The 70,099-nt window shown below is 54.4% G+C and overlaps 5 non-coding genes across 5 annotated transcripts; 4 read left to right on the plus strand and 1 right to left on the minus strand.

Annotated features, from left to right (window-relative positions):
• The first annotated feature begins 1,017 nt into the window (after positions 1 to 1,017).
• On the plus strand, positions 1,018 to 1,094 carry TRNAF-GAA (transfer RNA phenylalanine (anticodon GAA)). The gene has a single exon. It is a non-coding gene; the product is annotated as a tRNA-Phe (tRNA).
• A 983-nt stretch (positions 1,095 to 2,077) lies between these two features.
• On the minus strand, positions 2,078 to 2,150 carry TRNAR-UCG (transfer RNA arginine (anticodon UCG)). The gene has a single exon. It is a non-coding gene; the product is annotated as a tRNA-Arg (tRNA).
• A 22,725-nt stretch (positions 2,151 to 24,875) lies between these two features.
• Positions 24,876 to 24,949, plus strand: TRNAN-GUU (transfer RNA asparagine (anticodon GUU)). Its single transcript has one exon. It is a non-coding gene; the product is annotated as a tRNA-Asn (tRNA).
• A 5,374-nt stretch (positions 24,950 to 30,323) lies between these two features.
• Positions 30,324 to 30,438, plus strand: LOC127041035 (U5 spliceosomal RNA). Its single transcript, XR_007771617.1, has one exon. It is a non-coding gene; the product is annotated as a U5 spliceosomal RNA (small nuclear RNA).
• A 20,572-nt stretch (positions 30,439 to 51,010) lies between these two features.
• Positions 51,011 to 51,092, plus strand: TRNAS-UGA (transfer RNA serine (anticodon UGA)). The gene has a single exon. It is a non-coding gene; the product is annotated as a tRNA-Ser (tRNA).
• The last annotated feature ends 19,007 nt before the right edge of the window (positions 51,093 to 70,099 follow it).

The raw sequence follows: 70,099 nt of genomic DNA on the forward strand, positions 1-70,099 counted from the left end.
GCCATAGCCCTGGTTCTGCTCCTCTCTCTAGAGTGCGAAAGGAGCCAAGTCAGCGACTCCATGGGAGCTGCGGGCTGCAGAACCAACAGAGAAAAAATAGATGCTCAGCACCCACTGACAGCCAGCTCCTCCCCTGCCCACTACAGGCCTTGCTGACAAGTTCCTCCTCTTCCCCTTCAGCTACTCCCACATGCCAGTGATCAGTGGGGCTCAGGAGGCATTGGGTGGGGAGGGGGAGGAGCAGGGATGGGAAGAGGTGGGGGTGGTTGAGGAAAGGGGCAGGAAGTTGCAGGATGGGAAGAGATGGGACGGGTGGGGACTTGGGGGAAGGGGTGGGGGTGGGGGTGGGGCCTGGGGAGGAAAGGGGGGATTTGTCCTTGATCCCAGACCCCTCTAGGGCCGGCCCTGAAGGAAAACGCTGACTATGACAGTGACAATACAACTGACCAGCATTGCGGGGGAGGCTGAGGGAGAGCTGCACCCATCAGGTCCCTTCTCTGCCCCAAGGTGAGCCAGACACTGCTCTCTCCTGGCTCTCACTCTAGCAGCAGGACGCCAAGGAGCCATTTCCCCACAGGAAGTGCATTGAGTGCCCCTGTGGTGCTGCGGGGGCTGGCGCTGTTGCTGGCTGTGGGGCTGGCCAGGGGGTTGATGTCTGCACAGACTCTCAGCTGCCAGGCCGGAGGGGGCACTTACCAGACTGGCTCAGTGAAGACGAGGGGTTGACAGAGCAATACAGATGCTCTCCAGAGCACGGAGCAGCATCCGCCCATGGAGCCAGGCAATGAGCATTTCCCACGGCCTGGAGCCAAGGGGGAGGCGGCAGCTGCTGTTCCAGCTGCTCGGGGACAGGCCCTGTCAGCGAACAGCCACTTCTTACTCACCACAGCTAACGGTGCCAGGTTCCTCTGGTGGGGGTATGAAGCAGCCGTTTGTTTTCCTCTCCTTTTTGTGTGCAGCTGCTGACAAAAACATCCCAGACAGAGAAGCAACAGGCCAAAATGCTGTCATGTAGCTGCTAAAGTGGCTCAGTTGTGAGAGCATTAGACTGAAGATCTAAGGGGCCCTGGTTCAATCCCAGGCTTGGGTAGGCCCTTTCATTCTTCTTTGTGCAGGGGTGCCTTGTTTTCTGGGAGCACAGCAGTGCTTGCACCCAAGATAAGTTACTGATCTTGGGCTCTGCAGTAGGAAAACATAGAATGGGCTTCTGCCCCTAGTTGGCCCATCTGACCTTTAATAATGAGAACTGTCTTTCCCAACATGGTAGGAAGAAAGTGAAGCAGGGCAGCCCTCAGGAATGGTGCCAGAGGGCTGCTAGGCAGGGATTGGGGATGAAAACTCCTCTGTGCAGCTGAGCAATGGCAGTACCAGGGAAGGGGCATCTGTAAAAGTGACTCCACACACGTCTCCTCCTCTGGCCACCTAGAGCAGAGGCAGCTGGTGCTGACAGCTCCAAGGGAAGGCTTAAAAGCCACAGAGCAACTGAGGTCAGGGCTAGAGGAGGGCAGGACCGTGCCTATGTGTGGCCTTCAGACAGGCACAAAAACACTCAGCCAGCCTGCTCCCTGCCATGCCAAACACCCACTGAAGGTCACCAGCATGCATGCGGGGCGGCTGCTGATGCTCTGTGGCCAACATCACAAGATGGTAGGAAAGCAGGGCCAGCCCCCATGGTGGGGCCTCTGACTGATCCCACTCAAGGTGCTCACTTTAGCAGTGGGGCAGGAGATTTTTCCCCAAGAGGCTTTTTCCCAGCTGGCGAGAAGCAGAGAAACACCCAGGCTCCGAAGGTGCTATGTAGCAAACCCCCTCAAACACAGGGACTGCTGCACATTTGGAAGAGGGAAACTGCTCTACACACTAGCCCGGGCAGCCACCCATTTTCTTTGGCAAGTCAGGAAGGGCAAAGGCTAGACCAGAAGCACCTGGGACTTCTGCCCCAGCCTTTGTGACGCCCATCCCCCAACTCCTTCCCGGGGCTCTAGCTGAAGCCAGAGCACTGGCCTGAGCAGCCAAGAAGAGGTTCCAGCCCTGAAGGAAGCAGGACTTTTAGCCCAAAGGTAAAACTGGACAAGCACAACCACGAAGGGACTCGAACCCTCAATCCCCTGATCCGAAGTCAGATGCCTTATCCATTAGGCCACGTGGTCACACAAAAAAATGCCCTCCAGGCACTTCTTTGGAAAAGACAGACACTGATACAACTGACAAAGTGAGGATTCACCCACCGAAGCTCATGCTCCAATATGTCTGTTAATCTATAAGGTGCAACATGACTCTTTTGCAGACACTGTGTTTCTCAGGTCAGCTACTGAGAGGGGCCGAGTCTCTCTGAGCACAAGAAGTTGAGTTCCCAGTGAGATGTGAGACTTAATTCTCTGGAGCCGGGTGCAGGGCTTTGGCAGGGGGTCTCAGGCATGGGGGATTATGGTGCAGCGGATGGACCAGCTGTCTAGGTGTGGAGATTTAATCTCACTGAGGAGGAGGAGGAGGAGGAATCCTGTTGATAGGCAGTGTCCAGGACCGGTGCAACCACTAGGCGAACTAGTCGGCCGCCTAGGGTGCCAAGTGGTTGGGGACACCAAAAAGCACACTCAGAGGAGGAAGTGGAGTGGAGGTGAGCTGGGGCAGGGGGCTGGGGGGAGGTGCTGGGGGAGAGCTGCCTGCAGCAAGTTATTGGGGGATGTGTGTGCAGGTGAACTGCTCCCTGTCCCTGCTCATCCCTGCTCCATCTTCTCCCCTGAGCACGCCGCCCCTACTCTAATTCTCCTCCCCTCCCAGGCTGGCTGCACTAAACAGCTGATTGGCACCAGAAGCCTGGGAGGCAGGAGAAGTGGAGCAGTGCCGGCGTGCTCAGGGGAGAAGGCGGAGCAGTGGGGAGCTGGGGTGGGGAGCTGCTGCAGCGGGGGTGCCTGGCTCTTCCCCATGGCCCCTGCCCCTGCTCTGCCCCGGTCCCGCCCTCCTGCCCCTGCACTTACTGCATGGTAAGTGGAGTGACCCAGCCCCAGCCTGGTCCACTCCCCTGGTTCCCAGCCATGCAGCCAGTGAGTGCTGTGGGGCGGTTCCCCCCTCCCCCCAAACTTGGGAGCCAGGGGAGTTCTGTGGCCCTGGGTCTCTCATCCCTCCATCCCCTCCCCTGCCTCCAATATCCCTCTTGGGCTCTGTGGGGCTGGTTCTCTCTCCCTGCCCCTGTGCTCCCCCCTGCACAGCATGTCCTGGGAGTGACTCAGTTTCCCTGGACCAACATCTCACCACTCCACACGTCTCTTCTGTTCCCCATCTCCCTCCACTCCACCCCGTTTTCCCTGCACCACAGGCTGGGTCTCTGCCAACCCCCTCTCCTCTCCTCCTGACCCCAATATCTCCTGCCCCTATGGGTCTATGGGGTTGGGTCTCTCCCTCCCCTCATCCCCTCCCCCAATATCTCCTGCTCCTATGGGTCTATGAGGCTGGGTCCCTCCCTCCCCTGTTCTCCCCTCATCCCCTCCACCAATATCTCCCTGCCCCAGGCTGTGACGTGCTATGACGTGTGCTGGGGCTGTGACGTGCTGGGGCCAGGGCTGGGTTTTTGCTGCCCCAAGCAGTGGGGAAAAAACAACAACCCACGATTGCAATCGGTGGCAGCTCCACTGCGCTGCCTTTTTCTTCGGCAGCAATTCGGTGGCAGGTCCTTCCCTCCGAGAGGGACCGAGGGACCCACTGCCGAATTGCTGCCGAAGAGCCCGACGTGCCACCCCTTCCCCTTGGCCGCCCCAAGCACCTGCTTGCTGAGCTGGTGCCTGGAGCCGGCCCTGGCTGGGGCTGTGACGTGCGCTGGGGCTGTGACCTGCTGTGACCCCCAAGGGCAACTCACTCACTTGAAACCAGCAGGACAGAAGGTGTCACGTGTCCGTGGGCGGGGTTATGCAGATGAGCAGTGTCTGGCAGCAGTAGGGAGAGCAGCGAGATGAACCGAAGGAGCCGGGCAGAGAGAATTCTCTGTGTGTGGACAGAATCCGGTGTGGGGAGTTTGTGCGAGGAGTGCCTGCACCAGAGTCACTTCAGGGCAGTGATTGCCACTGAACTACGTAGTGACAAAAGGTGTGTGAATGGGGTGTGGTGCCTGTCTGGGAGCAGCTTGTGGTGATAAGAAAAGGGGTGGGAGCAAGAAGTCCTGTCCTAGCAGGGGGTGTATAGCCTGAGAGGGTGTTTTGTGGGTGCAAGTAGGTTTGGGGTTTTTTTGCAATGACAAGGGGTGTCTGTAGCTAGAACCCTCCTAACCCCACTAGTTTTCTTTGTGTTGTGGGGTGGGGTGGTGGATTCTGTGATGTCACAGTCCCTGGGGGAGGAGTTTGAATCATAACTCCAAAGTGGGAGAACAACTCCCCCCACTCCTGCTCAATCTCCACTACGGGGCTGGGCTGGGATCTCTAGGGAGGGAAGCACAGGGAAAAACAGTCTCCCCTATGGAACCCAGGAGTCCTGGATCCCTGTCCCCCTGCTCTAGACCCCTTCCACTTCCAGAGCCATGGATAGAACCTGGGGGTCCTGGTGTCTGGCCCCTCCCTGCTCTGACCACTAAACCCCATTGCCCTCCCAGGGTGATGCAGGGGTCACTGGGCCAGTGTCCCAGCTCTGCTAAGGGCCTTGACTGATTTTCCCAAAGTGCTTCCTTCTGAATCTAGCCGACGAAGTGGGAATTCGCACACGAAAGTTCATGCTCCAATACATCTGTTGGTCTGTAAGGTGCCACAGGACTCTTTGCTGCTTTTACAGATCCAGCACATCTGCCCCCTCTGCCCGGTCAATGCCCACCCCCGTGTGGGGGCACCAGCACAGTGCCGAGTAGTGATGGAAAATTGTCCAAGCTGGCCCAGGGGAGATGTGTGTGTCCCTGCTGCCCTCTGCTGAGCCTTGCTCTGTGTGTGTGTGCATCTGTGACACTGTATCAGTGTGTTGATGGGCTAACCAGTAGGAAATGGCTTTGCAGGATTTTTGTATTCTGCAGCAAGTGACTGACATGCACACACAAAGGGACTCACACAATCCCAAGAACACTCATACACAACACACCCAGAGGGACATGTTAGTCCAACCCCCACAGAGAGAAACAATCACACCCCCAGCCACACTCACAGTAACCCCCCCACACACATAACATTCACAGTTGTGCTCAGAGACACAACTGCACGCAGTTCACTCCCACTGCTCCAAATACAAGGACCTCCTGCCCCACACAGCATGTGCCAAGGCCTGTTGAACTCACTGCCACTGGACAGCTACCAATGAGAATGACCCCCTCGTGCTGGATCATCTGCTTGGCCCCCCACTCCCTCTCGGGGCACGCTGTGCAGCATGGCTGGGGATTGTGCAATAGCAGGCTGGGGCCGGGTCACTCCACTTCCTGCAGGAAGTAGCCAGCCCCCTGTCCCCCACAGAGGCCTGGGGCCAGCCCCCCTCTGCTTCCCCCCATGCAGGCCTGGGGCCTCAGCCTGCTCTGCTCCCCTGGCTCCCAAGTTTGGGGGGAGGGTGGAACCGCCCCACAGCACTCGCCGGCAGCATGGCTGGGAGCCAGAGGAGTGGACCATGCAGTGAGTGCAGGGGTGGGGGGGCAGGGCTGGAGTGGAGCAGGGGTGGGGGCCATGGCAAAGAGCCAGGCAGCCCCCCCTGCAGCAGCTCTCCACCTCAGCTCACCTCCGCTCTGCCTTCTCCCCTGAGCACTCTGGCACTGCTCCACTTCTCCTGCCTCCCAGACTTGCGGTGCTAATCAGCTGTTTAGTGCGGCAAGCCTGGGAGGGGAGGAGAATTAGAGCGGGGGCAGCCTGCTCAGGGGAGAAGACGGAGCAGAGGTGAGCTGGGACAGGGAGCAGTTCCCCTGCATGCCCCCACCCCCGTTACTTGCTGTGGGCAGCCCTCTCCCCACACACCCCCCAGCTCCCTGCCCCAGCTCACCTCCACTCCTATCCTGCCTCTTCTCCCAAGACCCCTCCTCCTGCTCGCTGCTCTCGGCCCCCTCCCCACCCTCACTCACCCTTACGGTCATTACAAAGTGGCAAGGCAGAGGTCTCCCATTTTTAAAAGTCCTGGGGTGTGGTTCCCCCCTGTTCAGGCACCCCTGGGGCCTTGCACTTCACACAGGTCTCCCTGATTTCAGCTGTTAGTGAGGAAGCCTCACTGCTAGCGCAGACTGGGCAGTTTCTTGGATGAGAGACACTGTCCCAAAGCAGGACTAATGCTCAGACCTGGTGATCAGTGATTTCAGATCTGTTGGTCTGCAGCAAGACTCTACAGTGAGTCTTAATCAGCTCTGTTATTACACAGGGACGAACAAAAGGGTCAAATGCTGCCTGGAAGCCTTAAGAAGAATCCACCCCACCAAGTACAATGCTTGTTGATACCGGCTCCTAACCCCACTGAGAATGTTTTGGGGTTACTCCTCGCCTTTATCAACCTAGGGGACTGAGAGACTAACAATTAGCAGGTGCTCCATGGGTGCAATGTGTTAGTGCACAGTATTTATAGGGCAGTGCTGAGAGGAGCTATGCTGAGGTTGTGAGTTCAAACCTCACCTAAAGCACTGGTTTTGAGTAGCCAAATGGCTTCACCCCCCTCATTTGGCCCCTGGAATGTAGAATTCCAGCCCTGGGGACATTGAAGCAGGGTAGGGATCAAAAATGTGCCCTTCACTAATTACCTCCTCTCCAGAGTGCAGGTCAGAATCTACAATCCCTTCTCCCCCACCAGCCCCTCTGCCAGGATCCCTCAAGCAGAGCCTGGAGTCCTGCCCATCCCTGAGCCTGGAGGGAGAGGAGCAAGGAGCCATTGTTAGAGGGCTTTCCCTTCCCCCGCCCACTTCCCTGGCTCTTGTCACACAGACAGCAAGCAGCAAAAGACCAGAAGTCCAAAGCGCAGACAAAGGGATGTTTACTGGGGTGAGTTTCCAGGCAAGCAGATTCCAAAGCCCTTCACACCAGTCAGGCTGATCTCTATACACTGACAGAGTCTGTTCCCCGGTGTTCCCTTCCCAGCTCTGACACCACAGAGCGTTTACCCCACATCCCTACAGACAATTCTTTCCTGGGTGTCTGGCTGGTGAGTCTTGCCCACATGCTCAGGGTTTAGCTGATCACCATATTTGGGGTCAGGAAGGAATTTTCCTCCAGGGCAGATTTCCAGAGACCCTGGGGGGGTTTCACTTTCTCTGCAGCGTAGGGCACAGGTCACTTGCTGGAGGATTCTCTGCACCTTGAAGTCTTTAAACAACGAGTTGAGGACTTCAATAGCTCAGACATAGGTCAGGGGTTTGTTACAGGACTGGGTGGGTGAGAGTCTGTGGCCTGCGTTGTGCAGGAGGTTGGACTAGACGATCAAAATGGTCCCTTCTGACCTTAAAGTCTATGAGTCTATGAGCTCTGACACTGCAGAGTGTTTATCCCACTTCCCCCTTCCCAGCTCCGACACTGCAGAGCCTTGCCTGTGTCCCTGTTACCCGTTCCCTATTCCCATCCCCCGTTAGCAAGCATGATTCCAATTTCCCCGCCCACTGCCTGTTTGACCCCAGTTTATACAGTAATATTCTCAGCGAGACCTTAACCAATCATTTTACTGAACTGTAATTAACCAATTCTAACCTATTGTAACAGAATTCTCTGACCAATTACATCCCACTCCCCTAATTAACTTACACCCAGCAAAATTAATTCTGCTGCAGACAGAAAGAATTAGAGGACCAGACAGATTGACAACAGAAAAGCGGGGGCCATAAAGATAAACCCTACAGAAATGACGGTTTCACAACCACAACCATTGAGAAGGGATTTCTTGCCAGACCGGATGCTCCCTTAAGATCTGGTTCTTTATCTGGTGGTTATGGGCAGTATTGGGACAGGATCATCCTCCTAACAGCCCAACCCAACCTTAGTTCAGTGTGATGGGTTTGGAAGGTGAGGATTGGGCCATTCACTTCCCAGTGTATGGCTGCCCCTGCTGCTTAGCCAAAGGCCTTAGCGTACTGTCAAGGTTTTTTCCCCAGTCTGAACTTTAGGGTACAGATGTGGGGGACCTGCATGGACCCTTCTAAGCTTAATTACTAGCTTAGATCTGGCAACACTGCCACCATCCAGAAGTTAGTGTCTGCATCACTCCCTGTCCCCCCAAAACATTCCCCTCCCTGGGCAGCCTTGAGAGGCTTCACCAATTCCCTGGTGAACACAGATCCAAACCCCTTGGATCTTAAAACAAGGAAAAATCAATCAGGTTCTTAAAAGAAAAAAAAATTAATTAAAGAAAGAAAGATAAAAATCATCTCTGTAAAATCAAGATGGAAAATACTTTACAGGGTACTCAGATTTATATAGCCCAGAGGAAACCCCTCTAGCCTTAGGTTCAAAGTTATAGCAAGCAGAGGTAAAATCCTCTCAGCAAACAAGGATCATTTACAAGTTGAGAAAACGAAAATAAGACTAACACGCTTTGCCTGGCTAATTACTTACAAGTTTGAAACATGAGAGACTGATTCAGAAAGATTTGGAGAGCCTGGATGGACATCTGGTCCCTCTTAGTCCCAGGAGCGAACAACCGCCAAAACAAAGAGCACAAACAAAGACTTCCCTCCACCAAGATTTGAAAGTATCTTGTCCCCCATTGGTCCTCTGGTCAGGTGTCTGTCAGCTTTATGGAGCTTCTTAACCCTTTACAGGTAAAAGAGACATTAACCCTTAACTATCTGTTTATGACACCTACGAACAAGGGCTCAGACTCTCCTAGGGAGAGAAGGCCCAGACAGAGGCAGACTGGGATTTTGGTTCTTTGTTTTATACCCCTGTCACTAGCTAAGTGATAAAAATACACCTAAGTTCTTAAAGTCTAGGCCTGTACAAGCAGCCTGAATATCTCTATTCTAACAGCCATCGGTCCCTGTGGAAAAATGATCTATTCAGGGTTGTCCCTAGACATTTTGGTGCCGTACACAGCACCCCGTCCCCCAGTCCGAGCGGGCAGAGCGGAGCAGGCTGGGGCCAGGTCACTCCACTTCCCGCCGCCCGGTAATTGTAGGGCAGGCCTGACCCCACACTCAATGGGGCGTCGGGAAGTGGAGTGATCCGGCCCCAGCCTGCTGCACTCTGCTCCCAGCCTTGGAACTTGGGCGGTGGGGGGAAACGCCCCCCAGAACTCACCAGCGCCGCAGCTGGGAGCTGGTGGAGCAGAGCAGGCTGGGGCCAGGTCGTTCCACTTCCCGCCGCCCGGTGAGTGCAGGATGAGACTGATCCCTCCTGCAGTCCACTGGGACGTAGCTAAGGGGAAGGAACCGAGTGTGGGGGGAGAATGGAGTGAAGCAGGGGTGGGAAGAGGCGGCATGGGAACAGAGCAGGGGTGGGGGCTTTGTGGAAGAGGCAGAGCAGGGGCAGCTTTCCTGGCCATCTCAGACAGCCTGGGGATCGGGCTGGCCACTGGAGCAGTATGCAGCTGTGTAGGGCACCAGGAAAAATGGGGCAACTTGGTGTCTCCACATCCCTTCACCAGGCAGTGTCCCTGTAGTGTATGCTGTCTTCATAGGTCCTTTCTCAGTCTTTCTCACCCTCTTGCCTTGAGTCTCCTGTGTCCCTGCTTTCAAGTATAGACTAACTCTGGCTGTTCAGGAGAGGGGAGGACCATACCTATGTGTGGCCAACAGACAGCAACAAAGACCCCCGGCCAGCCTGCTCCCTGCCATGCCAAACACCCACTGAAGGCGACCCACAGACCAGCATGCAGGGCAGCTGCTGATGCTCTGTGGCCAACATCAGAAGAAGGTAGGAAAGCAGGGCCAGCCCCCTTGTGTGGACTCTGTCTGTTCCCACTCACAGTGCTCACTTTTGCAGTGGGGCTGGAAATTTTACCCCAAAAGGCTTTTTCCCACCTGGTGAGAAGCAGAGAAACACACAGGCTCCCAAGGTGCTATTTACCAAGCCCCCTCAAGTACAGGGACAGGTGCACATTTGGAAGAGGGAAACTGCTCTACACGCCAGCCCGGGCAGCTGCCCAGTTTCTTTGGCAAGTCAAGAACAACAAAGGCTAGACTGGAAGTACCTGGAGCTCATGCTCCAGCCTTTGTGATGTCCAACCCCCAACTCCTTCCTAGGGCTCTAGCTGAAGCCAGAGTACTGGCCTGAGCAGCCAAGAAGAGGTTCCAGCCCTGAAGGAAGCAGGACTTTCAGCACAATGGTAAAACTACACAAGCACAAAGGGACTCAAACTCTCAATCACCTGATCCAAAGTCAGATACCTTATCCATTAGACCACATGGTCACACAAGAAAGACCTCTCCAAGTACTTCTTTAGAGAAGATGGACACTGTGTTTCTCAAACTCAGGTTATCTACTGACGGGGGCCGAGACTCTCTGGGCACAAGAAGTCGAGTTCTCAGCGAGATGTGAGACTTAATTCTATGGAGCCAGGTGCAAGACTTTGGCAGGGAGGCTCAGGCATGGGGGGATTGAGGTGCAGCGGATGGACCGGCTGTCTAGGTGCAGAGATTTAGTCACACTGAGGCACAGGAGGGAGGAGAAGGAGGAATCCTGCTGATGGTCAGTGGCTGTGCAGAAAAAAGGGTGTTGATTCCCCCATTCTAAATGGGCTGGTTGGCTTGACCCTTCTCCCCTCTGCAGAGCATGGTGTGGACTGCAGCTCACCCTTTGTGGGGCAGGAGGGCACAGGTGCAGGGCGCTGGGCTCCGATGCACCTGGAAGGCAGATCCGGTGGGGTGGGGTGGGGTGGGGCAGGGCAGGGCAGGGCAGGGCCTGTGGTTTACATTCTGCCTTGCCTGGTGCTGGGCCATTGCACAATCCCCAGCCATGCCGCACAGCGCACCACAAGAGGCAGGGGGGCAAGCAGATGATCCAGCACAAGGGGGGAGAGGAAATGTGGTTGGTAGGAGGATGGCCTTGGGCTGCACTGAGGGAGTGCAGAGCAGGGGTGACACCCCAGAAACCTGCAGCAAAGGGATGGACAGGTGGGCTGCATGGATAGAAGAGGCAGCGAGCCTAAAAGGGGAGTGGGGTCTAATGGTCAGAGCAGGTCGGGGTTGGGCTCTATCCCTGGCTCTGGGAGCAGAGGTGGGTCTAGAGGTGAGAGCAGGGGGACTGGGAGCCAGGACTCTTGGGTTCCATAGTGGCGGCTGTTTTTTCCTGGGTCTCCCTCCGTAGAGGTCCCAGCCCAGCCCCCTAGTGGAATCTGACTGGGGGAGGGAATTGTCCTGCCACTCCAGATTCGTGATTCGAACCCCTCCCCCCACGGGCTCTGACATCACAGAATCTCCCCCCAAGTCAGAAAGTAGGAGCCCCTCCCCGCATGCAGAGGAAGCTAGTGAGATTCTAGGGGGTCTCTGGCAGAGGTGACAGCACCCACCAGACACCCACTCATGGTTGCAAGGAGACCCTCCTGCACAGCCCCCTGCTACGAGGGACCGGGGGCGCCCAGCCAGGGTCAGGAGGTATGCTCCCTCTGAGCCCCTCCCCTGTTACTCCAGGATCCGAGCATCTTCCTAATTCGCAGGGTAATTCTCCTCCCAGGCTCGTGCAACGGTAGGAAGCACCACCAGCCCCATTTCCCAGATGGGAGAACTGAGGCCCAGAGAGGCTGAGTGATGTGCCCAAGGACACCCAGGAAGTCTGTGGCAGAGCAAAACATGTTTCTGCCTCCCTCCTCCCAGATCTGGCCTGCTCCTGAGTCACTAGATGGTGCAGGGGCGGGGCCTCGGGGCAAGGGGCAGTGCAAGGGGGGGCCTCAGGGGAAGGGGTAGTGCAGGGGTGGGGTCTCGGGAGAAGGAGCAGTGGGAGGGCAGGGTCTCGGGGGAATGTGAGGGCGGGGTCTCAGGTGAATGGGTGGTGCAGGGGCGGGGTCCCAGGAGAAGGAGCAGTGGGAGGGCAGGGTCTCAGGGGAATGTGAGGGGGGGGTCCCAGGTGAATGGGTGGTATTTGGGTGGGGTCTCAGGTGAATGGGTGGTGCAGGTGTGGTCTCAGGGCAATGTGAGGGTGGGGTCTCAGGGGAATGGGTGGTGCAGGTGGGGTCTCAGGGCAATGTGAGGGCAGGGTCTCAGGTGAATGGGTGGTGCAGGGGCGAGGTCCCAGGAGAAGGAGCAGTGGGAGGGCAGGGTCTCAGGGGAATGTGAGGGGGGGATCCCAGGTGAATGGGTGGTGTAAGGGTGGGGTCTCAGGTTAATGGGTGGTGCAGGGGCGGGGTCCCAGGAGAAGGAGAAGTGGGAGGGCAGGGTCTCAGGGGAATGTGAGGGGGGGGTCTCAGGTGAATGGGTGGTGCAGGGGCAGGGTCCCAGGAGATGGAGCAGTGGGAGGGCAGGGTCTCAGGGGAATGTGAGGGGGGGGGTCCCAGGTGAATGGGTGGTGTAAGGGTGGGGTCTCAGGTGAATGGGTGGTGCAGGGGCAGGGTCTCGGGGGGAAGGGGCGGTGCGGGGGCAGGGAATCGGGAGAATGGGCAGTGTGGCATTGGGGACTTCGGGGAAGAGGCAGTGGGAGGGCAGGGTCTCGGGGCAAAGGGGAAGCATGTGGGCGGGGTCTCAGGCAAAGGGGTGATGTAGGGATGGCGATTCAGGGGAATGGGTGGTGAAGGGGCGGGGACTAGAGGGAAGGGGCCAGGCGGGGGCTGGGACTGGGGGAGGGGCGGTGCAGGGGCGGGGTCTCGGGGGGAAGGGGCGATGCAGGGGTGAGGTCTCAGGGAAAGGGGCGGGGACTGGGGGTAGGGGTGGTGCAAGGGGAGGGCCTCGGGGGAAGGGACGATGCAGAGATGGGGGTTAGGGGAAGGGGCAGGGCCTCGGGGGAAGGGACGATGCAGAGATGGGGGTTAGGGGAAGGGGCGGGGCCTCGGGGGAAGGGACGATGCGGAGATGGGGGTTAGGGGAAGGGGCAGGGCCTCGGGGGAAGAGACGATGCGGAGACGGGGGTTAGGGGAAGGGGCGGGGCCTCGGGGGAATGGACGATGCAGAGATGGGGGTTAGGGGAAGGGGCAGGGCCTCGGGGGAAGGGACGATGCAGAGATGGGGTTAGGGGAAGGGGCAGGGCCTCGGGGGAAGGGACGATGCAGAGATGGGGGTTAGGGGAAGGGGCAGGGCCTCGGGGGAAGGGACGATGCAGAGATGGGGGTTAGGGGAAGGGGCGGGGCCTCGGGGTTAGGGACGATGCAGAGATGGGGTTAGGGGAAGGGCAGGGCCTCAGGGGAAGGGACGATGCAGAGATGGGGGTTAGGGGAAGGGGCAGGGCCTCGGGGGAAGGGACGATGCAGAGATGGGGGTTAGGGGAAGGGGCAGGGCCTCGGGGGAAGGGACGATGCAGAGATGGGGCTTAGGGGAAGGGGCGGGGCCTCGGGGGAAGGGACGATGCAGAGATGGGGGTTAGGGGAAGGGGCAGAGCCTCGGGGTAAGGGGTGATGCGGGAGCAGGGATTAGAGGGAACAGGCGGCGCAGGGGCGGGGCCTTGGAGTAATGTGAGCACAGGGTCCTGGGTGAATGGGTGGTGTAGGGGTGGGGTCTCAGCGCGAATGGGTGGTGTAGGGGCAGGGTTTCAGGGCAATGTGAGCACAGGGTCTCAGGTGAATGAATGATGTAGGGGCGGGATCTCAGGGGGAAGGGGCGGTGCAGGGGCAGGGTCTCGGGGTAATGTGAGGGCGGGGTCCTGGGTGAATGGGTGGTGTAGGGGCGGGGTCTCAGGGTAATGTGAGGGTGGGGTCCCGGGTGAATGGGTGGTGCAGGGGCAGGGTCTCAGGGCAATGTGAGGGCGGGGTCCCAGGTGAATGGGTGTTGTAGGGGCAGGGGTGTCAGGGGAAAGGGGAGTGCAGGGTCAGGCTCTCAGTGGGAAAGAGAAGCTCAAGGGCAGGAACTCAGGAGAAGGGGCAATGTGAGGGCGGGGGTGTGTCCTTGGGGAAAGAGTGCAGGGGAGGGGTGTATTGGGGAGGGGCAATGCTGGAGTGTGGATATGGGGGAAGGGGCAGAGTGAGGGTGGGGTATTGGGGAAAAGGAGCAATGTGAAGATGGTGCCTTAGAGGAAGGGGCAGGGGCAGGGCTTTGGGGAATGGGGCAGGGATTAGGGGAACAGGTGACGTGAGGTCAGGACGTCGGGGATAGGGGCCGTGTGGGAGCAGGACCCCAGGAGGAGAGGGGCAGGGGCAGGGCTTTGGGGAATGGGGCAGAGATTAGGGGAACGGGTGATGTGAGGCCAGGACGTCGGGGGTAGGGGCAGTGTGGGGGCAGGACCCCAGGAGGAGGGGGCAGGGGCAGGGTGGGAGCAGGACCCCAGGAGGAGGGGGCAGGGGCACGGTGGGGGCAGGACCCCAGGAGGAGGGGGCAGGGGCAATGTGGGGGCAGGACCCCAGGAGGAGGGGGTAGGGGCAGTGTGGGGGCAGGACCCCAGGAGGAGGGGGCAGGGGCAGGGTGGGGGCAGGACCCCAGGAGGAGGGGGCAGGGGAAGCGTGGGGGCAGGACCCCAGGAGAAGGGGGCAGAGGCAGGGGCAGTGTGGGGGCAGGACCCCAGGAGGAGGGGGCAGGGGCAGGGGCAGTGTGGAGGCAGGACCCCAGGAGGAGGGGGTAGGGGCAGGGTGGAGGCAGGACCCCAGGAGGAGGGGGTAGGGGCAGGGTGGAGGCAGGACCCCAGGAGGAGGGGGTAGGGGCAGGGTGGAGGCAGGACCCCAGGAGGAGGGGGCAGGGGCAGTGTGGGGGCAGGACCCCAGGAGGAGGGGGCAGGGGCAGTGTGGGGGCAGGACCCCAGGAGGAGGGGGCAGGGGCAGTGTGGGGGCAGGACCCCAGGAGGAGGGGGCAGGGGCAGTGTGGGGGCAGGACCCCAGGGGGAGGGGGCAGGGGCAGTGTGGGGGCAGGAGCCCAGGGGGAGGGGGCAGGGCAGGGTGGGGGCAGGACCCCAGGAGGAGGGGACAGGGGCAGGGTGGGGGCAGGACCCCAGGAGGAAGGGGCAGGGCAGGGTGGGGGCAGGACCCCAGGAGGAGGGGGCAGGGGCAGTGTGGGGGCAGGACCCCAGGAGGAGGGGGCAGGGGCAGTGTGGGGGCAGGACCCCAGGAGGAGGGGGCAGGGGCAGTGTGGGAGCAGGACCCCACGGGAGGGGGCAGGGGCAGTGTGGGGGCAGGACCCCAGGAGGAGGGGGCAGGGGCAGTGTGGGGGCGGGACCCCAGGAGGAGGGGGCAGGGGCAGTGTAGGGGCGGGACCCCAGGAGGAGGGGGCAGGGGCAGGGCTTTGGGGGGAGGGCGGAGGGGGAATGAGGAGGATTAATTCGGTTCAGGGGCAGGTTTGTCTGCGGGTGACACTGGCACTGCAGGGGGGTTAAAGCCGGGCTCACCCGAGGGAGGAGGACGGGGCTGGGTGGCCGGGCACAGCGGGAGTTCGGGGAGTGACAAGGAGCCGGTTCCAAGGCTCATCGGACACCCCCAGAAACCAGCTCACACCCAGACGGGGGGTTACAGCCCCAGCGAACAAGGGGCGCTGGGAACATCCCCGCGGTGCAGACAAATGTACCGAGTCACCGGGCAGAGACAGACCCGGCACTGACCTGCCCCCCCCGGGCCTCGGCCTCCGCCCCCCGCGCTCCCGCCCCCGCCCCGATCAGCTGCTTTGTGCGGGGGTGAAAGGGGCGAAGCGGCGCGGCACGTTCCACGCGGAGCAGGTTAACACACTGCACGGGGGGCGGGGCTCTCTGGGAGGCGGGGCGGGGGGCGGAGTTGTGGGGGGGGAGGTGTCAGGTTGACCCAGGGACCCGCCCTCACCTGGGCTCGAGAGGACGGAAACGCCCCGGGGCAGGCTGGGAGTTGTAGTTCGTGGCTCGTCTCAGAGCGGAAGTTGCGAACGGTTGCTCAGGCAACGCGCCCCCTCCCGGTGCACACTGGGAAGCGTAGTTCTCCCTCTCACACGCGGCCTCTATTGGAGGTGGGGCCGTAGCTCGTCAGTTCGCCGGGCGGGGGGGCCACAGGGCAGAGGCAGCGCGAGTGAAAGGGCTTTACCGCCCCCCCTCCGGGCCTGGGCAGCAGCGTGGGGGGGGGGCTGAGCTGCCTGGGAGCAGCCCCACGTGCGGCAGCCCGGCTGAAAGCCACTATAGCCTCCCTCCCTCCCTCCCTATGTGCGCGCGTGTGTGTGAGAGGAGCTGGAGGCTCAGCCACAGGGGCACGTGAGGGTCCCGCTGGCCCAGCACAAAGGCTGGTAACTCAGCATTGAGTTACCTGCTCCTCAGCTCTGGAAGCGGCTGCTGTTCCTCACTTGGCCCAGTGCTCGCTTTCATCACGTGACCTTTAAAGCGGATGGCTAGTTACCCAAACTCATCTGTAAAACAGCCTCACCTGTAACTCCACTTGCTGTTTGATCTACATGAGAGACATGAGGAAGGAGCCCTGAAAAATAACAACCACGTTGCCTCAGGAGGGCATAATTAAGGTGAGCTGAGTGCTCCCCGTTATATCCGTTCTTCCTAAAAAGAGAGAAATTCACACACAGGCACATTATCTGCACCCTATGTGCAGTGAGCAGCTTTCCAGGGCTACACTGCACTTCTGCCACTGGTCACGAGGGGCTGCTAAAGAACACGGATTAAACAGGCATTGGGCAAGTGGCAGGAGGAGCCCCAGTGCCTGAATTATCTAAAACTGGTCTGTCTAAAGCCCTGGAGGATGTACGTAGGGAACTGTTCTGGATGGGCGAGGGGGAGGGACAGGGTGAACAAAATATCTTTCAAGTCAAACTGCTCGTGAGGAAGGAGCCAGATCTCTAAGAGATTTCCTGTGGGGAGGATTTGTGTGGGTGGTAGATCCCTGATGGCAGCCAGAGTGCAGCTAGGAATGTACAGGCTAAGTGGATGCATTCCCAGGATGCATTCCTACAAGATAAGGATGGGACACATTCCAGGAGATAAGCTCTATACAGATAAGGGCCATGAAGTAGCAGGAGGCCTTCAACCTCCCCCAACCTGCCCCCCAGTGTCCCCCCCATCCGCTGTGACTCTTCTGCCAGCACCGCCCCCTCCTCTTCCTCTGTAGGGCCCCAGCAGCCCCTTCAACCTCCCCCAACCTGCCCCCCAGTGTCCCTCCATCCACTGTGACTCTCCTGCCAGCACCGCCCCCTCCTCTCCCTCTGTAGGGCCCCAGCAGCCCCTTCAACCCCCCCAACCTGCCCCCCAGTGTCTCCCCATCTGTTGTGACCCTCTCGCCAGCCCCACCCCCATCTGTGGGGATCCCTCAGCCCACAGCATCCCCTCCCCCATCGTGTACACTCTACCTGACCTTTCCCTTCGCTCCCGACCTCCTCCTCCCCCACCGTCCTCAGCACCCCGACATTGACCTCCTCCTCTCGCCCCACCCCAAACACCTTCCTTCCCGTCCTCAGCACCCCACACTCCCTTCCTCCTCCTCCCCCCCATCCCCGTCCTCAACGCCCCACCCCTAATTGCCTCCAACCCATTTCTCATTGCTAGGCCCAACTTTCCCATCCCCCCACTCCCACAGTCCATCCCCAGGATGTGAGGTTCCTCATCTTTAATCTCTGCTACACCCAAACCTGCCAGGTTCTCCTTTTCAACCACTGTGGGATCGTCCAACCGCCGACACCCATCCACTCTGGGGTCTCTGAATCCCACATTCCCACAATGCACCTTGGCAATGCCACTCTCCTCTATCCCTAATCCCCCTATTCCCTTAGGTCCTTCTGGACACCCCAACCGACAGACAGGCCCCCACATACATCCCAGTCATTCACATGCTGAGCTAGTTCTTCAGGGACCCCCACAGCCCACCAAACTTCTCCATCCATGAGCCCCATGGACCTGTGGCCGGGAAGGTGAGGAACCTCCCACTTTGACTGGGCTGGGTGTGGGTGTTAATCTTTTCCTGTCTTGTTGTGTGCTGTACTCACAAAGGCTTTTTGCTCCCTCCGGGTGAGGTGTGGTTTTTGCCGAAGATGAGGTGTTTTGGTAGCCCTGTGGATGCTGTGTGGTGTCTGGAATGGGGCGTGTGTATTCCCATCATGCCCCTTCCCCTCTGCCTGCAGAGCTGAGACAGACAGGTCTGAGGAGCAGAGCAGGAGCTGTGGGAAGGAGAAGAGCAATATGAAGATGGAGTCTAAGATGAGGCCAGGTAAGTTCTGTGGAGGGAGACATGCTAGACAGCACCAAGGATTGCGGAGACAACCAGGTGCTTCAAGGGAGATGATGTTGCCATTTGCGAGGGCAGATCATCTCTCTGGCCAGGAGTGGTGTGTGCTCACTAGCAGAAAGTTGCATCCATGAGGGTGACTCCCTGTTCTGAATTTCTTTCTTCCTCCTAGGTTTTTCTCTCTGTGTTGGCCAACTTTCACTCAAACTCTCTCTCTCTCCTTTCATGGACACCTGTCATGTTCAGTTTCCTGCATTCTCTTCCTCTGCTCCCCCACCCCCAGTCTCCTATGGGCTCTGCTGGGTCTATCTGCCCACGGGCAGGGTCTCTGCCATACTGGGAAGGATGTTTCCTGCCTGCCAGGATAAGGGGGTTGCTCCTCCCACCCACTATCTTCAGGAAGACCTCATTGCTGTAACTGGGTCACACTGTGAGTGGCCATTCAAGTCTTTGGGGCTGTGAGGTCTGAGACTGAAAGGAGTGGGCTTGCGGTCATGGCTTTGGGCACAGGAGAAGTGGGGCTGGGATTAGAGATGCCCCTTATCACCCGCTAGCTCCATTACTGCATCACCCAAAAGCCTCGCTCAGGGTCCACTATGCGTCCTTGCGCTGGGCACTGCAGGGACAATCAGAGGGACAGCAGGATGCATAAGGAAATAGATGAGTGTGTGAGGCAGATGGGTGAAGGGGTGTGTGTGGCATACATTGGGGCTGGATGGGGGGTTGAGGGTTGGACGGACAGCAGGACAGATGGAGAGCTGCAGGGATGGATGGTGATGTCAGAGGCTGGACTTGTGATGGGTTCAGCTCATGGCCGCTGGCTCTGTCATCTCCTGCCCCCATCTGCCCATCTGCCCCTGTCTCTCGCAGGCAGCACTCAGCAGAGTCTGGCCCTGTTGTTACACTGGTACCCACATCCAGCGCACACCTGTGCGTAATGCGCTCCTGGAGAGCTCAGGCAGGGAGAAGCGTGTGGCTCACAGCTGCTGAACCAGCTACTCCAAAGACTCTCGCAGATCTCCCCCTCCTTGGGCAGCAACACCCTGGCCGGGGGGTTCCTTGTCCCTCCTCGCTGCCAAAGCAGCCTGCTCAGCGCAGAAACCGAGGTCACCTGTCTCCACCCAGCCTCTAGCTGGAGCTGCTCCAGCCCCGAATTGCTGGTATCCAGCCTGGCTGGAGTTGGTGTGATGTCCTAACAGAGTCTGTTCTTTCTCCCTGGTAGATAGTGATTTTCCCCACTGCAGTTAGTTGCTCTTTCTCTGCTTCCACCATAGCCCCTCCCCAGCGATAGTGACCCCTGCTGGCCAGGCACGGGAGTGTCCTGTAGGTGCCTTCTTGTAGGAGCAGTGACTCCTGGTGGCGAGGGGCAGCAATGCCTGGCATGTATCCCCCCTAGCATTGCTTCAGTGACCCCTGGTGGCAACTGAGGTCAGTTGCCTGTGTGACCCCCACTACTTCCATTGCGCCTGTGAGCGCTGGTGGGTAGGTGAGGCAGGGCCTTGTATGTATATCAGCCATTGGGGCAGTGCCCTCTGTGTATCCCACTCTCATCTCAGTGACTCGTGTTGCCCAGGTGGGGCAGTCCCCTGTGTGTATTTACTCCACACAACCCCTGCATTGTGTCTGTGACCACTGGTAGCCAGAGGAGTCAGTGCCGAAGCTGTATTCTTCACCTTCCCCAAGGTGGCAGGGTGCCTGGGTGGCTGTGCCAGGCAGTGCCTTGGGTATCTTTCAACTCCTTTGTGGCAGTGAGCCCTGCTTCTGGTGTGTATCACTCCCCCACTAGGGATGTGCACTGGTGGCCAAGTATGGCAGTGCCCTTTGTGTAGCCCCCTCTCCCCGCCCCCCAAGGTGACCAGATAGAGAGTGCGAAGGATCGGGACGGGGTGGAGGCTAATAGGCACCTACATAAGAAAAAGCCCCGAATATCAGGATTATCCCTATAAAATCGGGACATCTGGTCACCCTATCCCCTCTACCCATGTGCCAGGTATGGCAGGCACTGATCCCTGGCATCCCTGTGGGGCAATACCCTCTGTATATCCCCCAATTGGGGCAGTAACCCCTGCTGGTCAGGTGGGGCAGTGCCCTGTGTGTGTGTGTCCCCTATTTAGGTAGTGACCCCGATGGCTAAGTGAGGCAGTGGCCTTTGATTTTCTCTTCTCTCCCCAGCCCCTTCTCTCTCTGGTGTAGGACCCCCAGTTGGGGCACTACCCGATGTGTATCTCTACTAATTGGAGCAGTGACCTCCCCGGGGTGCCCTGGTGTGGCAGTGCCCTATTGCTTTCTCCTTCCCCTTCTCTCCATGCCATTGTAGTAGTGGCCACTTCAGGCAGTGGCCTGTTTATCATCTCCCCCCCACCAGCACCATTGCAGCAGTGCCACCTGTGACCATGTGCGGCAGTGCCCTGCCTGTATCCCCCCCTTAACCTTTGCTGCAGTGACCCCAGGTGCCCACTTTGAGTAGTAGCCTGTGTGTACCTCACCTCTTGGTGCAGTAACATGTGTGGCCAGCTAAGACAGTGCACAGTCTGTGACATCTGGTGGCCACGTAGGGCAGTGGCCTGTATGTACCATCTCCTCTGGAACAGTGACCACTGGTGTCTTGGTGCTAAGATGCAGCCACTTCTGGGTTACATGGTGGGGCTGTTTACAGGACAGTGGGGACAGCCCCCCTGTTCCAGGAAGTAGGGGAATGTCTGGTGTTCGGGGCAGAGCGTTCCACCTTCTATTGAACTGTGATGCTCTGAGCACCTTTCCCCTGCATGAAGAAGACCTTGTGTGACTCCAAAGCTGGTCCAGTAACAGGTATCACCTCACCTGCCTTGTCTCCCTGGTTTTCTGGCAACTGTCCAGCTTCCCCTTCACTGTTGGTCTTCAAACCTCCTCCAAGCAACCCCCCACCAATCCCTTAAGATGCCAAACCTCTCCTGGAACCCAACCCTAGGGGGGGCACCCCACCTGAAAACCCTATGGCATCATGGGAGTGGTAGTGTCCACTGCCTCCATCTTCCACCAGCCAGGATGGGCCCCACAGCACAATGGGAGTGGTCGTGTCTCCTGCTTCCATTTCCTGACAGCTGCTGCCAGGCCTGACCCAGACTTCCCATTTCTGGTGCGAGTCTGGAAGCAGATGCTGCCATGAGGCGGTGCCGGGAAGGGTGGTGCTGGTGTCAGGAGGAGTAGGTGGGTCTGTGCTACTGCGGGGAGGTGCTGCCCTTGCTGTGAAAGTACTCCGCTGTTAGAGGAGATGTCATCTCCCTGCCCTGCCGTGCTCTGCACCAGCCCCTGCTTGTCACGGGAGCAGGGCTGGCTCCAGGCACCAGCGTAGCAAGCAGGTGCTTGGAGCAGCCAATTCAAAGGGGTGGCCCATATGGCATCGGGGCAGCACGTCTGGGTCTTTAGCGGAAATTCGGCGGCGGGTCCCCCATTCCCTGTCTTAGTCTTTGAGCTACCACCAAATGTCTACCAAAGGTTAAGGGAGGGAGAACTCGCCGCAGAACTGCCACAGAGGAAGCAGTGTGGTTGAGCTGCCGCCGAAGAGCCACAGCTTTTCTTTTCTTTCTTATTTACTTTCTCCACACCGGTCATGGTTTTACAGACCTCCGTCTTATCCCCCTTTAGTCGTCTCTTTTCCAAGATGAAAAGTCCCAATCTTATGAATCTCTTCTGAGACGGAAGCTGGTCCATATCCTCTCATCATCTTTGTTTTCCTTTTCTGAATCTTTCCCATTCCAATAGATCTTTTTTGAGATTGGGGCGACGGCATCAGCACGCAGTATTCAAGATGTGGGCGTACCATGGATTGTTATTGAAGCGATATGATAGTTTCAGTCTTCTTATCTATCCCTTTCTTAATGATTCCCAACACTCGGCTGCATATTGAGTGGATGTTTTCAGAGAACTATCCACAATGACTCCCAGATCTCTTTCTTGAGTGGTAATAGCTAATTAAACACCATCGTTTTATAGGGATAGTTGGGATTATGTTTTCCAATGTGCATTACTTTGCACTTAACAGCACCGACGTTCATCTGCCATTTGGTTGTCCCGTCAGCCAGTTTTGTGAGATCTCTTTAAGGCTCTTTGCAGTCTGCCTGAGACGTGACTATCTTGAGCAATTTTGTATCATCTGCAAATTTTGCCACCTCACTGTTTACCCCTTTCCCCAGATCATTTATGAATAAGTTGAACAGTACTACTCTCAGTACAGACATCTGGGGACAAGAGAGGGAAGATCCTCTTCTGACACTGGCAGACCAGGTGCCAGCTCATACCAAGGCCCGCAGGCCTTACTGAAAAGTGACAAACGCATGGCTGGAACCTAGTCTTTCTCACCTGTTGGTTACTGTTGTTAAAACAGGCCTTAGATTTATAAAAATGTGTTTAGTGTTTAGAGTTTATGACAAGCTCGTGAGTTGCTGCATGCATTCTTCTCACTTATAATAGCCGTAGCCCATGTTGTAAGGTGATATATAAGCGTTGGCACTAAAGCTGTAAACCCCCTTGCCGCCACCCTGCCACCAGTCAGGAGAGAAGCATTGCCAAGTGTGAAATGCTAGTTTACCAGAAGAGGCGTCATCTCCTTTCCAACAAGAGAAGGCCCTGAGGCAACGTCTACACTACAGCATAAAATCGAAATTACTAAAACCGGTTTTATAAAACTGATATTATAAAATCAATTTTATGCGTCCACACTAGGGCGCATTAATTCGGTGGTGTGCGTCCATGGTCCTAGGCTACCATCGATTTCCGGAGCGGTGCACTCTGGGTAGCTACAGTAAAAGTATGAGACCAATAACTTCGATTTCCGTCCACACTAACCCTAAATCGATATAGTAATATCGATTTTAGGGTTACTCCTCTCGTTGGGGAGGAGTACAGATATCGATTTTAAGAGCTCTTAAAATCGATTTAAAGTGCCTTGTAGTGTGGACGGGTCCAGCGTTAAATCGATTTAACGCTGTTCAAATCGATTTAACTGTGTAGTTTGGACCAGGCCTGACTAAGAAATCAGGCAAGCCACTATGGATCATCCGTGGACAAAAGACCTGGTTGATTGCTCCCCCTCACACACCCAGGAGGAGGCAAAGACCTGCACAAACACTTGCCCCTGTCAGCTTGAGCTCTGGGGGAATGGAATAACAATCCCTGTCAGGAAGAAAATGTTGTCCCCACCCCGGATGCTGCTTGGACTTCAGGGAGACCGCACACTTTCTAAGCATAAGCAAAGGATCCTGGCTGTTTTGCTAGGTTTAGCCCTATGACTCCATGTTAAAGCTATTCTAGTGCCTGAGAAACTCACACTTGATACATGGTGGGTGAGATTAAAGCATGGATATCATAACCTAGTCCCAGATTTGGACCTTAGCGTCCAAAATATGGGGGTTAGCATGAAAACCTCCAAGCTTAGTTACCAGCTTGGACCTGGTAAAGCTGCCACCACCCAAAAAATTAGAGTGTTTTGGGGCACTCTGGTCCCCACAAAAACCTTCCCTGGGGACCCGAAGACCCAAATCCCTTGAGTCTCACAACAAAGGGAAATAAACCTTTTCCCTTCCCCACTCCAGGTGTTCCTGGAGAGATACACAGAAGCAACCTCCGTGAATCTAAGCAGAGGGATTCCACCCTCCCCCCTTTCCAGCCGGGAAACACAAGCACTTCCCTCTTCACCCAGAGGGAATGCAAAGTCAGGCTAGTAAATCTAACACACACAGATTTCCCCCTGACTTCTTCCTCCCACCAATTCCCTGGTGAGCTGTAGGCTCAATTCCCTAGAGTTCCCCACTAAAGAAAAACTCCAACAGGTCTTAAAAGAAAGCTTTATATAAAAAGAAAGAAAAATACATAAAAATGGTCTCTCTGTATTAAGGTGACAAATACAGGGTCAATTGCTTAAAAGAATATTGAATAAACAGCCTTATTCAAAAAGAATACGATTCAAAGCACTCCAGCAACTATAGACATGTAAATACAAAAAAAAAACATATAAATCACTAGCTGATCCTTTGTACTTACAACTGGGAAACAGAAGATTAGAAAGCAAGAAATAGAAATCCCCTCATAGCTGAGAGAGCATACAGGCAGAAAACCAAGAACAAAGGATTCACACACAAACTTCCCTCCACCCAGAGTTGAAAAAATCCTGTTTCCTGATTGGTCCTTGGGTCAGGTGCTTCAGGTTACTTTTTTTTTCAGGTGAAAGAGACATTAACCCTGTTTATGACAGTGGAACACGCAACCATAAGGAGCACCACTGCCTTAGGGTTAGGGTTATGCCATTCGATCTCTTTGTTCTTGTTAGTGCTGCAGTTTTTTGCCTTAAGCTTATGCCATTAGATCTCTTTCAGGGTATGTTTTGGTTCCTGAGAGGTAAAAGGCTGCTGTGTGTGTGGTGTTATGGAGTGAGGTAGCAAAGGTTGGTTGCAGAGGTTGTGCAGGTGCCACAGAAATTCGCCCCCACGCCACCGCCAACCCCAACCCCAACCCCAACCCCAGTTCTGGTCCCAGAGTCCAGAATTTGCATTAACCCGCCTGCTGACCTCTGACTAGGAATTTCGCCCTGCTAACTCTTCCAGCAAAACAGGCCAAAGAAAGTGTAAGCAAGCACTGTACCGCAGCCCCCGTGCTCTTTTCGGTTCCTTCCCACAGAACTTTCACTGCATACCAGTCCAGTCCCTTGCTGTTGCTTGTCTAAGAGCTGCATGCATATGCTAGACCGTACCCTGTGCTGATTCCCGACTTTTGTGCTCCATCCAGCCTTGCCTGTCCGTGTCTCTGTGGCGCAATGGGTTAGCGCGTTCGGCTGTTAACCGAAAGGATGGTGGTTCGAGCCCACCCGGGGACGGCGATGAGCCCGTGCTACTTTCTTGCTTCCCCGAGGCCTGCAGGGAGCCTCCAAAGTCCCCTTTTGCTGCCTCTTGGCCTCAGTGCTTTCAGCTGGTGGCCCAAAGAGCATGCTGGATGCCATTCAGAAACCCGTCTCCCAGCAGCCGTGCCGGAGGCTCAGGCTTAATCCTCGAGGCCGAGCACAAAAACTTTCAGCCGGGAACATTTTGCTCCCTTCCCGCCTCCGCCAAAGCGGCAAGGGAGAAGGGGACGAGACACGCCTGCTCAAAGACGCCTCCCTCCCACTTCCCTGTAGGCTGTGCAAAGCTGTTGGCCTGCCTCATGCCTCGTCAGGAAAGAGCAGCCATGCTGCCCAAGCCTGAGTCACGTGCGCAGCCAGGCCCGCCCCGGCTGACGGCGCGCAGAGCCACGCGAGTCAATGGCAGGTCGAGTCGGTAGCCTCGGCTCTTTCCCCTGACAGCCACACAGCACTGCCTAGCGCCCCGAGAGCCTCCCTCCTGTTCTCCCGCAGCCCGCCGGGGTGGGTGGGAAAAGGGGACCAGGAAGCACTGCAGCCTCATTCTGGGACAGGAGGCCCTTGCCACACCCAGATATCCCTCTTGCCTTCAGCCCAGGTAGCCAGGGAGCTCTCTGGCAGGCCACCGCCTCAGCCACCTCTTGCCGCTCTGCTGGTCACCGCCTCGCTGGAAGGCCCAGAGGGAAAAGAAACAAACGCACACATAGCAGAGGATGGTTTCGATCCATCAACCTCTGGGTTAATGAGCCTAGCACGCTTCCGCTGCGCCACTCTGCTGGCTTTTCACAGCCCTGCCACCCAGCCGGCACTATCCAGATTAGGGCCTTACACGCTCTCGTGCTGGCAGGCGGATGCGCAGGCTGCTAGGCAGCTGCCCTGGTCACAGGATTTTACAGCGTCTGCAGGGTAAAAGGGATCTCTTTGGGGTTTGGACCCCACTGGGAGCTGGGTAGCTGAGTGCTGGAGACGGGAGCACTTCTTAAATTGTTCTCAGTTAAGCCTTCAGCTGGTGGGGGACGAGGTTCAGCCTTGGATCCGTGTCTGCAGCAGGCAAGCACCTCTGGCTCAATCGGCCCCCCTCGCTGTCTTAGCAGACTAAAACCCGGAGCAAACGCACACACCTTGCAAAGGAAGAGGAGCCTGGATCTCGAACAAATGTCAACATTTTATTAAGATGATGTTCAAAGAAAAAAAAAAGGGTACGGTACAGCATTTAGGAGCAGAAGTTTCTGGTGATCAGGGAACAACGTACAGATTACCCAGGGGGTGCGAAGTTCGGTTTAAGATCGGGTGGCAAAAGGAATACATAATGTGCAATAGCCCCGACTGGGGGTAAAAGGTTAACGTACAGACACTGAGTTAGGAGGGTATGTTGTCCATGTGAGGGCTAAGTTCATGTGTGGAGTATAACGAGCGGATAGGACGATGAGGATGGATTGACCTGCATTTGGTGAGTTTGAACGTTCAGTGTTTTTTAATCTTTTCCACAATCTAGTTTAAGCAGGGTCGCTATGAACTCTACCCTGCCATCTGTTAGTGATCTGTTGTAAAGGCCTTTTGAGGCTGCTGTCATTTGCATGGTTCCACCCACCCCGGATTGCATGATGGGAGTGCTTGTCCAAACGGTCATTTCAGCTGCTGTGGGATCCCCAGTCTCTTTATTATTGGGGCAGGAGTAATGCAGTGTATTTTGCTGTTCGTTTTGGATCAAGGAGAGAGTAACTGTAGCTGGCATTTGAGGCCTGAGAGCTTCACCCTCGCCTGAAAAGTACTCATCATTAAGGGGTCTGGGTTTCCAATGCCCAAGGCTTGTGGGTGGCTGGAATGGATGTTTGTTTGGTCTTTGGCAGGTGGTGTGTGCTGGTTTTGTTCCTACTGTCCCTGGTGTGGAAAGACAGAGATGTTTTTGAATCTTTTTGAGTTGTTGTTAGTGGTGCAGTTGTTGGCCTTAAGCTTATGCCGTTTGGTCTCGTTCAGGGTGTGTTTGGGTTCTGAGAGGTAAAAGGCAGCTGCTGTGTGTGTGGTGTTATGGAGTGAGGTGGCAAAGGTTGATTTGCAGAGGTGGTGCATGTGCCACAAAAGTTGTGGGGGCCCACCCCCAGCTCTGGTCCCAGAGGCCAGAATTTGTGTAAACCTACCCATTGACCTGTTACTAAGAATCTGGTTTCACAGTGTGTCACAAAAGCTGTGTCCCACAGCTTAACTGTCAGAATCCAATCTGCAAAATTTTCTTGCTGTTTAAGTGGTGAGGAGCATTTTCCCCAACTATGGGGTTGTTTTCAACTTATAGTGTGAAAAAGAAATCACAACCTAGTGCTTCAGAAATATTGGAAAACTGCATTTAGTCACTAAACACTTTTTATCTATGGCTAGTTCTAAACATGGGTTAGAAATGTAAAACATTCTATTTTTAAACTGGAGAAACACAAAAGGCATAAAATGTGCACTTAAAAATTCCACTAGAAACCCATAGCACTAAGTGCAAATATCCCTTTTCTATCTTGCTTATTTCACCATGTTTTGGAACCCATGTCCCTTGCCTAACGAGATTCATGTAGGTTCGGGTGAGTCCCGAAATCATGAACCGCTAAGTTCTGTTTTACTGTCCTTGATTCATATCACCGGAATAACTGCACTTTATTACCACTGCCCTAATAAGAAAGAGACTGAGGATCCCACAGCAGCCGAAATGATCCTTTGGACAAGCACCCCCATCATGCAATCCGGGGTGGGTGGAACCATGCAAATGACAGCAGCCTCAGAAGGCCTTTTCAACAGATCACCAACAGATCGCAGAGTAGAGTTCATTCTCACCCTGCTTATCTCCTCCCCCCAGCCAGGCAGATTGGACAAATGACCAGGGAGGAGTATAAAAATATTGCTCAGGCAGGCAGGAGTGAAATCAGGAAGGGCAACTCATGCTTGGAGTTGTACCTAGCAAGAGATGTTAAGAGTAACAACAAGAAGGGTTTCTTCAGGTATGTTAGCAACAAGAAAAAAGTCATGGAAAATGTGGGCCCCTTACACAGTGAGGGAGGCAACCTAGTGACAGAGGATGTGGAAAAAACTAATGTACTTGATGCTTCCCCCTGCCCCCATCTTCACGAACAAAATCAGCTCCCAGACTGCTGCACTGGGCAGCATAGCATGGAGAGGAAGTGACCAGCCCACTGTGGAGAAAGAAGTGGTTCAAATCTATTTAGAAAAGCTGGATGAGCAAGAATCCATTGGGCTGCACGCGATGCATCTGAGGGTGCTAAAGGAGTTGGCGGGTGTAATTGCAGGGCCACTGGCTATCTTTGAAAAGTCATGGTGATCGGGGGAGGTCCCAGATGACTGGAAAAAGGCTAATGTAGTGCCCATCTTTCAAAAAGGGAAGAAAGAAGGAGGATCAGGGGAACTACAGGCCAGTCAGCCTCACCTCAGTCCCTGGAAAAATCATGGAGCAGGTCCTCGAGGAATTAATTCTGAAGCACTCAGAGGAGAGGCAAGTGATCAGGAGCAGTCAGCATGGATTCAGCAAGGGCAAGTCACGCCTGACTAACCTAATTGCCTTCTGTGAGGAGATAACTGGGTCTGCAGATGAGGGGAAAGCAATGGAGGTGTTACTCCTTGACTTTATCAAAGCTTTTGATACAATCTCCCACAGTATTCTTGTCGTCAAGTTCAAAAAGTATGGGCTGGATGAATAGATTATAAAGTGGATAGAAAGCTGGCTAGGTCGTCGGGTTCAGCGGGTAGTGATCAATGGCTCCACGTCTAATTGGCAGCCGATATCAAGCGGCGTGCCCCAAGGGTTGGTTCTGGGGCTGGTTGTGTTCAACATCTTCATTAATGATCTGGAGGATGGCTTGGACTGCACTCTCAGCAAGTTTGCAGATGACACTAAACTGGGAGGAGCGGTCGATACGCTGGAGAGTAGGGATAGGATACAGAGGGACCTAGAAAAATTAGAGGATTGGGCTGAAAGACACCTGATGAGGTTCAGCAAGGACAAGTGCCCAGTCCTACACTTAGGACGGAAGAATCCCATGCACTGCTCCAGACTAGGGACCGAATGGCTAGGCAGCAGTTCTGCAGAAAAGGGCCTAGGGGTTACAGTGGATGAGAAGCTGGATATGAGTCGACAGTGTGCCCTTGTTGCCAAGAAGGCTAACGGCATTTTGGACTGTATACGTAGGGGCCTTGCCAGCAGATCGAGGGACGTGATCGTTCCCTTCTATTCGACATTAGTGAGGCCTCATCTGGAGTACCGTGTCCAGTTTTTGGCCCCACACTCCAAGAAGGATGTGGAAAAACTGAAAAGAGTCCAGCCTAGGGCAACAAAAATGATTAGGGGGCTGGAAGACATGACTTATGAGGAGAGGCTGAGGGAACTGGGATTGTTTAGTCTGCAGAAGAGAAGAATGAGGGGGGATTGATCGCTGCTTTTAACTACCTGAAAGGAGGTTCCAAAGAGGATGGATCTAGACTGTTCTCAGTGGTACCAGATGACGGAACAAGGAGCAATGGTCCCAAGTTGCGGTGGGGAAGGTTTAGGTTGGATATTAGGAAAACCCTTTTTCATGAGGAGGGTGGTGAAGCATTGGAATGGGTTCCCTAGGGAGGTGGTGGAATCTCCTTCCTTAGAGGTTTTTAAGGTCAGGTTTGACAAAGCCCTGGCTGGGATGATTTAGTTGGGGATTGGGTTGGACTAGATGACCTCCTGAGGTCCCTTCCAACCCTGAGAGGCCATGATTTTTAAGCTGTTCCCGTGTATCAAGGTGAGCTGCAGCTCAGCAAACCCCAAGAATCTGAGGCCAGCTACTTTGCAGGAGAGACAGACCATGCAGCAAGTACAACACGGGGTCGCACCCCGGCCGGCAGATAGAATCTCATGTCTGAGATCCCGGCTCCTGTTCCTTTGCAAAGTGTGTGCTTTTGCTCCAGATTTTAGCTGTGGGCCAAGTGCCCTCTGGCTTCTCGTCCGGGCTCCGTCCTCCATGTGCCTGGCCATCAGCGGGACTGTCTCAGGAGAGCAGCTTCCCCACCCTCGCTGCATCCCAATCTCCGCCCAGCTGGGGAAGGAGCAGAGGCAGCTCGGAGAAAAGACTCCTTTGAGCGCTGGAGATGGCCGGAGCATCTTATTTGCATACCCACAGTGCATTGCCTGCAGCGAAGCGAGTCCCTGGTCAAGGGGCTTGTTTTGCTCCCTGTGTCGCCGGTTCCCATGATTCAACTCAGGCTGTCGATCGGTTCAATTCCATTTCCTCTAAAAGCTAGCAGTTTAGTGGGCTGTGAGAGTAGTCACCCTGACTTGTGGTAGCATACGTGGTTGCCCCGGCAGAGACTCTGCTTTTTTTTTTCTCTCCTTTTTTTTCTCTCCCTTTCCCAGTTTGTATAAATCTTTTGCCTTTTACTAAAGATTTCTGTGGAGAGGAGCATTTATGAGTTTGTACCCAATTTTTTTGAGGCTTTGTTTTGGTAAGACTGTTCCCTGTTGTGAAAAAAACAGAAGGATACTACCTCACCTAGTGTCAGTAACTCAAGCTTTTCTATTAGTGTATGAAAACAACTGAGAGCTCTGAAAATGACTGTGTGGGATTTTTTGCCATTCTTTTTTTTTTTTTTTTTGAGTTCATCGTGTTAGTGAGATGGCTTCCTAGCTAACAGGGGACTGTTTTGTGATGTGTATTCTGCTGGCTCTTTGGTTTCATAAGTTTTTGGTTATCACAGTTAAAGAGCAGTCTTGATACTGGAAAGGGGCGGCAGTCCCCACTGTCCTGTCAACAGCCCCACCACGTAACCCAGAGGTGGCTGCATCTTAGCACCAAGACACCAGTGGTCACCGCTCCAGAGGAGATGGTACATACAGGCCACTGCCCTACGTGGCCACCAGACGTCACAGACTGTGCTCTGTCTTAGCTGGCCCCACATGTTACTGCCCCAAGAGGTGAGGTAAACACAGGCTACTACTCAAACTGAGCACCTGGGGTCACTGCAGCAAAGGTTAAGGAGGATACAGGCGGGGCACTGTTGCACATGGCCACCAGGTGGCACTGCTGCAATGGCGCTGGTGCGGTGGAGATGATAAACAGGCCACTGCCTGATGTGGCCACTACCACAATGGCGTGGGGAGAGGGGGAGGGAGATACCAATAGGGCACTGCCACACCAGGGTACCACGGGGAGGTCACTGCTCCAATTAATAGAGATACACATCGGGTAGAGCCCCAACTGGGGGCCCTACCCTAGAGAGAGGGGGGCTGGGGAGAGAAGAGGAAATCAAAGGCCACTGCCTCACTTAGCCATCGGGGTCACTACCTAAATAGGGGACACACACACATAGGGCACTGCCCCACTTGACCAGCAGGGGTCACTGCCCCAATTGGGGGATATACAGAGGGTATTGCCCCACAGGAATGCCAGGGATCAGTGCCTGCCATATCTGGCACACGGGTAGAGGGGATAGGGTGACCAGATGTCCTGATTTTATAGGAACAGTCCCGATATTCGGGGCCTTTTTCTTATGTAGGTGCCTATTATCCTCCACCCTGTCCCGATTCTTCACACTTTCTATCTGGTCACCCTGGGGGCGGGGGAGGGAGGGGGCTACACAAAGGGTACTGCCATACTGGGCCAACCGTGCACATCCCTAGTGGGGGAGTGATACACACCAGAAGCAGGGCTCACTGCCACAAAGGGGTTGGAAGATACCCAGGGCACTGCTTGACACAGCCACCCAGGCACCCTGCCACCTTGGGGAAGGTGAAGAATACAGCTTGGGCACTGACTCCTCTGGCTATTAGTGGTCACATGCCCAATATAGGGGTTGGGGGGAGTAAATATACACAGGGGACTGCCCCACCTGGGGAACACGTGTCAACGAGATGAGAGTGGGATACGCAGAGGGCCCTGCCCCAATGGCTGATATACACACAAGGCCCTGCCTCACCTACGCACCAGCGCTAACAGGCACAATGGCAGTAGTGGGGTCACACAGACAACTGACCTCAGTTGCCACCAGGGGTCACTGCAGCAATGCCAGGGGGGATACATGCCAGGCATTGCTGCCCCTCGCCACCTCGAGTCACTGCTCCTACAAGAAGGCACCTACAGGACACTCCCGTGCCTGGCCAGCAGAGGTCACTATCACTGGGGAGGGGCTATGGGGAAGCTGAGAAAGAGCAACTAACTGCAGTGGGGAAAATCATAATCTACCGGGGAGAAAGAACGGACTCTGCTAGGACATCACACCAACTCCGGCCAGGCTGGATACCAGCAATTCGGGGCTGGAGCAGCTCCAGCTAGAGGCTGGGTGGAGACAGGTGACCTCGGTTTCTGCGCTGAGCAGGCTGCTTTGGCAGCAAGGAGGGACAGGGAACCCCCTGCCCAGGGTCTTGCTGCCCAAGGAAGGGGAGATCTGCGGCACTCTTTGGAGTAGCTGGTTCAGCAGCTGTGAGCCACACGCTTCTCCCTGCCTGAGCTCTCCAGGAGCACATTACGCACAGGTGTGCGCTGGATGTAGGCACCAGTGTAACAACAGGGCCAGACTCTGCTGAGTGCTGCCTGTGAGAGACAGGGGCAGAGTCAGACGGGCAGATGGGGGCAGGAGATGACAGAGTCAGCGGCCATGAGCTGAACCCATCACAAGTCCAGCCTGTGACATCACCATCCGTCCCTACAGCTCTTCATCTGTCCTGCTGTCTGTCCAACCCTCAACCCCCCATCCATCCCAAATGTATGCCACACACACCCCTTCACCCATCTGCCTCACACACTCATCTATTTCCTCATGCATCCTGCTGTCCCTCTGATTGTCCCTGCAGTGCCCAGCACAAGGAAGCATAGTGGACCCTGAGCGAGGCTTTTGGGCGATGCAGTAATGGAGCTAGCGGGTGAAAGAGGCATCTCTAATCCCAGCCCCACTTCTCCTCTGCCCAAAGCCATGACCGCGAGCCCACCCCTCTCAGTCTCAGACCTCACAGCCCCAAAGACATTACTGGCCACTCACGCTGTGACCCAGTTACAGCAATGAGGTCTCCCCAAAGATAGGGGGTGGGAGGAGCAACCTCCTGTCATAAATAGATAGCTAAGGGTTAATGTCTCTTTCACCTGAAGCACCTGACCAGAGGACCAATCAGGAAACCGGATTTTTTCAACTTTGGGTGGAGGGAAGTGTGTGTCTGAGGTCTTTTGTCTGCCTGCCTGCTTTCTCTGAGCTTTGGAGAAGTAGTTCTACTTTCTAATCTTCTGTTTCTAAGTGTAAGGACAAAGAGATCAGATAGTAAGTTCTATGGTTTCTTTTCTTTGGTATTTGCATGAATATAAGTGCTGGAGTGCTTTGATTTGTATTCTTTTTGAATAAGGCTGTTTATTCAATATTCTTTTAAGCAATTGACCCTGTATTGTATCATCTTAATACAGAGAGCACATTTGTAGGTATTTTTCTTTCTTTTTATATAAAGCTTCTTTTAAGACCTGTTGAAGTTTTCTTTACTTCAGGGAAATTGAGTCTGTACTCACCAGGGAATTGGTGGGAGGAAGAAATCGGGGAGATCTGTGTGTTGGATTGCTAGCCTGATTTTGCATTCCCTCTGGGGGAATAGGAAAGTACTTTTTGTTTCCAGGATTGGGAACAGAGAGGGGGAGTCTCTCTGTGTAGTTTCACAGAGCTTGTGTCTGTGTATCTCTCCAGGAGCACCTGGAGGGGGGAAGGGGAAAAGGATTATTTCCCTTGGTTGTGAGACTCAAGGGATTTGGGTCTTGGGGTCCCCAGGGAAGGTTTTTCAGGGGGACCAGAGTGCCCCAAAACACTCTAATTTTTTGGGTGGTGGCAGCAAGTACCAGGTCCAAGCTGGTAACTAAGCTTGGAGGTTTTCATGCTAACCCCCATATTTTGGACGCTAAGGTCCAAATCTGGGACTAAGGTTATGATATGAGTAGCAGCGGTGGGATATAGACAGAATCCAGAAGCCAGTAGGAATATTATATTTTTCTCTTCTCTGCTAAGGGCTTTTTAGCAGAGAGAAACAGTTGGTTTTAAAAGGGAACCAGAGAGAATTTTTTTTCTGCTCTCTCTGGCAGTTTGTGGCTTGCATGTTAAGCGAGAAGCCATTACCAAACTGTTGAGGGTCTTTTGTCATGCAATATCCCTCCCATTAGGAGGCAAGTACCAGCACTTATATGCATGCAAATAAAGTGGTTTTTCTGGTTTCCCTTCATTGAACATTAGCTAGAGAGAGAAAGGGAAAAAAGGCACTGTTGCTAGGCAGACTTCAGGAGGCAACAGAACCTGCAGTTCAGAAGATAAACACCGGAGGGCACCCCAACACAAGAAACAGGAACCATGACTTCTAAGGCAAAAATTGAGGCCGAAGAACAAATCAAAGAAGCTGAACACAGGCGACAACTGGAAATAAAACAAAAAGAGATGGAGATGAAAGAAAGAGAAGAACAGATCAAAGAGGCAGCCTACCAAAGAGAACAGGCAGCCTACCAAAGAGAACAAGCAGCCCAAGAGGCAGCACACAAAAGAAAACTAGAAGAAGAAGAGTTGGCCTACCGAAGGAAACAAGCAGAAGAAGAGGCGGCCCACCGCCGAGACATGGAAAAACACCAAAAAGAAATGGAAATACAACAAAAAGAAATGGAAAAACAACAAAAAGAGAATGAAGAGAAGGAAAAACAGAGAAAACATGAACTGGAGATGGCAAAAGCTGGGTTGCATGTGCCAGCCAACCCTAACAACCCGGCGCCAATTATTGCTCCACAGCACAGGAAATTTCCCACCTACAAGGCAGGTGATGACACCGAGGCCTTCTTGGAAAATTTTGAAAGAGCCTGTCTTGGGTACAACATCCCCGAAGACCAGTACATGGTAGAATTGAGGTCACAGCTCAGTGGACCTTTAGCAGAGGTGGCAGCTGAAATGCCTAAGCTGCAAATGAATGACTATAAACTTTTTCAAACCAAGGCCAGATACCGAATGGGGATAACCCCAGATCATGCCCGTCGGCGCTTCAGAACCCAAAAGTGGAAACCAGAGGTGTCATTTCCCAAACACGCCTACTACATTGCAAAAAACTATGAGGCCTGGATAACAGGAAACAACATTCAAACCTTGGAAGAACTGAACCTCCTCATACAAATGGAGCAGTTCTTGGATGGTGTTCCTGAAGACATCACACGGTACATACAAGATGGAAATCCCAAAGATATCGCTGAGGCGGGGGAGATTGGAGCCAAATGGATGGAACTGGCAGAAAGCAAGAAAGCTACTGTCAAGGGGAACGATTACCCCAGGGGGCACACAGACCATAAACCCTACAACCGAGGACAGCCAAAGACCCCACATACCACCCAAGTAAAGCCACAGATACCCTACCCTTCAACCTCACCAGTCTCCAGTAACTCACCTCGGCCCAGTGACCCATCAGATGGAAGATGCTTTAAGTGTAATGAACTGGGACATATCAAGGCCAAGTGTCCCAAGAACACCATGCGAGTGCAATTCATTACACCACCATCACACTAAGATCCCCAGGCCCGGATGCCTCTCAAATACCCTTGGAGCGAAGGGAAAATTTGAGAGTGGGCGGAAAGAAGGTTACTGCGTGGAGAGACACGGGGGCACAAGTGTCAGCTATCCACCAATCCTTCGTTGACCCCAAATTCATCAACCCAAAGGCCAAAGTTACAATTTACCCCTTCATGTCACAAGCTGTAGACTTGCCTACAGCTCAACTGCCTGTCCAGTACAAAGGCTGGTCAGGAATGTGGACTTTTGCAGTCTATGACAATTATCCTATCCCCATGCTACTGGGGGAAGACTTGGCCAACCAGGTGAGGCGGGCCAAGAGAGTGGGAATGGTTACACGTAGCCAAACCAGGCAAGCTTCCAGACCCATTCCTGTTCCTGAACCGTCCACAGAGGCCCCGTCTGTGTTACCAGAGACCCAGACAGAGGTAGTGGACCCGGATTCCATGCCAACCACTGAAACAGCCACAGCACCTCCAGTCCCAGGCCCGGAACTGGAACAGCAACCAGCACCAGCAAGTGCAACCACATTTTCAAACTCAACGCCAGAGGGCGCCAGTGAGCCAGAACTGGCAGAAGCAAAAGACAGCCATACCCAAAAGGCTCAGCCAGAGCCTGAAATACCCTCAGGTGCACCAGCGGAGAGCGGTTCACCAGCAATGGAAACAACCCCATCACCTACATCGCTTCCAGAGGGACCAAGCCCAAGTCCACAGTCTGAGGAAGAACTGGTGACCCCAGCCTCAAGGGAACAGTTCCAAGCTGAGCAGGAAGCAGATGACAGCCTTCAGAAAGCTTGGGCGGCGGCACGGAGCACCCCACCGCCTCTCAGCTCTTCTAATCGATCCCGGTTTGTTATAGACCAAGGACTTTTATACAAGGAAATTCTTTCTGGTGGACACCGGGAAGAATGGCAGCCGCAAAAACAGTTGGTGGTTCCAACTAAGTACCGGGAGAAGCTCTTAAGCTTAGCCCATGATCATCCCAGTGGCCATGCTGGGGTGAACAGAACCAAGGACCGGTTGGGGAAGTCCTTCCACTGGGAGGGGATGGGCAAGGACGTTGCCAAGTATGTCCGGTCTTGTGAGGTATGCCAAAGAGTGGGTAAGCCTCAAGACCAGGTCAAGGCCCCTCTCCAGCCACTCCCCATAATTGAGGTCCCATTTCAGCGAGTAGCTGTGGATATTCTGGGCCCTTTCCCAAAAAAGACGCCCAGAGGAAAGCAGTACGTACTGACTTTAGTGGACTTTGCTACTCGATGGCCAGAAGCAGTAGCTCTAGGCAACACCAGGGCTAACACTGTGTGCCTGGCCCTAACAGACATCTTTGCCAGGGTAGGTTGGCCCTCTGACATCCTTACAGATTCAGGGTCTAATTTCCTGGCAGGGACCATGGAAAAACTGTGGGAAACTCATGGGGTGAATCACTTGGTTGCCACCCCGTACCACCATCAAACCAATGGCCTGGTGGAAAGGTTCAATGGAACTTTGGGGGCCATGATATGAAAATTCATCAACGAATTCTCCAATAATTGGGACCTAGTGTTGCAGCAGTTGCTGTTTGCCTACAGGGCTGTACCACATCCCAGTTTAGGGTTTTCACCATTTGAACTTGTGTATGGTCACGAGGTTAAGGGGCCATTACAGTTGGTGAAGCAGCAATGGGAGGGGTTTACGCCTTCTCCAGGAACTAACATTCTGGACTTTGTAAGCAACCTACAAAGCACCCTCCGACACTCTTTAGCCCTTGCTAGAGAGAACCTAAAGAATGCTCAGGAAGAGCAAAAGGCCTGGTATGACAGACATGCCAGAGAACGTTCCTTCAAGGTAGGAGACCAAGTTATGGTCTTGAAGGCGCAACAGACCCATAAGATGGAAGCATCATGGGAAGGGCCATTCACGGTCCAAGAGCGCCTGGGAGCTGTAAACTACCTCATAGCATTTCCCAATTCCTCACTAAAGCCTAAAGTGTACCATGTTAATTCTCTCAAGCCTTTCTATTCCAGAGACTTACAGGTTTGTCAGTTTACAGTCCAGGGAGATGATGCTGAGTGGCCTGATGGTGTCTACTACGACGGGAAAAAAGACGGTGGCGTGGAAGAGGTGAACCTCTCAACCACCCTGGAACGTCTGCAGCGGCAACAAATCAAGGAGCTGTGCACTAGCTTCGCCCCATTGTTCTCAGCCACCCCAGGACGGACTGAACGGGCATACCACTCCATTGATACAGGTAATGCTCACCCAATCAGAACCCCACCCTACCGAGTGTCTCCTCATGCCCAAGCTGCTATAGAACGGGAGATCCAGAACATGCTACAGATGGGTATAATCCGCTCATCTACCAGTGCATGGGCATCTCCAGTGGTTCTGGTACCCAAACCAGATGGGGAAATACGCTTTTGCGTGGACTACCGTAAGCTAAATGCTGTAACTCGTCCGGACAACTATCCAATGCCACGTACCGATGAGCTATTGGAAAAGTTGGGACGTGCCCAGTTCATCTCTACAATAGACTTAACCAAGGGGTACTGGCAAGTACCGCTAGATGAACCTGCCAAGGAGAGGTCAGCATTCGTCACCCATGCGGGGGTGTATGAATTCAATGTCCTTCCTTTCGGCCTTCGAAATGCACCCGCCACCTTCCAGAGGCTGGTAGATGGTCTACTAGCTGGACTGGGAGAATTTGCAGTTGCCTACCTCGATGATGTGGCCATTTTTTCAGACTCCTGGCCCGAACACCTACTACACCTGGAAAAGGTCTTTGAGCGCATCAGGCAGGCAGGACTAACTGTTAAGGCCAAAAAGTGTCAAATAGGCCAAAACAGAGTGACTTACCTGGGGCACCAGGTGGATCGAGGAACCATAAACCCCCTACAGGCCAAGGTGGATGCTATCCAAAAGTGGCCTGTCCCACAGTCCAAGAAGCAGGTCCAATCCTTCTTAGGCTTGGCCGGATACTACAGGCGATTTGTACCACACTACAGCCAAATCGCTGCCCCACTGACCGACCTGACCAAAAAGACCCAGCCAAATGCAGTTAAGTGGACTGATGAGTGTCAAAAGGCCTTTACCCAACTTAAGGCAATGCTCATGTCTGACCCTGTGCTCAGGGCCCCGGACTTTGACAAGCCATTCCTAGTAACCACGGATGCATCTGAGCGTGGTATAGGAGCAGTGCTCATGCAGGAAGCAACAGATCACAACTTCCATCCTGTCGTGTTTCTCAGCAAGAAACTGTCTGAGAGGAAAAGTCACTGGTCAGTCAGTGAAAAGGAATGCTATGCCATTGTGTACGCCCTGGAAAAGCTACGCCCATATGTTTGGGAACGGCGGTTCCAACTACAAACTGACCATGCTGCACTAAAGTGGCTTCATACTGCCAAGGGGAACAACAAGAAACTTCTTCGTTGGAGTTTAGCTCTCCAAGATTTTGATTTTGAAATTCAATACATCACAGGAGCTTCTAACAAAGTAGCTGATGCACTCTCCCGTGAGAGTTTCCCAGAATTCAGTAGTTAAAAAGTGTTCTTAAAATGTAGAAGTCTGTTAGTTATATACTTAGGAGTATATGTAAAGGTGTATGTGTTGTATTAATCTGTTTATTTTCAAGTTCTAGAAGGAAATCGCCGCCAGTGAGCTTCCCCACTGTCTGCAATTTGGGGGGCGTGTCATAAACAGATAGCTAAGGGTTAATATCTCTTTCACCTGAAGCACCTGACCAGAGGACCAATCAGGAAACCGGATTTTTTCAACTTTGGGTGGAGGGAAGTGTGTGTCTGAGGTCTTTTGTCTGCCTGCCTGCTTTCTCTGAGCTTTGGAGAAGTAGTTCTACTTTCTAATCTTCTGTTTCTAAGTGTAAGGACAAAGAGATCAGATAGTAAGTTCTATGGTTTCTTTTCTTTGGTATTTGCATGAATATAAGTGCTGGAGTGCTTTGATTTGTATTCTTTTTGAATAAGGCTGTTTATTCAATATTCTTTTAAGCAATTGACCCTGTATTGTATCATCTTAATACAGAGAGCACATTTGTAGGTATTTTTCTTTCTTTTTATATAAAGCTTCTTTTAAGACCTGTTGAAGTTTTCTTTACTTCAGGGAAATTGAGTCTGTACTCACCAGGGAATTGGTGGGAGGAAGAAATCGGGGAGATCTGTGTGTTGGATTGCTAGCCTGATTTTGCATTCCCTCTGGGGGAATAGGAAAGTACTTTTTGTTTCCAGGATTGGGAACAGAGAGGGGGAGTCTCTCTGTGTAGTTTCACAGAGCTTGTGTCTGTGTATCTCTCCAGGAGCACCTGGAGGGGGGAAGGGGAAAAGGATTATTTCCCTTGGTTGTGAGACTCAAGGGATTTGGGTCTTGGGGTCCCCAGGGAAGGTTTTTCAGGGGGACCAGAGTGCCCCAAAACACTCTAATTTTTTGGGTGGTGGCAGCAAGTACCAGGTCCAAGCTGGTAACTAAGCTTGGAGGTTTTCATGCTAACCCCCATATTTTGGACGCTAAGGTCCAAATCTGGGACTAAGGTTATGACACCCCCTTATCCTGGCAGGCAGGACACATCCTTCCCAGTATGGCAGAGACCCTGCCCATGGGCAGATAGACCCAGCTGAGCCCATAGGAGACTGGGGGAGGGGGAGCAGAGGAAGAGAATGCAGGCAACTGAACATGACAGGTGTCCATGTAAGGAGAGACAGAGAGCTTGAGTGAAAGTTGGCCAACACAGAGAGAGAAACCTAGGAGGACGAAAGAAATTCACAACAGGGAGTCACTCTCATGGATCCAACTTTCTGCTAGTGAGCACACACCACTCCTGGCCAGAGAGATGATCAGCTCTCGCAAATGGCAACATCATCTCCCCTGAAGCCACAGCTAGTCCGGAAACCCACACCCAGGTAATGGGAAGAACCTGCCTGGAGCCAGGAGGGCTGTGACCAGAGCCCTTCCCAAACCAGATACACATCTCACCGACAAAGATGTTTACTCTTGTCCCAGTCGGGCAGGTCTTGCCTGGCATCAACAGGATTCACACTGTCACTGCTCTCGATCACTTTCCATCTCACCTCAGGGCTGGACTCCATCCCCGCGACTTCTTTTCCCTTGCTATGAAACACAACATAAGAGGAAAAGAAAAAGCAATGGTGGTGAGGCTCCTCTTCTCACTACTCCCGCACCCCAGGGCTTCGGCTTGAACCCTCCTCCCATTCTGTCATCACAGCTACAATTAGAAATCTGAACCCGGGGCTCACACCTGCTTGTCTCCCCAATCCTAGGCCCTGTCCAGCATGTCTCCCTCCACAGAACTTACCTGGCCTCATCTTAGACTCCATCTTCATATTGCTCTTCTCCTTCCCACAGCTCCTGCTCTGCTCCTCAGACCTGTCTGTCTCAGCTCTGCAGGCAGAGGGGAAGGGGCATGATGGGAACACACACGCCCCATTCCAGACACCACACAGCATCCACAGGGCTACCAAAACACCTCATCTTCGGCCAAAACCACACCCCACCCCGAGAGAGGAAAAAGCCTTTGTGAGCACAGCACACACAAGACAGGAAAAGATTAACACCCACACCCAGCCCAGCCAAAGTGGGAGCTTCCTCACCTTCCCGGCCACAGGTTCATTGGGCTCATGGAAGGAGAAGTTTGGTGGGCTGTGGGGGTCCCTGAAGAACTAGCTCAGCATGTGAATGACTGGGATGTATGTGGAAGCCTGACTGTGGGTTGGGGTGTCCAGGAGGACGTAAGGGAAGGGAATAGGGGGATTAGGGATAGAGAAGAGTGGCGTTATCAAGGAGCATTGTGGGAATGTGGGATTTAGAGAGCCCAGAGTGTATGGGTGATGGTGGGTTGGACAACCCCACAGTGGTTGAAAAGGGGAACCTGGCAGGTTTGGGTGTAGCAGAGATTGAAGATGAGGAACCTCACACCCTGGGGATGGACTGGGGGAGTGGGAGGATGGGAAAGTGGGGCCCAGTAATGAGAAATGGGTTGGAGGCAATTAGGGGGTGGGGCGCTGAGGACGGGGATGGGGGGGGAGGAGGAAGAGGAAGGGGGGGCAAGGTGCTGAGGACGGGAAGGAGGATGTGGGAGATGGAGCAAGAGGAGGTCGGTGTCCGGGTGCTGAGGACGGCGGGGGAGGAGGAGGTCGGGGCGAAGGGAAAGGGCAGGTAGAGTGTACACGATGGGGGGGGGATGCTGGGGGCTGAGGGATCCCCATAGATGGGGGTGGGGCTGGCGAGAGGATCACAACAGATGGGGGGACACTGGGAGGCAGGTTGGGGGGGCTTGAAGGCCCCGCGGCCCCAGGCTGCCACTTGTGGGGCTGCTCCCAGGCAGCTCTGCCCCCCCTCACCTGTTACCCCCAGGCCCAGCCGGGGAGGGGGGTGTGTGAAGCCCTTTCACTCGCGCTGCCTCTGCCCTGTGCCCCCCCCCCCGCCCGGCTCCCACGGGCCCGGGGCTGCTCCCGGGGCAGGGGCTGGGCCTGGCGCCTGGAACTGGGTGTCTGAGCCCCCGGCCCCCCCCGTGCAGAGCCGCCACTCCCCGTCCCGCCTCAGCGCCCCTCGGCCCGGCCCCGCCCGCCGGCTGCCCCCGAGCCCGCGTCCCCCCAGCAGCGCTGGGGCGGGTCCCACTGGTGCCCCCCCCGGCTCCCCATGGGGAGGGGGCGGGGGCAGCGAAGCCTCGGGGCGAGGGAACCAGGCCCGCACCCCACGCGCCGAGTCTCTGTCCCGCGCTTTCTCCGCCAACCAGGGAGCGGGGAGGGGCGCGGCGAACTGACGAGCTACGGCCCCTGCTCCAATAGAGGCCGCGTGTGAGAGGGAGAACTACGCTTCCCAGTGTGCACCGGGAGGGGGCGCGTTGCCTGAGCAACTGGTCGTCACTTCCGCTCTGAGACAAGCCAGGAACTACAACTCCCAGCGTGCCCCGGGGCGCTTCCGTCCTCTCGAGCCCAAGTGAGGGCGGGTCCCTGGGTCAGCGCGGTGCCCCACAGTGGGCGGGGCCGGGGAAGGGAGTGGAGAGGAGATTAGGGGGTAGAGTGGGGGAGGGGCTGGGGGGTCTCCTGCCCAAGAGGCAAGTCCAGGAGCTGGTGTCAGGCAGCAGGTCACTTGTGGGCCCCAAGCGTCCGATCTGGAAACAGCTGCCTGTCCCCACGCCCGGGGACTGCGCGTGGCTGGCAACTGTCTCCTTGTACCTGAGAATTATCCATACACCCCAGGGGTGAGAGCCCTGCGCTCCCCTGTCAGTGCCTGGGGCACAGAGCCATGTGTACGAGTCACTGTCTGTGCGGGGATGTCAGTTCGTACAGACTTTGCTGGTGCTTTTCCTGTAGCCTGTGGTAAAATGAGGCAATTAACTAGATGCATTGACGGAAGTTCTCTGCGTACCCTCAGAGGTACATGTACCCCTGGTTGAGAACCACTGATGTAGGGGAACCCAGGCCCACCCCCCTATTCTGACTTCCAACCCCGTACTCTGGGCAGCTGGTTCTGCTTTGCTTACCTTGCATCAGCCTCAAGTCAGCTTCACTGGGTCACCAGTTCCAGCATGGCCAGGCGTCAGAGAGAGGAAGTTTCCTCTCAGCTGTAAAAGCAGCAAGGGCTCCATGAGGGGTCGGTGCTGCTGGAGAAATTATTCACACTTTCTCTAGTCTCCTTTTCAGATTTTGCCCCATTTTCTCTTTAATTCTCCAATGTTAATTTAACAATCTCAGATTTGGGATATTTTCACACCCGTTTGACCTGCAGCAAATTTTCTTCCTTTCTTTGGGAAATTGTCCTGAATCATTCCCCAAATGAGAAGGGGCTTAATGGATGCAGATGGCAGAGCCCTGAGACACAGCTGCCTCTGGGGTGGGCTGGGGTGGCCATTCTCTGCTGGAAAGGAAGGGGACAGAAGGAAAAAGTCCGCAGTGGAGACTGTCCAGCACAAGGTTACGCAGTCCTGGCTACTGCTACACCCAATTGCCAGTCACCTGCCTGCCCCTGCTTCTCCCTCCTTCCCACTGCCAGGAAGTTTTCCTGCTCCACACTCCCCTCACGTACCCTCTTAAAGCACCTCCTCAAAGGGCTCCCTGCTGCCATGTGAATGGTGGGTGGGTGGGGGTGGGAAGGGGAATTATTGCTGTCTGTTAATTGAACTTCCACTGTCCAATTACTCTCACTTAATATAAAATATCTTCATATTCGGGTGGTTTTCTCTCATTAGCAAATTTTTCTTTTTAGACCCATTTCTTCCCCAGTTCTCAAAGATACATATAAAATATCCTGTGTGCAGTGCTGTAGTAGGCAGGGTGGTCCCAGGGTATTGGAGGCTTCCCCCTTGGTTTGTATACAAATGTTCGGTGTTATTCTCCAGCCCATTCCTTATGAATACTAACACGATGTTAACTTTTTTGCTGGCGGCTGTGAATTGAGTGGAGCTTTTCATTGATCTGTCTACAGCAACATGCAGATCCCGTTCTTGGGTTGTGTAGTCGATAACCTGTTCTGCTGCCGTCGCTAGGTGTAATGCACGTTCAGCACGGGTTTCTCCCCTCTTCCCTTTTTGTATTTCCTCTCCCTACTAGTGTTGGAGCGTCCTTCTTCTCAGGTTAGTGTATTAATGATCTCATCTTGGGGTCATATGTGTCAATTCGTTGCTACGTCTTCAGAGAACTATCCATGATGACTCCAAGATCTCTTTCCTGATTAGTTGTAGCTAAATTAACCCCCATCGTATTGTATGTATAGTTGGGGCTATGTTTTTCCAACGTGACATTTATCCACATTAAATTTCATTTGTCATTTTGTTGCCCAATCACTTAGTTTTGTGAGATCTTTTTGAAGTTCTTTGCAGTCTGCTTTGGTCTTAACTATCTTGAGCAGTTTAGTATCGTCTGTGAACTTTGCCACCTCACTCTTTACCCCTTTCTCCAAATCATTTATGAATAAGTTGAATAGGATTGGTCCTAGGGCTGACCTAGGAAAATGACAGCAGCAAGATGGAGTCTGGAGTCACATGGGCAGGTCACATGTCCATGCATGATTCAATTTGCAGGCCTACGCCATTGTTTACATGTTAGTTTGAATGTTCCCAGGAAAGCTCAGATGTGGATTGGCATTTTCCAAAATCCATTGTCAGTGAAGCGTTTCTTGATTGGGCACTTAACTGAGAATAGTCCTTTCTCAACAAGCTGACCAAATGCATCACTGAGGCTACTTGAAATCAAATACCTTTGAGATACAAGTACATAGCCCATATTCATAACTTCATATACAAAAATGGTACACACATACAGCTAGTATAATTATAACCAGCAAATCATAACCTTGTCACAGACACCTCACACGACAACTTTTGCACAATATTTGCTGCAAATATATAACAGTGGTGGCAGCAATGATCTATATGGTCCCAGTTGATATTAATAATGTCAGCCTACAGAGAAGTGAGAGGGAGGCGTTTTCTAGCCGGTGTTTCTCCTACATTTCTCCATTGCCGCTTGGGCGGAGGCGGCAATGGAGCAAAACACGCCTGGCTGAAGATTTTGCGTTCGGCCTTAAGGATTAAGCCTGAGCCTCCGGCATGGGTGTTGGGAGATAGATTTCTGAGTCGCACCCAGCACAGTCTTCAGGCCTGAGCTGAAACCACTGAGGCCAAGAGAGATGGGTTTGAGGTAGCCTTTGAGGCTCCCAGCAGGTCTTGAGGAGCAAGGGGTTATCGCCATCCCTGGGTGGGCTCAAACCACCATCCTTTCGATTAACAGCAAAACACACTGACCCATTGCGCCACAGAGACACATGTCTGCTGTTACCAAGGCTGCTGCCTAGCAGCCTGCGCATCTGCCTGCCAGCGCTAGAGCTCGCAAGGCAAGTGTGGGTGCTGGACATTGTAGGTAAAGAGCCAGCAAAGTGACACAGGAGAAGCCTGCTGGGTCCATAACCCAAAGGTCGATGAATCAAAACCGTCTTCTGCTAGGCATGTGCTTGTTTCTTTTTGCTTGGGGCCTTCAAGGGAGGAGGCAACCAGCAGAGCATTGAGAGCCTAGGCCATGAGGCAAGAGGTGGCTGAGGTGTCGGCCTGCCAGGGAGCCCGGCACCTCGGGCTGCCTGGGCTGAAGGATTTTTTTAATTTCTCAAGAAAACTTTGTGGTTTTCAATGGAAATGTAAACCCAAAGCTAAAATGTTGAGGATTTTTTTTTTCATTGTTGCAACCCCCCCAGTGAAAATGAGTGGGTTGTGTTGACTTGTTCACTGTCCATCCCTTTTCTTTTCCTAGACTCAGGTCTACAGAGTGTCAGTCCTACTGAGCCTCAGGCCATGGTCTCCAAGGTTTTGGAAATGTACCGACCTGTCCTGGACATGGTCTCTGCCAGCTCATGTGACGCTGGCTTTGCTGAGCCTGCTACTGGGGAAGAGGGAAACTTTGTCTCTCAACTGGACGTTCCCTTCAGATGCCCAGTCTTCAGTGTGGCTTGAATGTCCATGGATCAGGGTTCACTGACCCAAGAGATCGCTTTAAAAGATATGAACATTTTCACAAACACACTGACTGTCTCAATTTTCTATTTCTTGGTAACATTTCATGGATCTTTTGGAGTTGAATTGGTAAAAAAATACAGGAAATCAGGGTGTTACCAAAAGGATATAATATAAAGTTTGCAGTTAAAGGTACAGAAAGGAGCTGAAAAGGCAGCTGCAGACTTTAAGACTGTTTCTTTAAGCAAGAGGGGGCAGTCAATGTGACCCCAAAAACCTTGGGACTCATAATCTGATAGGGCAGAGAGGAACTTTGTTTGCAGTGTCTTTCAGCCTATGTTTGGGACTGTGAGAGATCTGCGAAGAATGGGACTACGATCCCCACCATTTCCTTCCCCGCTGCACTTCCCTTTCCTCTGGCCAGATCAAGGGAACAGTCCTGAAGCAGGAAAGGGCCAGGCTGTTGTGGAAAGTGGTGGCCATGTGGCAGGCGAGGAGCTGCAGAGAGCTGGATGCAGAGGGCAATCCCCGGGAATGGATGCAGAGCCACATGTGGAACAGGCTGTGACTCCCAGAGCTTACAGCTGGCTGCAGGTCTGGGTGGGGTTCTGGGGGAGCAGCAGCGGCTGGGCAGGGAGCCAGTACAGAGCAGCTCCAATGAGAGACACAAAGTGAACCTGGCCTGGAAACCTGCAGGCTCCAATTTGCTTGGCTAGAGATTGGAGTGGAGAGGTCACCCCAGGCTTTAGGCCTGAAGTAGGGTTACCAACTTTCCGCACAAAACCAAACAGCCTAACCCCGCCCCTTCCCCAAGGCCCCGCCTCTGCCCCAAGGCCCCGCCCCTGATTCACTACATTCCCCCTCCCTCGGTGGCTTGCTCTTCCCCACCCTCACTCACTGTCACTGGGCTGGGCAGGGGGTTGGGGTGCGGGAGGGGGTGAGGGTCCTAATGGGGGGTGAGGGCCAGAAATGAGGGGTTCAGGGTACAGGAAGGGGCTCCGGGCTGGGCAGGGGGTTGGGGTGTGGTAGGGGGTGGGGGTTCTAATGTGGGGTGAAGTCCAGAAATGAGGGGTTCAGGGTACGGGAAGGGGCTTCGGGCTGGAATAGAGGGTGGAGATGCGGGAGGGGGTGAGGGTTCTAATATGGGGTGAGGGCCAGAACTGAGGGGTTCAGGGTATGGGAAGGGGCTCTGGGCTGGGCAGGGGGTTGGGGTGCAGGAGGGGGGTGAGGGCTCTAATGGGGATGAAGGCCAGGAGTGAGGGGTTCAGGGTACGGGAAGGGGCTCCGGGCTGGGCAGGAAGTTGGGATGCAGGAGGGGTTGAGGGCTGTAAAGGGGGGTGAAGAACAGGAATGAGGGGTTCAGGGTACAGGAAGGGGCTCTGGGCTGGGTAGGGGGTTGGGGTGCAGGAGAGGGGTGAGGGCTCTAATGGGGGGTGAAGGCCAGGAGTGAGGGGTTCAGAGTACGGGAAGGGGCTCCAGGCTGGGTAGGGGGTTGGAGTGCAGGAGGGGGTGAGGGCTCCGGCTGGGGGTGTGTGTAACCTTCCCCTTTCCCTAGCCATGTGTCTGAGCCACCAGGGCCAGCACGTACAAGGCCTCGCTGCTGAAGCACTGACAGTGTCCAGTGATGCTACACCTGGCCCTCTACTGACAGCTCAGGGGTTTGGCTTCCTCTGGCACTGAGACGCCACAATAATTACAGGGTTATTTCTAATGGGTTAAAGCAGAACTTGTGCTGAGATTAACACGTCCCTCGTGGGTCTGGGGGTTTTACAGCATGAACTGGCTCTGTGTGTGGGTACTGTGCATGTGTTTGAGTGATACTAACATGGCTGAAACACACAACTCCCCATCCTGGGAGTTTCCATCCCGCCTCATTCCTTCCACGGGGGTCACTGGCCCGGCTCCTCTACGGCCAGATGTCCTGATGGGCAGCAGTCGGGATGTTGGGAGAGGTTCTGTTTTCTGTGGCTAGTGACAGCCCCAAAGTGACTCCCACCAGCCCCCATTGCTTTGCGCTGCAGCTGCCAGTCTCTGAATCCTGGCCTGGAATTCGATTGGAACGAGGTCCCTGGGAGCTGGAGAGACCACGAGTCAGACACTGCAACATTGTAGCCAGAACATCCATGTCTAGATTTTAAGGCCAGTCAAGACAACTAAATAATCCTGTCTACCCTCCATACACGTGACAGGCCACAAAGTCCTCCCTGCACTGAGCCCAACCACCGGGATTAAACCAAAATATTCCAGCCCTTAGGAGAATATCCTGTTGTGTGCCACAGGCAGAGCATAGGAGAGGCAGAGGGGTACCAATACGGGAGGCCCCTTCACTGGAATGGATTTGGTGAGATGTACCCAGCTGATCCTGGCAAGTGAGTTGTGCCCCATGCCGCAGAGAATGACAAAAACTCCAACATCCCTGCCAGTGTGAGCTGGGGGAAATTCCTTCCTGACCCCAGCAATGGAGATCACGGAGACCCAGAGCATGAAAGCAAGGCCACCAGCAAAGCACCGGAGAGAAATGGTTTTCTATCTCACCTGTGAGCACTTTCTTCAGCCCCAGCCCCCCGTCCCCTCCTGCCACTCCTATGTGGGATGGAGAATCCATCATTGCCCTGGGTACTTTGTTCCAGTGTTTAATCACTCAATTGCAAATGTGTTCCTTATTTCTCATTTTAGTTATTCTGCCATTAAATTCCAGCCACTGGTTCTTGTTCTGCCTTTTGCTGCTAGGTTAAAGAGCCCTTCAGTACCCAGGGTTTCTCTTTGGGAGGGGATTTACGCATTGTCATCAAGTGACCTCTTGGTCTTCTCTGTGATAAACTGAGCAGACTGAGCTCTTGTCTCGCACTGGAAGGCAACTTTTCAGCACTTTTTTTCCTCTTCTCTGCCCCCCCGTCCAATTTTTCATTCTTCATCTTAAAATGTGGCCAGGACACCTGTGTGCAAAAGTCCAGTGTTGGTCTGACCAGTGTTATACAGAGATAACACTAGTGCCCTATATCTAGTCACTTCTCCTGCCTGTACATCCAAGGACGACCACAGCATCGCACGGGGATTTCATGCTGAGTTGTTTGTCCATTATGACACCTAAACCCTTCTCTGAGTCACAGCAGTCTGGCCTTACTCGTTAGTAAAGCTCAGTGTGTTTGAATGGCCACAGCTTCCCAAGTGCTCCGTAACATGCACAAGGGATTCCCCTCCTCAGTCACCTTCACCTGCTGCTGGTCTCTTTTCTCTTTCTTCTTCTCCAGGATCCGCATGTGTCATTGTGAGAGGAGTTCTCCTTCTCTCTTTGCCTGGGAGCGATGTGACGCCCCGGATGGACTGACCAAACCCAGGATTCCTTCAGCCTGAAAGCAGAGGGGAGCCTTCACCCACTCCCTTTTTAAGGCTCCAGTCCCAGGTCCTAAATTCCCTGCCAAAGCACAAAAATCCACCCTGAGCCCAACTCCTCTCTCGGTGGTGATTTTCTTTCTCCCACAAATCTGTCTTGAGGACACAGCCCTGGGAACAGGTGAATACAACCCCTGAGATTTCCCTTCGCAGCCTGCAAGGGGCAGTTCACCCTATTAAACAGCTCGGGAATGTCGTCTTTTTCTTTTCTCCTTTCAAAAGTAACTTCTTGTATTTCTAGTCTCTTTATATGATCCCTCGATTTGCTGCTTCCAATTCTCTGCTGTACACGCCAGCACTGGATCGAGTGAGGTGCCTGGACCCATCCTGTACTAGGTACATGGGGGACTTGCAGGATCAGACCCTAAAATCACTTTGGAGGGAAATTCTAACCCCACCCAACCTCGACCTGTTCCTGGGAGGTGTCAGTACGGACCCAGGCTGCCGAGCACCATGGAGTGAAGAGACCAATTTTATCAGTAAGTCAGACCCCCCAGCTGCCCGCTGCCTGGATCACCTCCCCCCAGGTGACACGAGCCACCCTCCAGAGCCATTGCTGGGCCCCAGGGGACAGCCACACAAGCCATGGGGATTGGCAGCTCCCAGGAATCTTGGCAACAAATCTCCAGGCCGGAGGGTTTCCCCTAGTGCCTGATCCACCCTCAGGGTCCAGCCAGCCAGCAGCCTCCACCCAAGGCTAGTGTGCTAATAGCAGCAGCATGGCTGGGGGGCTCAGCCGGTGACTGGGGCCAGTCGCCTGAGCATGAACCCAGCCGACCCGAGTCACCAGCCCAACCCACCACGTGGCTCCTGCTGCTACCCCATTAGTGCGTGAGCTCCCATGGACCACGCTGGGGAGATCCCCCAGCTGCAGGGTAGATGCCCCTGAGCACCTGGCAGGGCACAATTCCTGGCTGCGCTGCCCTGCTGAGTTCTCTACTAGGCTGGGTGGATCTGGGGCCAAGGGTGCTGGGTGACAGGGGGGCGCTGGCTCTGGGCTGGGACTGTCACTTCCCCCCCCTCCCTATCCAACAGGATCACAGCAAACGAAACCAGCTCAGCCTGCAGGGGAAGAGTTCAGCCCAGGGCCTGGTGCATTCTGGGAGCAGGGACGGTGCAGAGAAAGGGCAGATACAGGGCACCTCTGAACACTCCGCGCAGAACTGCTTGTCCTGACCCACAGCCCCTGTTATCCCAGCCCTGGGCTCCCCTCTCACTGCTCTGCCAGTGCCCCTCACTCCCGATCCACAGACCTCCCCCGCTGTATCTGTGACTTCTGCTACTGAACCACCAATGCGCTGACTCCTCTTGTGAGACATTTCTCTGCACAATACTGCTGCTAATCCAGTTACTGACTCCAGGAAACATTTTCCTTAGCCTGGTTCTGTGTGTCACTGGTTTCTATAGCAAAGATCAGTCCCTGGCCTTGTGGCCCAGACATCCTCATTCACATCAAGCTTCAAGTTGAGAATCATTTCCCATTCCTGCTCTGTGGGAGGGGAGACTTTTAAACGCGCTCTCTGTGTGACTGCACATGGCTAAGCAAAGAGAACAAACCCCAAATCCCCCCTGTGCTTTGGGAACCAGGTTTGGGGTGGGAATTCTGTAGTTCAGATGACTTCATGCTTGGGCATTGTGAGTCTTTACCAGTTTCTCTGGCAGTGGGGCAATTTTGTGCTCACAGCTGTGATGGCTGAGTGGTTAAGACGTTGGAGTTGAAATCCAATAGGGTTCCCCTGCGCAGGTTTGAATCCTGCTCACAGCGAGGCCTGTGTTTTAGCCAGTCTCTAAACTGGGCAATACCTCTCTACAACCCCCTGAGACACTCTCAATTCTCTCCCCAACCCAAGTAAATTCTGTTCTGCTCTTTTCATAGAGATCCCTGGGACACCACCTCACACTGTGTCCCTGAGGTGTTATGCAAACGCTCAGCACCTGACTCCTCTGCCACTCACCTGGTGCCCCACAGATCAGCCATAGCCCTGGTTCTGCTTCTCTCTCTAGGGTGTGAAAGGAGCCAAGTCAGTGACTCCATGGGTGCTACAGGGCTGCAGAATCAACAGAGAAAAAAAAAAGGTGCACAGCAGCTGCCCCTGTACCTCCCACCTGCTAGCAGGCCTGGCCGACAAGCTCCTCCTCTTCTCCTTCAGCGCCTCCTGCCGGCCATTGATGGGGTGTACTGGAGACGTGAGGAGAGAAAGAAGTGGCGCAGGGTGGGGTGGGAAGAGATTTGATGGTTTGGGGGCAGGGCCTGTGGTGGAGCAGGCATTGAGCACTGCTCGGGAACTCTCAAAGTCAGCGCCTCTGAGCGCAGAAGCCTTCTCTGAGTCTGAGCTGCCAGGATCCCTGCTGCAGAGCAGGTGCTACAAGTCTCAGCCTCTCTGTCCCACACATGGCTCTGGGCACCACCAGGAATCATTTGGCTCCTGGCACACAAGGCAACATAAAAGCTGAGTCCCTGTACAGCAGCTCAAACCCTGGCCCCTCCCATTAAGAGCCTGATACTCTACTGACTGAGCTAGCCAGGCTTTCTAAGAGCCTTCACCCCTCCTCTTCTTCTCCACGGCCACTGCCAATTCCTCCTCCTCTTCCTCCCTTCTGCACCTGAGGGTCACTAAATCTCCTCACCTAGACAGCCAGCCCATCCACTGCACTCCAATCCCCCATGCCTGAGCCTCCCTGCCAAGGTCCTGCACCTGGCTCCATAGAATTAATTCTCACGTGTCGCTGGGAACTCTACATCTTGTGCCCAGAGAGTCTCGGCCCCACTCAGTAGAAGACCCGAGAAACATAGTGTCTGCCTTTTCTAAAGAAGGGCTTGGAGGGGCTTTTTTCATGTGGCCTAATGGATAAGGTGTCTGATTTTGGGTCAGAAGATTGAGGGTTCAAGTCCCTTTATGGTTGTGTTTCTGCAGTTTTACTTTCGTGCTGAAAGTCCTGCTTCCATCAGGTCTGGAAACTCTTCTTGGCCACTCAGGCCAATGCTCTGGCTTCAGCTAGAGCCCCAGGAAGGAGTTGGGGGTTGGGTGTCACAAAGGCTGAGGCATGAGCCCCAAGTCCTTCCAGTCTAGCCTTTGCCATTCCTGACTTGCCAAAGATAATGGGCGGCTGGCCAGGCTGGCGTGTAGAGCAGTTTCCCTCTTCCAAGTGTGCGCCTGTCCCTGTGCTGGAGGGGGCTTGGTGAATAGCACCTTGGGAGCCTGGGTGTTTCTCTGCTTCTCGCCAGCTGGGGAAAAGCCTTTTGGGGTAAAATCTCCTGCCCCACTGCAAAAGTGAGCACCTGAGTGGGAACAGACAGAGGTCACACCAGAGGGCTGGCCCTGCTTTCCTACCTTCTTCTGATGTTGGCCACAGAGCATCAGCAGCTGCCCTGCATGCTGGTCTGCGGGTCGCTTTCAGTGGGTGTTTGGCATGGCAGGAAGCAGCCTGGCTGGGGGTATTTGTGGCTGTCTGCTGGCCATTCATAGGCATGGTTGTCCCCTCCTCTAGCCCCGCCTTCTGTTGCTCAGTGGTTTGTAAACATTCCCTTGAAGCTGTCAGCACCAGCCGCCTCTGCTCTAGGTGTCCGGAGGAGGGAAGTGTGAGGGGCTCCAGGCTGGGCTCCATCTCCCTCCTGCCATGCCCTGACTATTAGTCCCGGCCCTGGCACTCCTTTCTTCAAGCGCCGTGTGGGCCAAAGGAAAAGTGTGGCAGCAAACACAAGGGCAAAACTTGTGGGCATCAGGTGAAGCAGCAAGAATCCCAACCACCAGATCAAACCACAGGACTACAGGCAGCCATAGCCACTTCTACACCCCAGTCCATTGCAGCCATCTCAACCAAAGACCTGGCTCTAGTGGGTGTGAGTCACCCAGCAGAAGGGAAAAGACACTCTTAAACAACTGGAGACAGGGAAATTGAGCACTAGGGTTTTACCACAAACCAGCACAAGGTCCCACTGAGATTTGAACTCTAATTGCAGGATTCAGTCCTGAGTGCTGCCCATTACACCGTAGGGCCATCTTGTGCTTCCTTCTTGGGCTATTGGTGACCCTCACGGGGCTGGCACGTGTAAGGGACTGTTGGCCCTTTACTAAAACTTAGTGAGGTTTTTGGTTGGCTAGTTCCCAGTCTCAATAGAAGGGGGAAGGGTCAATGGGAAATCAGGACCCTGAGACTGACGTGCCCCTGGGGCAATGGTCACCAACTGGTAGGGAACACGTGAGAATTTGTTAATGGAGAAAAATTCCTGGTGAAAATTGGCAAAGCTGTGGAGATTCTGAAAAGTTCCAGTGAATTTACACATGAAAATACAAACAGAGAGACAAACACACAGAGAGAATGAGAAAATCACAGACTGCTCAGGCCCACACAGACATAACAAAAACCAAACCCACACAGCACACAGAGCCATATACACATAAGGGAAAGCCACACAAAACATAGAAAGAACAAATCCACACCAAAAAAATACAGCAAAAGCCCACAACAAGAAAGCACAACAACCACATACCAAAAGAATACAAAGAAAAAGCCAATCTGCATGCAAAAGTCATACACACACGCACAGAAAACTATGCAAGGCATCCACCAAAATCCCACAGGACCCACATGCACATCAACACGACAGACGAAAACCACACCAATGTACAGAAAGCCAGGCAGGGTTTGAGTGTCACAGCGAAGAGGGTGAGCACACAGGTGGTTTGGGGAGCAAAGATTGAGGGAGAGTCGGGGGCAGTGCTCTGGGCTCTGCTTGACCCCTCCTGACACAGGCAGCTGATGGAGAGCAGAGCCTGGTAGATCTGTGGAATCTGCCCTGCTCGCTGTAAAGCAAGGGGACCTCAGTGTCTTCTGAGCTGGAATTGTATTTTCTGCAGGGCAAACTGATTGGCAGAACCCATTTGCTTAAAGAAAACTAGCATTGTATGTGAGGCTTGAACTCACAACTTCAGCATCACTCCGCTCAGCACTGCTACTATAAGTCCTGTGCACTAACCCATTGCACCTCTAATGCCCAACTGAGGGGCTTGTCTCCTTGATTCATGGCTGGATTAGGGGTTGAGGAGGGTTGCATTAGCTAAAACAAATCCATATTAATGGCTACAGAATGGCAGCAGCAGAGGTGGGGAGTCTCCTTCTTTGTGATAGAGATGGTCCTCCCTTCCGTTGCTGAGGGGAAGGTTGGTGCTTTGAGCCCACCCGGTGCTGGAATGTCCCATGGGTGAGATTAACAAGACTCTTGAGAAGAGAAGGGACGGGAAGTCTTTTCTAGTCCTGCCTAGCTCCATTGGTCTCCTGCGGCCCTTTCGGCTCTCTGCTCCCCTGTTGGGGAGATGCAGAGACAAGCCCCCATCTGGGTGAGTCACCGAGAGGCTGTGTCCCATGGAGTGTGTGTGGGAGAGGGGGAGGGTTGGATTGGGCTGAAGGGGAGAAGGTTGTGTGTGACAGTGTGTGGGGGAGGGGGAGGGTGTGTTCCTTAGGATATAAATGATGGAAAACACAAGAGCAGTGACAGCGAAGCCCCGTGTCTCAGTGTTATGACCCTGTGTGGTGCTGCTGTTCACCTTCCCCTCCTATGGTCTCATCTTTCATTGAATCCAGCATTTTTTCACCTGTCATCATCCCAGAGGTGTCCCACATGCCTCAGATACAGAGTGTCCCTCTTAGAGGTGCTGAGAACTGGAACTGATTTGAGCTGCTGGACAGCTCTGCTAGGTTTTTATACATTTGTATAGGAAAATGCTGAGTGTTTAAATTCATTTCAAGCCCCCTGCCCCCATTCAGCGAACTCCTGAACATACTGGAGATGGGTCTGGAAATCTATTTTCATTTGAAAAAGTTTTTAAAGGGAATCTCTTGGATTGTAGCTAGGAACCTATTATCCTACAGGGAAACATTCACCTACGGATCTATACTCACAACAAAGAGTGTCATGTATAGCCCAGAGCAGGAACAGTTTTTAACCTAGGGGTTACTAAACTTTATCTCTGTACAAACACCACAGCTTACAAACTCCCCACCCCTGCTCTGTGTCACCAGAGCACAACGACGACTCTCCTTGGAGCACACACAGCTCCCCAGCTCCGTGCCCGTCAGTCTCTCCAGCATTGCTCCAATCCCTTAAAGCAGGGTCTCAACCTCAATTTACCTTAGGGCCAGTGCCAGTCCTCCAATCCTACCAGTGGGCCAAAAATGTCACTCATACCACTCAGAACCCACCCCCCAAAACTCTGCCTCTCACTTGCCTAAGGCTCTGGAAGGGAGTTTGGATTGGGGGAGAAGGTCTAGGGTTCAGGCCCTGGGTTGGGGCTGGGGATTGGGATGCAGGAGGGGTGCAGGCTCTGGGGGGAGTCTGAGTGCAGAAGGGGTGAGAGGCTGGTCTCTGGGAGGGAGTTTGGGTGGGGGAGGGGTTCTAGGGTGCAGGCTGTGGGATGGAGTTTGGGTGCAGGGTGCAGGCTCTGGGCTGGGGCAGAGGGTAGAGGGAACAGGAGGAGGGGTGGTGGTGCAGGCTCTGGGAGGGAGATTGGGGTGGACGGGAGGGTGTGCGTGGAGGGAGGAGTGCAGGCTCTGGGAGGGAATTTGGGGGCTGGGATGTGTGGAGGGGGTGCAGGCTCTGGGAGGAAGTTTGTGGGGAGGAGGAGGTATGTGAGGAGGGGGTGGTGGTGCAGGCTCTGGGAGGGAGTCAGTGGCGCAGCGCTTACCTGGGGCTCCAAGGCGGGGTGGGCTGGGGGTCCTCCACATGCTGCTGCCTCCAGGCATCACCCCCGCAGCGTCCCATTGGCTGCAGGGGCTTGTGTGGAGGCACAGCTCTGCCCCGCCCTGCCATCGGGAGGGGCCGGCAGCCACTGGAGCGAGCAGGCAGATGCTGCACTGCTGGGGCCCCTGGGAGGGGAGCCCCTGGGGGCAGCAGGTGGGGCCAAGGGAGTGACCCGGTCCCAAAACTGCTGGAGCCCCATGGGCAAGACCTGGGAACCAGGACTGCCAGCCAGACCAACACCTTTAAGAGGAGGCGTCCCTCTCCCTGTCAAAAACTGATCTTCCTCCTTCCGTTCAGTGACCGCCTGAATTGTTCCTTATCCCGGCAGAGCCAGAGGACTGAAAGCAGCAACATCAAACCCCTGTGTAGCTCGCAGGGATGGACATAAACACTCCTTGGTATCTGAAGAGATGTTCAGCTTTGCCCTTGGTCAACTACAAGGCTAAAGGGAAAGGAGGTGGTGCCAGATATAAAGAGTGAAACACGACACATAGTTATGCCCATGGCTGCAAAATCTTTTTATAGACTTCTTCTTATCATCAGTGTATTGTTTTTTCTGGAGTCTAGGCCTTGACCAAGAAATTTGTACCTTGATAAAATAATCGACTGCCTCTGGTGAAAATAATGGACTTAACACCCACTACAGTGTCCCTACACAGCTACAAGTACTAACAACAGTGGCTGCCTTTTAGCCATAGTTTTAGTCAGGGCAATAAATTGAAACAAACCCCTGTTACATCATTTCTCAGCCCCAGTCCTTCACCCACATTCCCTAGAATGTTGGGCCACTATGTGGATGTTTCATTTCCTGCCTCTGAAATCAGCTCTGCCCACTGGGGAAGAGTTCAGTCCAGGGCCTGGTGCATTCTGGGAGCAGGGACGGTGCAGAGAAAAGGCAGATACAGGGTAGCTCTGAACACTCTGCACAGAACTTCCTGTCCCGACCCGCAGCCCCAGTTACAGGGGGCTTTTAGCCATAGTTGTAATCAGGCCAATAAATTGAAACAACCTCATTAAATCATTTCTCAGCCCAAGTCCTTCACCCACATTTGTTAGGGCATTGGGCCACCATGTGGATGTTGCATTTCCCGCCTCAATTTCACACAGAGATACAATTTCTTTGCACAGATCCGTGAACAGCAAAACATCCCTGTGTCTCTGGTCTGAGCCATGGCATTCGATTCCAGTGAACCCTTCTCTCCTGCAGTGGCGATGGGTAGACAGAGGGGACATGGCACCTGCATCCCTGACAGGGAGATATTGGCTCAGCTCTTTCTTTCTTTCTGCTGCTGTTGTTAGTCCAGGAAACATCAAGGGTGGAATGCAAGGCTGAGTTCATGCACCAGCCCCCAGAAATATTTCAGTGCCCCAGAGAAATCCTGCCCCCTGCTATTGGAATGTTATGGTGGAGATTCGAATAGGAAAGGGACTGTCTGAATTGTCAGAGTGGGGAATGAACAACAATCTATAGCAATGTCGTTCACACAAACACATTCTCATCCTGCTCCAGCCAGAAGGGAAATGGGCAGGAATTCTCGCTGTTCAGCCAAGGACACACTTAAACTGATGCGCAGCCATGAGTGTGCTGGGGAAGCTGGTCTGAGCAAACAATTTGAAGTGACAATTCAGTGAGAACTGAATCATCGTGCTCTACATTGCTCCCTAGCAGCTTCTCCCCCTGCAGAGTCACCCCAGCACTGCAGTGCAGCCCCCAGGGTTCAGCAGGGGCCCTTAGCAAGGACAGTGGGTGCAGCTAACAGCCCGGTGTGCCTGGCCTTGAAGCAGCTGTAAAAAAGTAACACCTCCCCCCCCACAAGTACAGAAACTGAATTCCCCAACTTTAACATCATGACCCCCTGTAGAAAGCCACACGTCAGTTGTATTTTCACAAGGAGATGCAAAAATCAAGTGACACCAATTTTTAAGTTGAGTAAATAAAGTTGAGGAGATAGTTATTAACCTCACCAAAAAAAGGCTAATTTCCCAAACAATCCTCAAAATGTTACTAATTCCCACCCCTCCTCCACAGGAGCTCTGTGCAGTGTAACTGTTCTGCAGGCAGCTTCCCATTAAATGCTGTTGTGGGACATTCCCAGGCCTGGAAATGTACAAACGACAGAATTTGAAGAGCAAACCTGGCTCCTTGCACCAGGCTGGATTTGAGTGTTTTGTCCCTGTCACTTAGTCTTTGTCAATGGTACAGACGCCATGGGCAGGACTCCAGGCTCTGCTTGAGGGATTCTGGCACAGGGGCTGGTGGGGTAGAAAGGATTGTAGATTCTGACCTGTGCTCTGGAGAGGTAGTAATAAGTGAAGGGGGCATTTTTGTCTCCTCCCCTGCCTCAATGTCCCAGGGCTGGAATTCTACATTCCCCAGGGCCAAATGAGGGGGTGATGCCATGTGGTTAATGAAAAGAGTGCTCCAGGAGAGGTTTGAACTCACAACCTCAGCATAGCTCCTCTCAGCACTGCCCTATAAGTACTGTGCACTAACCAATTGTACCACTAGAGCACCTGCTAAGGATGATGCTCTGAGACCCTTAGGTTGATAAAGGCGAGTAGTGACCCCAAAACATTCTCAGTGGAGTTGAGAGCAGGTAGCGACAAGTGTTGTACTTGGTGGGGTGGATTCTTCTTAAGGCTTCCAGGCACCATTTCACCCTTTTGTTCTTCCCTGTGTAATAACAGAGCTGATTAAGACTCACTATAAAGTCTTGCTGCAGACCAACAGATCTGAAATCACTGATAACCAGGCCTAAGCATTAGTCCTGCTTTGGGACAGTGTCTCTCATCCAACAAACTACCCAGTCTGCGCCAGCAGTGAGGCTCCCTCACTAACAGCTGAAATCAGGGAGAGCTGTGTGAAGTGCAGGGCCCCATGGGTGCCTGAACAGAGGGGAACAACACCCCAGGACTTTTCAAAATGGGAGACCTCTGCCTTGCCACTTTGTAATGACCATAAGGGCGAGTGAGGGGGGAGGCGGCGGAGAGCAGAGCAGGAGGTGGGGTCTTGGGGGGAAGAGGCCGCACAGGAGCGGGGCCTTGGGGAGAAGGAGTGGTGCAGGGGCGTGGCCTCGAGTGGAAGGGATGGAGCTACTGTTCGTGCTCTGGTGGCCACTACTTTTAGGGAGCCTGTTCTGCTCCTGGAGGGACCACAAGACGTCCCAGAGCAGAGAGGGTGGCCAGCAGAGCGGTGACAAGGTGGAACAGCAAGTGGCCAGCAATGTTGCCAGACAGCTGACAAAGAAAGGGGCTTTCCCCCCAGGAGGTTAGAGGTGAACTCTGGGTTTTCATTGATCCAGGGCAGCAGCTGTGGGTGAGGTGCAGTGGAGGGAGAGGCACATCCAAAGAGCTTTTGGTGTCTGGATTTAAGAGCCCGAAGGAAAAGGCCACTGCCCAGCGCACTGTGGATGAGTGTTTTGCTCATAGTGTTGTGTTATGAATCCTGATTGTGGTGTTTTCTCAAGTTAATACAAGGTGATTTTCCTCCTTTTGATTAAAGTTTCTTTTCTACATTCAGTGTGTGTGAGTGGGGAAAGTATCACCTCTTAGAGGGACCCAGTGGCCAGGGTTAGTTTCCCCAGGTTACTGGGTGGGGGCTTAAGCAGATTGTGTGTTGTATTGTTGAAGAGGAGCCCCAAGCACCCAGACAGGGAATTGTAATTTCAACCTTCAGAGTAAGAGCCAGAGGTGCTGCCAGATGAGCTAGCCAGGCCGCCTAAACATATTAACCCCTTTCACCGCAAGAGCAAACACCGGGTACTTCTGTGCTTCTCAGCAGCTGGGGAAAAGCCTCTTGGGGGAAATCCTCCCCTCCTCTTGCCCCACCCTCAGTTGCTCTGTGGATTTTAAGCCTTCCCTTGGAGCTGTCAGCACCAGCTGCCTCTGCTCCAAATGCCCAGAGGAGGAGAGGTGTGCTGGGGTCCAGCCTGGGACTCTTCCTCCCTCCTGCCTATCCATGACTATTAAACCTGGGCAAGAGGAAGAGGGTGGCAACTGGGCTGTCGACGTGCTCTCTTTCACGTAAATCAGTGTGACTCCTGGCCTATCCCTGCAGAAAGGTGCACCGCATCTGTGTCTGGTGCGAGCTCAGATCAGAGGAATTGGAGGCTACCTCCTGCCCTCCACTGGTTCCACTATGGAGAGACATGTCCTCGAAACCGACCTCACTACAAACCTGCATCAGGGAGTGGTCATCATAGAAGAGTTTCCTCTGACAGTTGGGAAAATGGGACCAGCGGTTCTCAGGCCATCTGACACAATTAAAATACACCCCCTACACCAAACACTGTGTAGTCCAGAGGAAGGGAGCCAGTTCCTTTCACACCTTAACTGGGGACCAAAGACACTAATCTAGCAGTAACAAGTGCCATGGAGCACTGCAAATGTGAAGAACAAGACTCCAACCTCATCATTCTTCCCTGGCCAGGAGGGCCAGAAAGACAGGCCCTTCCTCCAATCACCCTCTACCCATCAAGCCACCCTAAAGCTGTTAATGTGCGTTTCCTGAATGCACACCATGTCCAAGTCCAGCTTTTCCAAGTCACTGAACATCCTACAATCTCCTCCTGGGCCCTCCAATCCCTGCCACGTTCCACATGGACACTTTTACAGATGCCCCTTCCCCAGTACTGCCCTCGCTCAGCTGTGGAGAGGAGCTTTTGTCCCCAGTCCCTGCCCCCTCTGGCACCATCTCCGAGGGCCACCCTGCCTCACTCTCTTCCCACCATATTGGGTCAACCAATAAGTCACATGGGAAATACAGCTCCCGTCTCTGATTTTAAAAGGTCAGGTGGGCCAACTGGGGCAGAAGTCCATGCTCCATTGTCTTGCTGGGGATCTCAAAATCAGGGATTCACCTCAGGTAAAGGTGCTGCTGCGCTCCCAGAAAACAAGCCACCACCGCACACAGAAAGACAAAAGGACTGTTAAAGTTGAGGATTGAACCAGGGACTTTGAGATTTTCATGCTAATGCTTGCCCAACTGAGCTATTTTGGCACCTGGATGATGGCATTTTGGCCTGCTATGTCTTGGTCTGGGATGTTTTTGTCAGCCATGGCCATGGCACACAAAAAGGACGTCATTGTGAGTGGCCCACGAAGACAAGAGTCGCTTTTGCCTGCCATGCTCAGCTTGACTTGCTTCCTCACACCCTTCCTGCCTTAGTTCCCGGGTTGACCTGGTGGCAGAAGGGGACTGGGGGCCAGTGATGTGGGGAGGAATTTGAGCTGGACCATGAGCTAGACTAGACCCTGACAGTAAGAGTCTGGCCACCACTTGCTGCCCCACCTTGTTATCCTGGCTTCCCCCACTGGACGTCATTTAGGAAGGGAAGTGGGGCTTCTACCTCCCCTCCCCGATTTTCACATCACAGAGGAGCACAAACAGGAAAACAAATGGCTGCTCCATACTTCTCCCACGAGAGGAACAAGACGACCTTAGCTGTGGTGAGTAAGAAGTGTCTCTTGGCTGACAGGGCCTGTCCTCGAGGAGCAGGAACAGCAGCTGACACCTCCCCCTTGGCTCCACGCTGTGGTAAATGCTCATTGCCTGGCTGCGTGGGTGAAAGCTGCTCTGGGCTCTGGAGAAAGTCTGTATTGGTCTGTCAACCCCCCGTCTTCACTGAGCCAGTCTGGTAAGGTCTCAAGTGCCCCCTCCGGCCTGGCAGCTGAGAGTCTGTGCAGACATCAGCCCCCCTGCCAGCCCCACAGGCAGCAGCAGCGCCAGCCCCCCCAGCACCACAGGGGCACTCAATGCACTTCCTGTGGGGAAATGGCTCCTTGGCGTCCTGCTGCTAGTGTGAGAGCCAGGAGAGAGCAGTGTCTGGCTCTCCTTGGGGGAGAGAAGAGACCTGATGAGAGCTGATCTTCAGTCTCCCCCGCAATGCTGGTCAGTTTTATTGCCACTGTAATAGTCAGTGCTTCCCTTCAGGGCTGGCCCTAGAGGGGTGCAGGACTTGGGACAAATCCCCCCCTTTCTGCCCTTCCCCACTCCACTCCTTCCCCCAAGGCCCACCCCTTCCTGCCCTGCATCTTCATGCTCCATTCCTCTCCCTGCACCCCACTGAACAGCTGACCACTGGCAAGGGGAGGTGCTGAAGGGGAAGAGCAGGAGCTTGTCCACAAGGCCCGAAGCAGGGGCAGAGCTGGCTGCCAGTGGGTGCTGAGCACCATTTTTTCCCCCCTGTTGGTTTTGCAGCCCCGTAGCACCCATGCATTCACTGACTCGGCTCCTTTCATGCTCTAAAGAGAGGAGCAGAACCAGGTGAGTGGCAGAGACTTCAGCTGCTGAGAGTTTGCCTGACACCTCAGGGACACAGGGTGAGGTGGTGTCCCAGGCATCTCTATGAAAGGAGCAGAACAGGATTTACTGGGGGTGGGGAGAGAATTGAGCGCATCAGTTTGTATAAAGGTATTGCGTGGGTGGAAAGCTGTGAGCAGGATTCAAACCTACGGAGAGGAATACTATTGGATTTATCAAGTCTAACACCTTAACCACTCAGCCATCAGCATAATAAGGTTTCAGTTCCACAGAATAAATAATCACAATGAACTGGTCAATACTCACAATGCCCAGGCCTGAAGATTTCCCACAGCAAACCTGGCTCCCAAAGCACAGGGGGGATTTGAGATTTGTTCTCTTTGCTTAGCCATGTGCAGTTGCACAGAGAGCACCTTCAAAAGTCTCCCCTCCCACAGAGCAGGAATGGGAAATGATTCTCAACTTGAAGCCTGATGTGAATGCGAATGTCTGGACCAAGGGGACAGGGACTGGTCTTTGCTAGAGAAACCACTGTCAAGTTTTAGCCAATTAGGACAAGTCAGCAAATAAGAACAACCTCAGGTATCAGTAACTGCTACAGGTTGCGAATTCCTACATGCAGCAGTTTCTGGCACTACACCTGCACAGCTCTGCTCCCTGATCTTCTTGGGCTCCTGCTTTCTCCTTAGCTCCGCCCCACTCTGGCCCAGACAGTTGCAGCTCACACAGAGGATGGGACTCCCTCATTTGATTGCTTGGCCTGTCAGTCCGGCTAACTTTGAGCTTTGGCCTCTCCCCATTGCCCCGGGGTCTGTCAGTCTCAGGGTCCTGATTTCCCATTGGCCCTTCCCCCTTCTATTGGGACTGGGAACTGGCCAACCAACCCGCCTCCCACCAAGTTTTAATAAAGGGCCAAGAGCAGGCCCATTACACAAACCAGCCCTGTGAGGGTCACCGATGGGCAGAGAAGGCCACACAAGCTGGTCCCATGATGTAACACTCAGCAACCAGGATTCTGAATCCGGCAATCTGAGTTCAAATCTCAGTCAGACCTTGTGTTGGTTTGCAGTAAAGCCCTGGAGCTCAAAGTGCTCCTCTTTCCTGTCTCCAGTTGTGCAAGAGTGAGTCTGTCTTTTCCCTGCTGCTGGGTGACTCACACCTGCTGGAGCCAGGTCTCTGGTCAGGATGGCTGCAATGGGTTGGGGCTCGAGAACTTGCCACCCTGGCTTCTGCTGTCTGCAGTCCTGCAGTTTGACTTGATGGTAGGGATTCTTGCTGCTTCATCTAATGCCCACAAGTTTGGCCCTTGTGCTTCCCACCACACTTTTCCTCTGGCCCACATGGCGCTTGAAGAAAGGAGTGCCAGGGCTGGAATTAATAGTCAGGGCTTGGCAGGAGGGAGGAAGAGTCCTAGGCTGGAGCCCCACACACCTTCCCTCCTCCGGGCACCTAGAGCAGAGGCAGCCCAGCTCTGTCTGCTGGATACCTCAGCAGAGTAGGTGAGTTCATGTAAATACAGTCTGGTCCCAAAGCCTCCCCCTAACCCTGGCTCGTCACTAGCTGTCAGGGGAGAGCTCATTCACACCTTGCTTACAAATCATAATTGTACTTTATAAGGTTGGCCATCATTGCCAAAACCAATGCACCAACATTGTTAGCAAAAACAACAGCTGTGTGACAAAACCAGGCTTTGTCCAGACTTTTTTAAAAACCTATTATACTTTCTCAGGTACAAATGTTTTTCATACATTGTATCTGCTTTTACAGTGTGTATTGACGTTTCAATTTCAATTCAAACTTGCAGCCAATGACAACATTGGCAACACTGCATGAAATTAGTTCTCCACTGGGGGGGGAGTGTTGGGGAAATTCAGGGGAGGAGGTGTACAGCCCCCTAGCTGGGGGGGCGGCATATAGGGAATGCCTGGTTTCACTGAATTAAGTCTTCTCAGGGCCGGTTCTAGCCATTTTGCCGCCCCAAGCACGGCGGCACGTCGCAGGGGGCGCTCTGCTGCTCGCCGATCCCCCGGCTCCGGTGGATCTCCCGGTGTGATGCAGTAGGGACTGTCTGTGTGGGGAGTGGGAGAGCAGGGGAGGACTTTAGGAGATGGACGATGCCAGAGCCTGTAACCTGAGCTAGGTAAGGGAGGGGAAAGGTCAACACCTTTGCCCGGGAAGGGGACAAAGGAAGGGAGTGGCAGGAGGGAAGCAGTTTGAGTTTGGGCTTGGGGCTGTGTGGGCGGAATTCAGGGTATCCTAGCTAGGATCCAAGCACCCTGAAAGCCCAGAAGGACTCGGTGGAGGGGTCCTGACTGTGCCTGCAAGCTCTGCTGTAACCTGTGTTCCTGTTGTCCAATAAACCTTCTGTTTTACTGGCTGGCTGAGAGTCACTGTGGGTCCCAGGAAGAGGGGTGCAGGGCCGGACTCCCCCACACTCCGTGACAACTGGTGGCAGCGGCGGGAGATACTGCACCCCGTGGACGGCGCTTCCTGCAGTAAGTGACTGGGGAGCAGTAAAACGAAGGGGTGGTTAACCCCTGGGAGTGTGTGCCCAGTGAGAAGGACTTTGCAGTAACAGGGTCCCCCGGGGGATTGCAGCGAGCGGTCCCAGGGGCGGAGGAGTCTGCAGCTCGACCCTGGCAGAGAGGTGGTGACCTCAAGAAGGGCTGGTGCACTAGGGGTCCCCCTGGAAACCGTGGGGAGCGGCGAGCACCCCGGCCTGTGAGTGGCCAGCAGGAAGATGTATGCCAAGCGGCGCAAGTGTGACCTGGTGGAGCTGTGCAAGCAGAGGGGGCTGCACCCAGGGAGGCTCAGCAAGGACCAGCTGATTGCACAGCTGGAGCAGGGAGACCGCATGAATGAACGGAGCCCTGTCTCTGAGGGAAGCAGCCGAGCAGATGCAGCGCAGGCACCAGTGTCTGTCCCCGCTGGGAGTGGTCAGCCGGCGGACGAGGGCTTCCCGAGACCCCCCCTTCCTAGGCGTAGAGGAAGGGCGGGGAGGAGCCCAGTGTATACCGAGGGCACCGTGACACCCCCGGCCAGCAGGGGATCTGCCCGGCGAAGCCCACCCCCCAGCAGGGGATCCTCCCGGCAACGCTCGGCATCCGTGGAGCGGATGCGGCTGGAATATGAAAGGGAGCTGAGACGGGAGGAGCTCGAGTTAAAGAGGCGAGAGCTGGAGGAGAAGGCGAAACAGCGTGAACATGAGGAGAACCAGCGTAAACATGAGGAGAACCAGCGTAAACATGAGGAGAACCAGCGTAAACATGAGGAGAACCAGCGCCAGCGTGAGTGGGAGGAGAAGGAGAAACAGCGTAAACATGAGCTGGACCTGGCCCGGCTGAGGAGCAGTGAGGCTCCAGCTGCGGTGAGTGAGGGGGGACCCAAGCCTACAAAGAGCTTTGATAAGCACTTGCTGCCCCGGCGTAAGGAGGGGGAGGACATAGATACCTTCCTGACGGCCTTTGAGAATGCCTGCGAGCTGCACAGGGTTGACCCTGCAGACAGGATTGCAGTTCTCACCCCCTTACTGGACTCCACAGCCGTGGAGGTGTACAGCCGACTGAAAGGGGCGGAGGCAGGGGACTACGAACTGTTCAAACAGGCCCTGCTCCGCGAGTTTGGGCTGACTCCTGAGATGTACCGGAAAAAGTTCCGGAGCCAGCGTAAAACCCGTGAGGTCACATACCTACAACTGGTCAACCGGGCGCAGGGGTATGCCCGCAAATGGACAGCTGGGGCCCAAACTAAAGAGGACCTGCTTGACCTATTCATACTGGAGCACCTGTATGAGCAGTGCCCGTCCGACCTGAGGCTGTGGTTGATGGACCAGAAGCCGGAGAACCCGCAGCATGCAGGCCAGCTGGCCGACCAATTTGTGGACAGTCGGGCAGGGGATGGCAGGGAGGAGTCTCGAAGGAGCAGGCCTGCCTCAACGCAGAGAGAGAGTCAACATGGGACCTCCCAAAGGGGGCCTATGGAGAACCCCCCCAAAAGGGGAACATCCAGCGGCAGGTCCCTCCGACCCACTCAAGGGGACCCACGAGATATGGGCTGCTATCGCTGTGGCCAACGAGGTCACATACGGGCCCAGTGCCCCAAGCTCAGGGACAGACCAAGCAGACCCAACCCGCAGAGGGTGGACTGGGTAAAAACCCAATCGGAGGAGGGGCTACATTCCCAGGAAAGGGGGGTTGGCAACATACCACCTATGGATGCTCCCGGTTCCGGGTTTTTGGTTTACCGGGTGGGCGCGGGGCTGCCCCTCCGGAAAGAGTGCATTGTTTCCCTGGAAGTGGATGGGAGGAAGGTCACTGGGTACTGGGACACGGGCGCAGAGGTGACGCTGGCCCGGCCCGAGGTGGTGGCCTCAGATCGGATGGTGCCCGACACCTACCTGACCCTGATGGGCGTGGGCGGGACCCCATTCAAGGTACCCGTGGCAAGGGTACACCTGAAATGGGGGGCCAAGGAGGGCCCCAAAGATGTGGGGGTACACCAATATTTGCCCACTGACGTGTTAATGGGAGGGGACCTTGAGGACTGGCCTAGTAACACCCAGAGTGCCCTGGTCGTGACTCGTAGTCAGAGTCGGCAAATGGCACTGCTCCCCGACAACGGGGAAGGTACTCGACCTGAGGTGCAGGACCCTAACTCAGGGAGCGGGGAACGCCCAGGGGCACGGTGCAGAGAGGCTGCGGCCTCAGACCCAGCCAGCAAGAGAGAGCCGGTCCCCATTCCTGTCCCAGCTGCTGAGTTCCAGGCCGAGTTGCAGAAAGATCCCTCCTTGCGGAAGCACAGGGACCGGGCTGACCTTAGTGCGGTACAGACCATGAGGAGAGGTTGCAAGGAGAGGTTCCTGTGGGAGAAGGGGTTCCTGTACCGAGAATGGGCTCCCCCAGGGGAAGTAGAGTCATGGGGGATCAGGAGGCAGCTGGTGGTTCCCCAGAAGTTCCGTCACAAGCTGTTGTACCTGGCCCATGACATCCCTCTCGCAGGGCACCAGGGAATCCGGCGCACCAGGCAGAGGCTGCTACAGAACTTTTACTGGCCTGGGGTCTTTACCCATGTCCGACAGTACTGCCAATCCTGTGACCCCTGCCAGAGGGTGGGGAAGGCCCGGGACAAGGGGAAAGCGGCTTTGAGGCCTTTACCCATCATAGAAGAACCTTTCCAGAAGGTGGCCATGGACATAGTGGGACCTCTCAGCAAGATGACCCGGTCAGGGAAGAAATACATCCTGGTGGTGGTGGATTTTGCCACTCGCTACCCCGAGGCGGTGGCCTTGTCCTCTATCGAAGCAGACACAGTGGCAGATGCGCTGCTGACAATTTTCAGCCGGGTGGGGTTCCCCAAGGAGGTCTTAACGGACCAGGGGTCCAACTTCATGTCGGCCCTGCTCCGGTCCTTATGGCAGAAATGTGGGGTCCAGCACAACTGGGCCTCAGCGTATCACCCCCAGTCCAACGGGCTGGTAGAAAGGTTCAACGGGACGCTGAAGATGATGCTAAAAACATTTATGAACCAGCATCCGCAAGATTGGGACAAGTACTTACCTCACCTGCTGTTTGCATACAGGGAGGTACCCCAGGAATCTACCGGGTTTTCACCTTTCGAACTGTTGTATGGAAGGCGGGTGAGGGGGCCCCTAGACCTGATGAGGGACGAATGGGAGGGGAAGGCCTCTCCCGAGGGAGAGTCAGTGGTGGAGTATGTCCTGACCTTCCGGGAAAGACTGGCCGAGCTCATGGGCCTGGCCAGGGAGAATCTGGCCCGAGCCCAGAGGAGGCAGAAGGTCTGGTATGACCGCACAGCACGAGCCCGTGCCTTCGCCACCGGGGATCAGGTGATGGTTCTCATCCCCGTGAGGAGAAACAAACTCCAGGCCGCCTGGGAAGGGCCCTTCAAGGTTATCAAGCAACTGAATGAGGTAAACTATGTGGTGGAGCTGTCAAACCGGGCACATCACCGTCGGGTGTACCATGTGAACATGATGAAACCATACTATGACAGGGGGAATGTGGTGTTGGCCGTGTGTGGACATTGGGAGGGGCAGGGAGATGACCCCTTAGTGGATCTATTCCCTGGGACAAAAGCTGGTTCCCCCCTGGAGGCGATTCCCCTCTCTGAGCAACTGACCCCGGGCCAGCACGCTGAGATCAGAGGGGTGCTGCATCTGTACCGACAGCTGTTTTCCAACCAGCCTGGACGCACTAATTTGACTGTCCACCGGGTGGAGACGGGGTCACACCCCCCTATAAGATGCTCCCCTTTTCGGGTCACTGGTAAAACTGCCCAGGATCTTGAAAGAGAGGTCAGGGACATGCTGGCTTTGGGGGTGATCCAGCCGTCTTCCAGCCCTTGGGCCTCGCCAGTAGTGCTGGTTCCCAAGAAGGATGGGTCAATCCGGTTCTGTGTGGACTATCGAAAGCTCAATGCCATCACCGTATCTGATGCCTACCCTATGCCCAGGCCTGACGAGCTCCTAGACAAGCTGGGAGGTGCACGGTACCTCACCACTATGGATCTTACCAAAGGCTACTGGCAAGTGCCGCTGGACGCAGATGCCAGGCTGAAATCGGCCTTTATCACCCCTCTGGGGCTCTATGAGTTTTTGACCCTGCCCTTCGGCCTCAAGGGAGCGCCGGCCACCTTCCAGCGCCTGGTGGATCAGCTACTGAGGGGGATGGAGAGTTTTGCCGTGGCGTATATTGACGACATCTGCGTCTTCAGCCAGACCTGGGAGGACCACGTGTCCCAGGTTAAACAAGTCCTGGACCGACTCCGGAAGGCTGGGTTAACAGTAAAGGCTGAGAAGTGCAAGGTGGGGATGGCTGAAGTATCTTACCTGGGCCATCGGGTGGGGAGCGGCTGCCTGAAGCCGGAACCAGCCAAGGTGGAGGTGATCAGAGACTGGCCTGCTCCCCAAACCAAAAAGCAGGTCCAGGCCTTTATTGGGATGGCGGGGTACTATCGAAGGTTCGTGCCCCACTTCAGTGCCATAGCCGGCCCCATCACTGAACTGTGCAAAAAGGGGAAGCCAGACAAGGTGATCTGGACTGAGCAGTGCCAGGAGGCTTTCCGGGCGCTGAAGGAGGCTCTGGTTAGCGACCCAGTTCTGGCAAACCCAGATTTTGACAAACCCTTTATGGTGTTCACCGATGCCTCAGACACGGGACTGGGGGCGGTGTTAATGCAGGAGGATGAAAAGGGGGAGAGACACCCTATCGTGTACCTGAGTAAGAAGCTGCTACCCCGGGAACAAAGCTACGCGGCCATCGAGAAGGAATGCCTGGCCATGGTGTGGGCCCTTAAGAAGCTAGAGCCATATCTCTTTGGGCGACACTTCACCGTGTACACCGACCACTCTCCCCTGACCTGGCTGCACCAGATGAAAGGAGCCAACGCCAAGCTCCTGAGGTGGAGCCTGCTCCTGCAGGACTATGACATGGACGTGGTCCATGTGAAGGGAAGTGCCAACCTGACAGCGGATGCGTTGTCCCGGAGAGGGGACCCTGAACTTCCCCAGGTCACTGGGCAGAGTGACCCCGCTCAGTTCAGTCTCGAAGGGGGGAGAGATGTGATGCAGTAGGGACTGTCTGTGTGGGGAGTGGGAGAGCAGGGGAGGACTTTAGGAGATGGACGATGCCAGAGCCTGTAACCTGAGCTAGGTAAGGGAGGGGAAAGGTCAACACCTTTGCCCGGGAAGGGGACAAAGGAAGGGAGTGGCAGGAGGGAAGCAGTTTGAGTTTGGGCTTGGGGCTGTGTGGGC

Source organism: Gopherus flavomarginatus, assembly GCF_025201925.1.
Source record: "Gopherus flavomarginatus isolate rGopFla2 chromosome 13 unlocalized genomic scaffold, rGopFla2.mat.asm SUPER_13_unloc_1, whole genome shotgun sequence".
Lineage (NCBI taxonomy): Eukaryota > Metazoa > Chordata > Testudines > Testudinidae > Gopherus > Gopherus flavomarginatus.